Source organism: Caretta caretta, chromosome 15, assembly GCF_965140235.1.
Source record: "Caretta caretta isolate rCarCar2 chromosome 15, rCarCar1.hap1, whole genome shotgun sequence".
Taxonomy (NCBI): Eukaryota; Metazoa; Chordata; order Testudines; family Cheloniidae; genus Caretta; species Caretta caretta.
In genome coordinates this window covers 15,513,100-15,576,313 of record NC_134220.1, presented here as the reverse complement: position 1 = coordinate 15,576,313, position 63,214 = coordinate 15,513,100, and the positions used below count along the sequence as shown (strand labels likewise).

The 63,214-nt window shown below is 43.1% G+C and overlaps 1 protein-coding gene across 3 annotated transcripts; it reads right to left on the bottom strand.

Annotated features, from left to right (window-relative positions):
* Positions 1–2,731: 2,731 nt before the first annotated feature.
* Positions 2,732–30,128, bottom strand: TOP3B (DNA topoisomerase III beta). Of its 3 annotated transcripts, XM_048821593.2 has the most exons (19): positions 30,009–30,128; positions 28,821–28,947; positions 28,479–28,642; positions 27,513–27,644; positions 26,336–26,442; positions 16,600–16,674; positions 15,464–15,660; positions 14,820–14,976; positions 13,552–13,665; positions 12,035–12,125; positions 11,531–11,685; positions 11,161–11,266; positions 10,478–10,624; positions 9,567–9,740; positions 8,548–8,676; positions 7,904–8,053; positions 6,644–6,744; positions 5,845–6,046; positions 2,732–3,254 (listed from the first exon to the last, which is right to left on the bottom strand). In XM_048821593.2, exons 3-19 carry the CDS (start codon positions 28,546–28,548, stop codon positions 2,773–2,775), a joined length of 2,589 nt encoding a protein of 862 aa, XP_048677550.1. In that variant the 5' UTR covers positions 28,549–28,642; positions 28,821–28,947; positions 30,009–30,128; the 3' UTR covers positions 2,732–2,772. The 3 variants fall into 3 exon arrangements, with proteins under 3 accessions (XP_048677550.1, XP_048677551.1, XP_048677552.1); XM_048821594.2 differs by lacking the exon at positions 28,821–28,947 and having other exon boundaries at positions 30,009–30,117; XM_048821595.2 differs by lacking the exons at positions 28,479–28,642; positions 28,821–28,947; positions 30,009–30,128 and adding an exon at positions 26,766–26,948 and having other exon boundaries at positions 27,513–27,649.
* Between the last annotated feature and the right edge of the window lie 33,086 nt (positions 30,129–63,214).

The following is a 63,214-nucleotide window of genomic DNA, read 5'->3' as shown; positions in this document are numbered from 1 at the left end:
CAGCTGAAAACCATAAGTCACATCGTTTTTTTGTTGTCTTACACGTCATACAGGAGCCAAATGATGGCTGGCCACAGCCATTTTTTCCCACCACGCTCTCCTTTTCCAAAATAGACTGAAAACACATTTTAAAAGAAAGGTTTTAAATAATAGACGCAAGTTATCCTCACAAGTTTACCCTAGGAAAGTAATGCAAAGGTAGAAGAGATCAATTTTATAAGCTATAGCTCCTCTGTAACTTGACAGTTCTGACTTTTCACAAGAAGATCCACAAGCATGAGATATACAAAGCTCACCTGAACGTTCGAGCTGCATCTCCAGGGGCCTCACCCATTTGAAAATTCTCTCCCCTTTTTGTGCTTTTTAAAATAAAACCCAGAATGTGCCTTTCATCCAATCGGTTTTAAATACATACTCAAAATTCCCAGTCACCTGCCTGTTCTCGCCATCTCCTTTTCTGTGGGAGACACTTGCCAGCGATGGCTTGACATGCCAAGTCTTCACCACACTCAGACGAGGGACAGCGAAGATACCATGCCACCAGACACTCTGCTTCCTTCCCCAGACCTGAAGAAGAGCTCTGTGTAGTTTGCAAGTTTGTACCTTCCACCAGCAGAAGTTGGTCCAATAAAAAGTATTACTTCACCCACCTTGTCTCTCTCATAGCCTGGGACCAAACATGCCATTTTAGTTATTCTTTGCTGCCCTCTGCTGGGCCACTTCCATCCTGCAGCAATCAGGGACCAACCCCTGCCAATATGCTCAAAGGAAAGAGCATTTGTAAAGACAGGCACTTGGGAGTCTGAACAAACTATGAATATATTTTAAAAGCAAAATTGAATAAAGCCACCCTCAAAATTACAAACGAGAGGCCCACTCCTGTGATGTCAGTTGCAGTGATGGTGCTCTGCTGCTGGAAAGCGCACAGCACCTTGCAAGATCAGGGCCCAAGATGCCCTGCATAGACAGAAGGGGAAAGGTTGTCTATGTGTGGCCAGAAGTTATAATAAAAGCAATTTCAGAAGGGCTCTCAGGCTTTGTTCAAAAGCAAGGAGGAATGGTGGATTGCCAAGAGGATGTGAATTCCACACTTTGGGGGCGATCAAGGCATACATCACCGCGAAGTCACCACCAATTGCCAGGCTAGCACATGGACAGTGGAATCTATTAAAGCGGATTGGCATTTTCATTCTGCCCTATTAGAATGCTGCTCCAGGAGGAAGCTCAGAAGAGCAGAGAGGATTAGACTAGAATAGAGTCTAGTCCCCAATGGATACAAACATAAAAGTTTAATTGTTATGGGGTGAGAAAAAACTGCTGCAAACTGAACTTTAAGACCTGAAAAGAAGCTATCCCATGTTCAGGCTCTAAAGCTCTTATTCCACTAAGATTTAGTGTTTAATAAAAGAAAAAGAACAATTTATGGAAGAGGCAGGTTTTTTTAGACTGTGATGTCATGCCTTAGGCCTTGTACACACTGGCGCTTAACTTCAATATAACTTAAGTCACTCTGGCATGTGAAAAAGCCACCCCCCTGAGCGACGTAAGTTACACCAACCTAAGTGCTGGTGTGGACAATGCTACGCTGGTGGGAGAAGCTCTCCCGCTGACATAGCTACTGCTGCTCGGGGAGGTGGAATAATTATGCTGACGGGAGAGCCCTTATTTGGGGTCAAGGGTTCAGAAAATGCATTATAAAGACCAATAAAAACAGCACGGCTCTCCAGTGCCACTGGCTGCGGCTTGTCATTCTTCTATTGCTAGCGAATCATGCAACAAGCTGCTGTGTGCGTATTTCATGCTGGAATGCAGTTCTCAGTTTTAAAACATACAAGAGCAAATGCCTATTTTGAACTATGGTAAAAACCCAATATATTTATAAACATTTATTCATAGAGATTTATCTGACACCTGTGGCTTCTGCATCTGTGTTCCATATAAAATTTTGATGACACCCTGCTTTTGAACTCAATTAACCATTGTTAAAGCAAGCCTTTGGGGGGTACAGATGGCACAAACCCTATTCATCATCAGCTCAACAGGAAACTAAAATCTAGGAAACGATGATGGCAAATTATGTATGACGAGGGTCAGGTTCTGTACTATGCCTCTCAGAAGGTCAGTGCAGCTCTTAGGGACTGCTCTAATTTACCGTGGCTTTATCTGGCTGCCTATGAGCTGCTCTGCAGTCCAGAATTGCTGGAGCCCAGAATACTCTTACCAGTGATCAGTGCTGCTTTCTTCCTATTGCAGGTCGTGATTTGACAATTTAACAGCCGATCACCATTCCTCATTTATAAAGACCCATCCTTAAAAGACACAAATGATCCTCATTTTCAAAGCCTCATCTTAAGGTTGCAAAAATGGGACAATGATCTTAATCAGCTCTTGTAGCTCTGACAAAAGCTACTAGAGAATGATACAAAGGGAGAGTTTAAGTCTCTTTTTCTGCCACGTACAGGTAGTTCTTATTGGTAAGTTTCCTGTATTTTCCTCCTTCCCCTCCATGCACTGTGCCCAGATAAATGAACTCCAGTTCAAATTTTAAAGGATTCAGAAGCATGTAGTTGGTCAGGACTGGTCACCTAGGGGCATTTTTTAGCATTTGCATTTGTGTGAACAACAACAATTAAGGTTGTACAAAGATCCAAACTGTTTTACTTTTCTAAAAAAGACAAAATGTAAATGATCAGTGATGTTTTTAAAATGCACTGAGAAGAAAACAACAACATTTTATACAAGGTTTAATTTTTAATAGATGTTGTGTGAGCATTATACAAAGTATGCAGCCAGAGCTGCCATTTTGTCCTTGGGTCTCTTTGGGTTGGGTCTCCCTCCAGGTCTTCTGCCCTTTCCTCTTCCTCGACCCTGCCTTTTCCCCTGTCCTCCACGGTGCATAGGGTGCCTCGTGGCTGCGTGCTTAAGCTCCACCAGGTCCTGGAACACAGGGTCACAGAAGACACAGCCTGAATGCTGTGTCTCGTCACCAGGGAGGGGAGACTTAGCTTTATTAAAATCCACATCCACAAGGGCTGCATCACATGACTCGCAGGTCTCTGGCGACACTCGCACCTTGTGGGCATTCTCAAAGAAATGCACGATCACATTGCATTTGTTGCAGGCCATCTTCCACTTGGGACCTGACGTGGGATCTAGCACCAGAACCCCATTCTCGCATTCCACACACTGCCCGATTCCAAGCATGCTAAGCGAGTGCTGGCATGTTGGATGAGTACACTCGTTGCAGCCCATCCCTAGGGAAGAGAGTAAAACCACATCATCAGAAACTTTGTGTTCTATTTTTGCATTTTGCAGGAAATGTGATGTAGGATTTAAACAGAGCTAAATGTACTCTATATACCCTGACAGTCCTACGCACAATACAGTGGGTTAAGAATGGAGTCTCAGGCTTAACTCAGTCTTCTCAGCCCAGAAGTCTAACTGTGGAAACAAGGAGAATTCACTAGTTCTGGAGTAAGACACTCTTCCCCCCGCAGCTTAATAAAAAATAATCACCCAGTGATATAAAATTGGGTCCAAGACTTAAATAGGTAAGACCCCATTCCGATCAACCCATTAATATTCTGATGTTTGCTGTGGAACTACTCCATGGAAGTCAAGAGTGGAGCTTACAGTATCAGTGAATCATAGCTAAGGTGGAGCTGAAGTAGGACATGCAAAGCTCTTGCTCTGCACTGCCGCCGTGATTGCTCTGAAGAGTTCTCAGTGTCAATGTACAATGAAGAGTAATGGAGAAATTTAGAATGAAAATACACTATGTCCCACTGAAAACAGATTTATGATGTCCACTTGTTGTCCCACATGGAGACTGTAAGCGGTTTGGAGCAGGGAACCACCTTTTATTGTGTGTGTGTTGTATTACCGTAGCACAATGGAGCCCTGATCCACAACCGAGGCCTCTAAGTGCTACCTTAATAAGAACAAGAATTGTGATAATAAAAAACTGGCGTTTTAGCTAGAAGTCAGTCTCATCTCGGTACCCAGGCTAAATACACCTCCGACCCCTTCTTGTCTCTCGAGTGCACTCCTCTTTCAGGTATTAGGCTTTGAGCCACCACTTTGCCTGTGTTAAAAAAAATAAATAAATAAAAATCACACGATTCCCGCCCTCTCAGACCTGTCCCTGGGCTGCAGTCTCTTGTGTGCTAACCATGACTACCTCTGCAAGACTGACTCAGATTCAGTACCTGCAGATCCCTTTCCTCCAGGAGCTATAAATAATGGTATCTAGTGACCAGAGGGCCCTCTCAAAGAAAAGCATGGTTTATTTAGAACCAAAGCATTTCAAAGAAAAAGATCTTAAGATGCTGACCAAATCTAAACACGCCTGTCTTTCCCTTAAATTTACCATTCCCTTGAAGCCAGGGAAGGCCCCAGTTGTTTCAAACAATCCTCCAGAACTGTCAGTCTGTGTTCTCCAGGGACAGCTCATTGACAACTCCCTTCCTCTCCAGAGGATCTTTTATCTACAGCCATTTCGTTTCCTTCTTGCCTGCTTTTACAATAGTCTCCTATTAAGCTAGGCCAATACATTCTTATGGGACGGCCCAGTAACCCAATATAACTACACAGTGATTATCTCACTGATCAGATCACACACCGAATTCATAAAATTATTACACAGCAGCTCCACGTAGGCCACAATGAGATCAATGAAACTTAGCCTATTAGTTTGAAAGTTATCCTAATCGGAATGCTCAATAAGATGCATTGCATATATTGAGTGTTATGAAGGATACCCTGCATGTGCAGAGAGGCTGCTTTCTAATTTATTTTGATTTATAAAAGCAGCTGTAGTTGTCCATCCAATTCTCAGAGTACCCACTTTATAAACTGAAAAATAATACATTCCTGCAAATGACAGTAAAGGAGTTTTCATATTAAAAAACATCCCACTCCACATTACGGGTGTTAGAAAAATGCTGTTTTTAATATAACTGGACAAATATGAGACTGCTAAATATGATATTTTTCAAATAAATTATTCATTTTGGGGAACTTTGACAAATATTTTGCCAACGCAGACGAACTTGGTGAAATTTTTCAAAGTAAAATGGTCAAAAATAACTTTTTTTTTTTAACATTAGAGTTGAGCTAATAATGAACAAATTTTAAAAAGCTAGTGAATAAAAAGAATTTTAAAATTAGTTAATCCCCGATTTTCCCTGCCTTTAACTCAGCTTTACCAGCTCTAGCAAGTACCTTCTCTCAGCCTAAAGGAAATTCACAGCAAGTTTCAAGATTAGTTCAGATGTTAAAATCAATCCCTGTAGACAGGGATTTATCAAGGAAATCCTGTTAGATTCTTAAATTCAGGAACAGCTAGAAACGTGACTGAAAAAAAATAGTACCTTCCTACTCAACAGATCTGTTCCTGTTTATCTTTAAGTCATAGCCATTTACCTCACTGATGAACAATTTTGAAGAATTCCTTTTAGCACAGAAGAGCCAATAAAGTTGTGGAAGAACAAACTGGTTTCTACTATTCCTCATTCCTCATTAACTGAACTAAGATCCAACTGCAGAACCTTTGTTAGTGGTGATGAAGGGGCAGAGAGAAAGCCCCAGCTTGTTTTTAGGAACTTGGTTAGAAAAACCACTTTTTCAGTTCTAAACTCTGCATATTTGATATGGAGCCTTTGGGAGGCAACAGTTCTAGACACTTACGATTTGGTTTTGAAGTTATTTAGCTGAACAGAATTTTAACGTTCGTACCACTGACTGGGAATCTACTAAAAATGCCCCACAAAAGACCAAACAAATAATTGATTTTAGAATTGTTACAATGTGGTTGATCATTCCATATCTCAATGGAAGCTCTACCTTTTTTCATGTCCCTGAAGGGTGGATGGTTGTAACAGTATGGACATAGTGGGTAGCTCTTTCCTCTGGATCCGGAAGACCACAGCACCAGCTCAAAGTCATCCAGGGGGCAACGCAGCTCTTTGTAGAGTTTGATGGTGCCATTCTGGGGAAGGCTGTATGTTTCATCACAGTGAGAACAGTGCAGACGGCTTGGCTTGGCCTGGAAATAGAATAAGAATCTCCAAATAAGCTACAAGAAAAGGAGTACTAGTGGCACCTTAGAGACTAACCAATTTATTTGAGCATAAGCTTTGGTGAGCTACAGCTCCGGGGACTGCTACTGGCCTCACACTGTCCACAGGCTGTGCCTTGATCAGAAGGACTTGGGCCCCCGAGAGCGGCACCGGGGAGGGAGTCTTCTGTACGCCACATTTCCCGCACCCCATTAAGTGAGCTGTAGCTCACGAAAGCTCATGCTCAAATAAATTGGTTAGTCTCTAAGGTGCCACAAGTACTCCTTTTCTTTTTGCGAATACAGACGAACACTGCTGCTACTCTGAAACCTGCAAATAAGCTACAGCTCTGATCCACTTTGTAAGGTTCAAAACCTCCAGTAACGCAACTGTTATTGCCACCTGGCCTGCTCCACGGGGAGAACCCCCTTTGGGCCTTTTGAGAAGCTCTATTACGTTTTACAGGGAGGCATCTGAGACAAGATACAGATGAACCCAAATGTATTAAGGCAAAAGATATTTTTAACCATTGATCTTCAGCAAGTAACTTTTGAAGTACAAACACAATCTCTAGGTTACCTTACCTGGATGTACTTCATAAAACGATGGCATTTGCCACAGCGAGAAAGAGGTTTGCCTGTGGCAGCTAATGGTGAAAAAGACACTTCCATCAATTCATCCATACCTGCAGAAAAGAAATTGCATAGGTTTTGGAACCCTACTGCTACCTTTTTCATAGTGAAAGTCACCCATCTCTCTGCACATAAAATCTGAGAAAAAGAGTCTGCTGGGCCAGAAGCAGACAAAATATTTAGTGATAAACATGTTATATCTGTGCACTCTGTTTGCAAAACAAATATATGTACTATAAAAACTTTCTAAAAGAGCTGTAATAAGCATGCATAAGACACAATATATTTCAGCCAGTTTTAGTGTTTTGCTTCTTAATACCTACCACCATGCAACCAGGTTACAGATTTCAAGTGCGACTTTGTGTATGCTGTTGTGATGGGGTGCATTCAGTCTTAGCAGCTCCCAGCTGGGGGCCCCGCTGTCCAACTATACGCCACCCCAAGAAGCAAGTTTGTCTACAGAGGCTTCTCCAAAGAGGCTATTTTGGAAACCACAGAGACCTTGGAGGCTTGAAGGGCTAGTAACAGCCAATCAGGACCCTGCTGGCCCAGATAAAAAGGAGCTTGTCTGACCTTAGCAGTTCAGTTTCTGGCTAGGAATAGGACCAGAGGGGCAAGGCAGGTTACTCCTCTCCAGCCAAATGAATGTAAGGAATAGCCACAGTTTGTTTTCTGGGTGCATTTTGCAAAGCTGGGTTTGCAGGGAGAAAGGGGACTTAGAACCTTAACCCTGAGATAAAAGTGAAGCTAAAGGGCCCAGGAAAGAAGCAGCAAATAACAGAATTGAGAAGTACATGGCTGTTGTTTATAGGGTTCTTGGGTTGGAACCCAGAGCAGTGGGTGGTCCTGGGTTCCCAACCAGCCACAGGTAAAGTGGCATAAATCCCAAGAAACGTCTGGAACTTGTTTGGGAGCCTGAATAAAGGGCTGAATTTAAAGGGCCCAGAGCTGGGGCTGAAGACCTTAGGCAAGGGCAGACAGACTGTTTGTTTATTGGACTCTAATACCCTGGAAGGGGTTCATTTGGACTTGGTGACACTACACCCTGACACTCAGAGGCACTCCAGAATGAGTGCCCTGTTAACAGATGTTCATTCAAGTTCTCTGTGTACCTAGTCCCTTGAAAGGTCTCCTGAAGAATTATGAATTCTCTCAACTCCTTACCAACAATTAGCCAGATTTTGGAGAACTTCAGGTGTGAAGGAGCCTTACCTGCAATAGAATCAACAAAGTAGTGAAACTTCCTTTTGAAGATATCAAGGGTGTGCTCCAGAACCTGCTGATAGTTTGCTTTCCCTTGAGCTATCAAGTTGAGTTGCTTCTCTACTGCACTGCGGATTGTAGGAAGCACCAGCTCGGCATCTAACAAAGTCAGAAAGACAATGGGGAAGCAGCTATTAAACAAGAAAGGAGATTGGCAGACAACAGGGTGGGAGCGGGGGCAGTGAAACTGACCATCCACAAAGAGCTCTCAAATGAGCAAAGAAAGCAAACTGAAAAAAGGACAAATTTTTAGTGATAATGCTAGGGGTTTGCAGTAGCTTTTTAAGGTCTGCTACCTGATTTCTTCTCTATAAATCCTCCTGTCCCTAGAGATGCAGTCACTGTGCTTTTCCCTCTTCCCCAGGGGGGTGAAAAAGAGGCTGTCTCCAGACATCACTGCAGCTCAACATGTGATGGGGAGGGGGGGGGGGACGACAAACTGTGCACAGCCTAAATCCTATACTTCTGCAACAAGAATGAGCTCTACAGTCCGGGGTAGTGAATGATCCTTAAAATCCTGTGGTGTCCAGAGTTGGCCAGGAACATAGTTAAATGAGAAGAAAATGACAGAAAATAAAACAGCAGCAACTGACCTATTTTGTAGTAACCATGAACCAGAACAATGCCAAGGTTTGTAGGTTTTAATCTGCGACCACTCTCCACTGTGACATAGTTCCGCTGGCAGATATTGTTAATGTGAACTGGGATACTTGCATCAGTTCCTGTCACACACAAACACAACATCCTTCTTGAACACAAATTACAACTTTACATGCAATATTCTATTCTCTCTTCCCCTTTCCTGGTTTGTAAGTCAGACACTAACTCTCTCTCATGCCTTAGGCAAAGGCTAACATCCAGTTCTCCCCACTTTTCCACATCATTCTCCATTTCTCAGCTACTTCTTCCCTTTTTGCTTAAAAATTCATATGTTCTTTTCAAATCTACAGGAAAGACTTTTCAGTTACAAGAAATCTGCAACACGTACTTTGTTTTTAACTCTTCTGCTGCTTCCAGGGAGACTGCTATTATGGCAACAGCTCTCTCATTCTATGTTGTCAGCATATATATATATACACACACACACACACACACAATATGAATGAAACTCCACTAGAATAAGGAGGATAACTAGGCCTTTTCAGCAGTGTGCAGTTCACTGTACTTAGGAAACAGTTTAGATAAAAAAATAAATATTATAATGCTGAAATGTACATGCTACATTAAGATACCAGAGCCAACATGTACAAAGCATGCTGTAAAGGCAGGAAGTCAGTCCCTGGATGGAGCGAGCACATACAATCTCTGGTTAATTGAGGAGTAACACTGATGGGGTTATGCAAGGAATATTGTTTGGTGCTCTTTGGACATAAGAGTAGTAGACATGAAATGAGAGGAGGATAGGAGAGAAGGAGGGAGAAATGTGCGGACAAATTCTTGAAGGCCACCTAAAAGATGCCAACGACTTTGATTTGAGAGGAAACATAAGCCATCACTGAACATATTTACAGGAACACTAATAGGCCATTTCTGACAGAGAAACTTCAGAAGAGCAACTCCTTGCCCTCTGGGAGGAGTATTACAACATCATGTAAAGGAGACACGTTCCTACCAATGCCATGTTTCTCCATCAGAGTGATGAGTTCTGCTTCAGTCAGGTAATCAGGAGGATTGGTTTGTTTCTCCAGCAGTTTTACTTCACTGACTGGGAAAACATCTCCCTTCTCACAGTTGGGGAGGCTCTCCTCCAACGGGATGCTTTGCCAGGGCATAATCTCAGTGAACCCTGTAAATAAAAATAAATGGAAACTGAACCGTTCCACAACTTCCTAATTCTTTCTAATTCTAACTGGAGCTGTACTACACAAGTCAAGGCTGAGAAGCTGACTTAATGGCAGTTTGCACTGCCACACAGAAGATCATGGATACCAGACTAAGACGAGGCCAGAAGCATTAAGGAAATAACACAATGAACCTCTAGAAGGAGTTGCTTCCACCACCCAACATCAACCCCTCTGTGCTGATTCTGGAATGCTGTTGGCAGGCCCCAAAAGTTAGCCCTTCTTGGCTAGAAATAGAATGGCATGAGATCAAACTTCAAAGGAGCAAGAAGGGTTTTTTAAAATACCAAGTGTGATTAGGCAAAATTAGCACAAAGCCTTAAATTATTTCCTTTTAGTACCAACAATAAGTTTGCCTTAGCAAATATAAATAAAAGACTGAAGAGCATACAATCTGAAACAGATCAAGTCTCCTCCTGCATGCAGGGGCAGCGCTTTTTAGCATGTTGTGGGCACAACTGGAACAGAAATCCTAAAATGGGTCACACTGGGAAATCCAAGTGTGGGGATGAGAGCAAGAGTTGGTGGTGGTTGTTTTTTTTAATATTGCAAAAAAATGCTTTAAATTCCCCCACTCTCAAAGCCCTTGCTTTTATTTTAATTTCTCTTCAAATTTTTATTTGGGGGTAGAGGGAGAAGAAAGTCATAACTAACCAAACAGTTTTTCCCATGTTTTCCTTACCTGGTGAAATAACCATCTTTCCTACACAGGTAAAATGTTCAGGGCCAATAATAAAAGAAATGGTGGTTTGGAGATATTTGCAATCAGCGCAGACAGTGGCAATGAAATGTCTAGTGATATATTCATACAATCGCCATCCATCACCACCTGAAGACATACAACACCTTGTTACTCACATAAAACCAATTTATGTTGAACTATAGAATACTTGTTTAAAAAAAAGTTTGCTATAAAAACTTTACAGGAAAAACTGGCACTTAAAGTAAAACAAAATCTAAAAGTTCACCTATTTTCTCTTTTAAATCCACTCTGTCGAGCTTTGGTATTACAACGTACATGGATTGCCTACTGATCTTAAAGGTACTGTAATATACAGGCACAAGAATGGTCTTTCATCTTTAGCTCTGAACTTGCTTGCCATTATGAGTTTAAGTCAATTTTCAACATTAATATAATGTATTTTTCTGTAAATTAATCTACTGTTCCTCATACTTCTATTTCAGCTTTTCAGGAGTTCCGGTGCAGTCACTAACTTTACTTTTTTTTTTGTTTATATACCAGAAAAGGGTCAGTGACTCAGTTTTTTCTGAAAATACCAGCTGGGGTTTCCAAACCAGCTCCAAGACCTCAGGTACCCAACCTTCTTGCAAATGGCTGTTTTTTATAGTAAGAGTTGTGTGTACCTAGTTCTGCTTCTGTTGCAGCTCTCATTGGAGTAATTGGAGGATGGTCTCCTGCATCATGGCCTTTCCTTGGACGATTAACACCTTCTGACAGCAATGCCTTTACCTACACAAAATGAAAAGGAGAAAGCAGAAACAAGTTGATAACACATCCAGTCTCTACAGACTAATGTGCTTTTCAGATCAAATCCATAAGATCACAAACCACAGAAAATACAGTTACAAATTTGTATACTGACTACTGAGGTCTACAGACCACTAAGAGATGCTTGTGCTATTTGAGAGCATGGATTTCTTGATACCGTTTTCCCTAGACCACTGGCCAAGAAAGAACTTGTAAAGCATTTCAAATTTTGCTTCATACACTTACTGTTTCTGCCCAGTAAGGGTTATTAGTCTGCTGTCTCAAAGGTTCTTTCAAGTCAAAGTTTTCTGGATAGTGGGTTGTTTCTGTTCGAGGGTAGCTAATATAACCCTGAGTATAAAGTCGTTCTGCTATTTGCATAGTATGTTGTGGACCCATTCCTAGAAGAAAAAAAATAATCAGAGCTATGCAGAAGATTAATCTCTGCCATAGCAAACATTTCCCCATGACAGGTCTTAAATGCACTACTATGATGTGTGTATTTTCTACAAAAGCATTTCATGACCAGAATCTGCTACTTTACCCTACACTTCACTGCTGACAAATTCTCTAAAATTATAACACAATGATCTTATATTACATTGTAGCTAGTAATCACTTGCCTGCATTGCTAACAATGTGTTCTAAATGTGCTTCCTTTATTTCATGAGACAAGTCAGAACCCAACACGTTTTCTCTTGAGAACAGTTTTAAAACTGAAACGTTTATATCTCCACATTATCTACATACCCAAAGCAGCGCTGGCAACTCGTAACATTTCTACTGTGTTCAGCGCCAGTGGTCTCTGCTTTGCTTTCTCCTTCTTACTCACAGATTCTACCTTAAAAAACAGAACAGCATTTCCCCAGTAAGTTCTGATCGTGTTTATTTCATGGTACTAGCATGAGTTTCATAGTTCGTCTAAGAGCACTACACAGGCTTGTAGTATCTATTTTGTTTTATGCTCTGTGTCCCCCAAGTCCCAAAATATTTCTTATTTCAAGGAACTTTGATTGGTGGAAGTTTTAGTAAAGGTTGAAAACCTGGCCCTAAGGTGTCTTTGTGCTAGAGGCCAGTTTAGCCCCAAGGTTAGGGGATGGAGAGAGGTATCTTACTGACATCTTTACTACCCACTCCCTCAGCTGCATGTCACTTCAATCAGCTGATGATTCAGTCCTTAATCCAAGTATAGTATCAGTTCTAACTATAATCCACATTTTTAAAGGCTTCATCTACATTCTTGGAACACCTTGCTGGGTTTAAGCACATAAATCCAAATATATCGTCAAACTAGTACTGTATAGAATGGAATTGGCAGTTAATTGGCTATACAGACCGTACCATACTATGTATGTATGACTTCTGGTTTTAGGTTTTACCAATAAAAACCCACTATACTAAAAAAACAAAAAAAAACCCAACCAAAAACCTCCAGGTATTTTTCCGAAAAATACCAGAAATTATTACTTGTATCTAAGGGCTTGTCTACGCAGTAATGTGAACTACTGGGGTGTGATTTCTTAAATGCATTGATTGGTTTGTGTAGGCTCTGCTGGTGCACATGAAAGGTTCCCGGGTGCTTTAACGTAGTGCCGTTTGAAACGGTACTCTGTTAAAGCATACTAGGAAAGATTTACAAAGAGACTACTCTTTACAGTATATACAAACAGAAAGCCTGGAAAACCCCTATTTTTGGACAACTATGTAAAATTTAAAAATTGCTAAAAACAACCCCCCCAAAACAGAAGCCCTAACCTTACACACGACCAAGCGTTTCACTACAGGAATTTTGTCATATAAGTAATTCAATTCTGATTTATAAAGCAGCTCTTGGGAAATAAATCTATTCAGCAAGGACAAAGCAGTACTTCTCAGGTTTAGTAATACAGACTTCTTCTCTAAGGGAAGCCACCTTCCACCATGAGTGATGCCAACTCCCAAAGTCAACATTATTATTTGTATTATCGAGCGCCTAGGTGTCCCATCCATGGATGAGGACCCCACTGTGCTAGGTGCCATTGGAAAGGGCCTTCCACTAAGAAGACTACATGCCTGTAACATTAAAATGACGTGACCCACAATCATAACTCTTCTACCTTTCATTCTGCATGCACACTAAATGGAGCTAAACCAAGACAAAAACGACATTTTATTGAATACCTTTTCTATTTCAGAATTAAAAGTACTATATAGCTATCTATATATATAAAACTTAGTACTTAAGCCATAGGATATATGGCTTTACTTGTACTTACTACTGTTCTTACCTTTGCTTCTCTTGCCATCTTGGTTATGTTTAGGAACATTTGAGCAATCTCCCGATCGAACACCCTAACTCTATCCCACTCCAAAGTGAGAGAGCTTTCTTTTTCATGGTTCACCTACAGGGAAAAAAAAAAATAAAAATCTAAATGTTTTGTATTTAAGTACAGCTGACACACTCAAGCATTAACAACTTCCAGGCACAGTCTAAAGCCTCCTTTTGCATGGACTTCTGAGAAAAATGTGGATTCTTAGGGCCAGGGTTGTAGATGGCCTAGCTGGAGTTTCAAGGTCTGGTTAATAAGTTTCATCGTTCTTGCAGAGTAGCCAAATAACTGAAATATTGAACAACAGATTTAAAGTTCCTTAGTGATTGTGGGTGTTTTAAATTACATGGGATAGGCAGCAGATAAATCAAAATAGTTTGTTAATATAGATAACTATTCCATTTGTAATTATCTTAGACAGAGATGACTAATACAATTCAGGTTTAAAATCCTGATCATAAAAATAAGTATCAACCTGCACCATCCGGGTAAGGATGCTAATAAACTTAGGCTCTCGGAGAACAGAAATCAACATTTGATGTTGACATTCAGGAGAAGCATATCATGCAGGACTGGAAACAAGGAAACAAGAACTGACACATTAGCTTTCATCATAGCAGTCTATTAGCTTTTTATAATCCTGCTACTACTTTTTAAAGAAGTCAATGTACACACAAACACAACTTTTTGGTTAGTTCTCAGAGCTTCAGCACCAGCAAGGCTAGCGAAACTGGTGTGCGCTACCAAAGTATTCAGAGGACTCACCTGGCAATTAGTATACCATGTGTTACACTTGCTTCAAAGCTCCCAGGCTCAGCACTGTGTGTTTGGCAGGCTAATTAAATCATGTATTGACTACAACTAGAAAACCAGTGCAGGGGCTTACTTACCTGAAGCAACCCATTTTGAGTAATCATTCTGGCTGAATCTAAGTTTAGACTGCTAGGATTCAAGAAGGCTGATAAACTGTGCATATAATCACAGTAAATTAAAGCTGACATCTTTGAATCTGTACCATGAAGAGTGATCACATGCATATAAAATTAATAAAAATCCATCAGTTCTTTACACTGTAAATTATAGGCAATCTGAATTCTAGAGAGCTGTCACAAATATATAAGTTAATACATAGAGACAAAAATAAAAATGAATTTTACTGATAAAATGTGCACTAAATTTCACATATACAAACAAAACAGACAACTATGAATGGCATAAAAAGTTACCTTGGCTTGCAGTACCCAATAAGTTTCAGGTTTGAAAGACTGGATTTTATCATGTCTTTCTACACAGAATCCAAGTGTCGGGGTCTGACATGGCCCAAAGGAGATGAGTGAGCTGTCTAAATTGCCATATTTCCCCTGAAAATATTTAGTCTGAAACCTAAGGAAAAAATGACAAAATTGTTTAAAATTTTTTGCATGTTAATAAATTCTATTCCCTTCAAAGGGTAAATTTTCATAAACTTACATGGATACATATCAATGTAACGACACACAGAGCTTAGAATATTTTTTCAAGAGTGACCAAAATCTTTAATAGTCAATGTAATAAATAAATAAATAAATAAATAAATAATCCTTCCACATAGGATCCTGCTACCTCTTGAAGAGACTGGGAAGGGAGACTGATATAGAAGTCAGGGTATACAACATTTTTAGAGCCTGGTTCAGGAAGACTCCTTAGCTAGAGAACATATATATCAGAACTGCAATGGACAATCAGTGGCTCTCTTTCATAAGAACGGAAAGAACAAATTTCACAAAAAAGTTAAAATTAAAAATAAAATTAGGGTTACGGTTTTAATTAAAAAAAATTATATGTATAAACTAGGTAAACAACGATCAGCACAAGAACAATCCTCTGTTACCTTGTAAATGCGCAGCCAATTCTCAGATCCAGCTCCTGGCGGGCATCCACTGACAAAGCCTCATTTCGATTGGGTTCTCCCAGGGAGTTCATAGCATTGCAGATGTCTGTGTCGGTAATGGAACTGAACTTTGCTCTGTAAACTGTCTTTTCAGTGCCACGAGGTTTATTCATAACAGGAAGAACAGCATCAAGAACCTAATGGAAATAGAAGCATGTGTTAACAATCATAGGAGGCAAGAGTTTTCGTGTCTGTGCATCTCTCTAACAAAGATTACACAGAATAATAGCCAATATCTTACCACTTTCTTCCCACCAATGAGATTTCATGCTTTTCCATTAACACGCTGGCAAGAGCAGTATTGCTCATATATACATTAGAAACACGTTAAGGAATAAGCACATCATAAGCACTTATTTACTAGACACCGGCAGCTAGTGAAAGTGAAGAACTATTTCTAGACAAGTGCAAAAAAGAAGTACCCATGGGATTTTGTTTGGCAGAGTTCACAGTATCACCCTGCAAAAGTTTGCCAGCTTCAATCTGAACCAGCCTTTTAAGGCCTCAAAGACAAGTCAGTCATTATGACAGGGCTAAATAAAGCTGCAGATGAACACAATTTTATTAAATAAAACAGCAAAATCCACTAATGTAGTGTTAATCGCAGCTGCAGGATAGGTACAGAAGTAAGGCTGTACAAAGTGACACATTATATCCTTTTGTGGAAAAATTGTTAATTTTAATTCTATACCTATTGTGTACCAAATCCAACTCTCTTGTGCACTTTAAGGTAGCCTCTACAAGCTAAAATTTCTACCTTCCCAATTAACAGAGCACTGTGGTGGCCAAGTTTTTACAAAGACAATAGAACAACTATTCCAGCTGTGAGATGTAGAAGGACCTTCACCACAGATAAACAAAAGCTACAAGACTGATTTATGGTTTTCAACTAGTGCCCTAGATGTTGAAAATCCATGAGTTATTCACCAAGTTATTCCATGCCTTAAAAATCTACTAGTTTAATTTGTGTAGCCTTTAGTACATATCCACAAACTAGTAAAATGCCTGGTAACACAATGTATAGTAAAACCTACATATGTTATGGTTTTATAATAAAATAGTAATGAAAATCTTACCTCAAAACAGATGTTTTCCCCCTCCTTATCACAATCCAACCATAAAACAATGTAGTCACAGCCTCTTCCTTCCACCTATAAAAGAAATTAAAGCTTTCCAACAATTGAAAAGCAACTTCCTTCTGCTCATAACTCTTTCAATGTGAATATATTTATCTTCTGCACTTGTGAATTCAAATACCAAACTAGAGATGAAACAGGGACTTTATTTGGGGGAAGGGCTGCAATAGAGGGGAAGGAGTATAGCATGGAACTGGGAGCCAAGAAACCTGGGACCATATTCTCCACCTTCCTTCCTTCCTCCCTCCCCTTTTTCAAAAAAATCCACCTGAAAAAATCCAACTTGTTCTGTGAATCAATATAGTTATAATGAACACACACTGGTGTATGATTGTACCGTACCTTTAAACTAGAAAAATCTCAGAGCAAAGAACTACTATTTATTTGGGATCTCTCAATGACTCTACACCTCAACAGCTTCATTGCATCTGGATTCTATTCCTGGATCTGCCACAGATAGCACGGATAACCTTGGGCTAGTCCTTTAACCTTCCTGTTTCCACATCTTTAAAACTGGGATACTACTATCTTATCTCACAAGGAAGTCATAACGCTTAATTCATCATTTGAAAATACACTCAATCCTCAGAAGGATAGAAATGCAAATTGTTATTATAGGATTTCCAAAAAGTATTATTTTGTAAAAGGAACCACCCCCCACACTGCACATTCAGCAATACAGCTACCTTCTGGAGACTGCATCGGTGAGGAGTGATAACTAAAGGACATAACTAGTTTTAATAAACAGCTCACTTTCCAGGGCTTATGTGCGCTACAAGCAAAGTGAATTGTGAAATGAATGAATTGTGTGCTTGTTGTGCCTATTGTAAAAAGTGACACATTAAGGGTCAAATTCCAATGGCAATGGCAAAACTGAATTCAGTGGGGCAAGGATTTAGCACTAACCAAACAGCCACTTAACAATAAAAGAGAAGGCCTGGTGGATTAACAAAGAGCTGCCTCCTGTAGTGAGGAAAACTGAGCCCTGGTCTACACTACGAGTATAAGTTAGATTTAGCAGTGTTAGATAGGTTTAGCCCTGCACACCACACTATGAAGCCATTTTTTCTTTAAGGGCTCTTAAAACCGGTTTCTGTACTCCTCCCCAACGAGTGGATTAGCGCTGAAATCGACCTCACTGGGTTGAATTTGGGGTAGTGTGGACGCAATTCGATGGTATTGGCCTCCAGGAGCTATCCCAGAGTTCTTCATTGTGACCGCTCTGGACAGCACTCTCAACTCAGATGCACTGGCCAGGTAGACAGGAAAAGCCCCACAAACTTTTGAATTTCACTTCCTATTTGGCCAGCATGGTGAGCTGATCAGCACAGGTGACCATGCAGTCCCAGAATCACAAAAGAGCTCCAGCGTGGACCGAATGGGAGGTACTGGATCTGATCGCTGTATGGGGAGATGAATCCATGCTATCAGAACTCCGTTCCAAAAGACAAAATGCCAAAATATTTGAAAAAAAATCTCCAAGGGCATGAAGGACAGAGGCTATAACAGGGATCTGCAGCAGTGCCGCGTGAAACTTAAGGAGCTCAGGCAAGCCTACTAAAGAACCAGGGAGGCAAATGGCTGCCCTAAGTCAGAGCCCCAGACATGTCACTTCTATGATGAGCTGCATGCCATTCTAGGGGGTGCCCCTAGAACTACCCAAGCCCTGTGCGTGGACTCCGTCAATGGACTCTCACGCAACAGGGATGCGGATTTCGGGGAAGAGGAAGAGGAGGAGGTTGAAGAACAGCAAGCAAGTGGAGAAACCGTTTTCCCCAACAGCCAGGAACTGTTTCTCACCCTGGATCTAAGTACCCTCCCAACCCACTGAAGGCGGGCTCCTGGACCTAGAAGGTGGAGAAGGGACCTCTGGTGAGTGTACCTTTGTAAATATAATACACGGTTTAAAAGCAAGCGTGTTTAATGATTAATTTGCCCTGAAGACTTGGGATGCATTCGCGGCCAGTACAGCTACTGGAAAAGTCTGTTAACGTGTGTGGGGATGGAGCGGAAATCCTCCAGAGACATCTCAATGAAACTCTCCTGGATGTACTCCCAAAACCTTTGCAAAAGGTTTCTGGGGAGGGCAGCCTTAATCCATCCTCCATGGTAGGACATTTTACCACGGCAGGCCAGCAGCATGTAGTCTGGAATCATTGCGTAACAAAGCATGGCAATGTATGGTCCCGGTGTTTGCTGGCATTCAAGCAACATCCATTCTTTATCTCTCTGTGTTATGCTCAGGAGAGTGATATCATTCACGGTCACCTGGCTGAAATAGGGGAATTTTATTAAGGGGACCTTCAGAGGTGGCCGTTCCTGCTGGGCTGTTTGCCTGTGGCTGAACAGAAATCATCCCCGTTGCTACCCACGTGGTGGGGGGAGGGGTGAAGCCATCATCCCAGAGAATTGTGTATGTGTGTGTGTGTGTGTGTGTGTGGGTGGGGGGGGTGTTAGTTCGGTTTGTGCTGCACGTTAACCCGAAAAACCGCAGCCCCTCCTTTTTTCAATGGCCAACCCATTTTAAAGGGCCAATCCAATGGGTGCTTGGTATGTGAAATGAGTGTGCTGCTGTTTGAAACCATTCCCACATGTTAGGAAGGTTAAAGAAGCCAAAAGACTGGCTTACTATGTCTGTCTGCAAGCCGAATTCTGTTGCCTGCCGGCCCTGTGTGTGAGACCTCTCACACCAAACCAGCAGGCCCTCGATATAAGAGGCAAAATGCGACCTTGTAAAGAAACCACACGTGCTATGTAATGTTAACAGTTTGGTTCACCATGAAAGAGTCTACCCATTGTTCTCTAAAGTGTCTCTTTTTAAAAGACTAATCTCCCTTTTTCCCCCTCCCACAGCTGCAAATGTTTCAATACTCCCCCTATTGTCTCCGTCCCAGAGGCTATCAAAGATTAAAAGCCGAAAAAAAACGCACTCATGATTAAATGTTCTCTGAGCTCATGCAGGCCTCCCACGCTGGAAGAGCCCAGCACAATGCGTTGAGGGAGACAACATCAGAGTCCAGGAAAGCACAAAATGAACGCAAGGACAAGAGGGACGAGCGAGAGGAGAGGAGGGATGAGTGAGAGAAGGAGGCGGCAGGATGCAATGTTGAGGCTACTGGACGATCAAACTGATATTCTCCGGCATATGGCTGAGGTGCAGGAAAGGCAGCAGGAGCACAGACCGCCGCTGCAGCCCCTGTGTAACCAACCACCCTCCTCCCCAAGTTCCATAGCCTCCTCGCCCAGACGCCCAAGAATGCAGTGCGGGGGCCTCCAGCCACCCAACCACTCCACCCCACAGGACTGCCCAAGCAACAGAAAGCTGACATTCAATAAGTTTTGAAGTGCAGTGTGGCCTTGTCCTTCCGTCCTCCCCCACCCCATCCGGTGCTTCCCTCCTCCCCCACCCCCCCAAGGCTACCTTGGCAGTTATCCTCCCTTTGTTTGACAAATTAATAAAGAATGCATGAATTTGAAACAACGACTTTATTGCCTCTGCAAGCAGTGATCAAATGGGGGGAAGAGGGGGTGCTTAGTTTACAGGAAAGTATCTCACAGATATTGTGGAGCGTGCAGCAAGCAGTAATAACAATGGGAATATTGGTTTCACTGAGGTCTAACCAAGTCAGTAAACTGCGCCAGCACGCGTTTAAACATCCAAATGCACATTCTACCACCATTCTGCACTTGCTCAGCCTATAGTTGAACAGCTCCTGACTACTGTCCAGGGTGCCTGTGTACGGCTTCCTGAGCCATGGCATTAAGGGGTAGGCTTAATACCCAAGGATAACTATAGGCATTTCAACATCCCCAACGGTTATTTTCTGGTCTGGAAAGTAAGTCCCTTGCAGCAGCCATTCCCACAGATCAGAGTTCCAAAGATACAAGCGTCATGTACCTTTCTTGGCCATCCCACGTTGATGTTGGTGTAACGTCCCTTGTGATCCACCAGTGCTTGCAGCACCATTGAAAAGTACCCCTTTCGGTTTATGTACTGGCTGCCTTGGTGGTCCGGTCCCAAGATAGGGATATGCGTTCCGTCTTTCGCCCCACCACAGTTAGGGAATCCCATTGCAGCAAAGCCATCCACTATGACCTGCACATTTCCCAGAGTCACTACCCTTGATAGCAGTAGCTTAGTGATCGCGTTGGTTACTTGCATCACAGCAGCCCCCACAGTAGAGTTGCCCACTCCAAATTGATTCCTGACTGACTGGTAGCTGTCTGGCATTGCAAGCTTCCAGAGGGCTATCGCCACTTGCTTGTGAACTGTGAGGGCTGCTCTCATCTTGGTATTCTTGCGCTTCAGGGCAGGGGAAAGCAAGTCACAAAGTTCCATGAAAGTTCCTTTATGCATACAAAAGTTTCGCAGCCATTGGGAATTGTCCCAGACCTGCAACACTACCTCCCACCACTCTGTGCTTGTTTCCCGGGCCCAGAATCGGCGTTCCACGGCATGAGCCTGCCCCATTGCACCAGGATGGCCAAACTGCCGGGACCTGTACTTTGAGAGGTGTCCATATCCTCATCACTCTCCTCACCATGCTGCAGTCGCCTCCTCGCCTGCTTTTGCGAGTTCTGGTTCTGCATATACTGCATGATAATGTGCGTGGTGTTTAGAGCTGTCACAAGTGCCACGGTGATCTGAGCAGGCTCCACGCTTGCCGTGGTATGGCGTGAGCAGGAGAGCAGAGTGGCAGTGGAAGCGGCAGGTGGATGACGATGCTGACAGCAATATGACGCCCGCACGGAAAAGGGCATGAAACAATTGTCGCCCGTTGCTTTCACGGAGGGAGGGAGGGAAGGGTAGGCTGGCAGCAGACGGTGCTGCTAGCTGGGAGAGCTATCCCTCTGCCAATATTCCAGGCAGGACTGAATCTCCATTAGGTCATTCTCTTCAAGTTTTGTCTGAGTCACTCCCATTTATGTGCAGGCGCCCCCTACAGACCTCACGGAGGTCCGCCAGGAGCACCCACGTCTGCCCAGGCGCCCCGACCAACCTGACCAAGGCCGTCCAGAGCACCCAGGAGACGATGAGGACGGCTACCAGTAGTACTGCACTGTCTGCTGCCACAAAGCAATGAGCTGCTGCTGTGTAGCAATGCAGTCCCATGTCTGCCAGCACCCACGAGACGTACGGCGACGGTGAGCTAGGCAGGCTCCATGCTTGTGGTGGTATGGCATCTGCATGGGTAACCCATGAAAAAAGGCGCGAAACGATTGTCTGCCGTTGCTTTCATGGAGGGAGGGAGGAAATGGGGGCCTGACGATATATACCCAGAACCACCAGCGACAATGTTTTTTGCCCGATCAGGCATTGGGATCTCAACCCAGAATTCCAATGGGCGGCGGAGACTGCGGGAACTGTGGGATAACTACCCACAGTGCAACGCTCCGGAAGTGGACGCTAGCCTCGGTACTGTGGACGTACTCCGCCGACTTAATGATCTTAATGGTTTTAAGTGGGGACACACACAACCGACTGTATAAAATCGTTTTCTAAAAATTCGACTTCTATGAATTCAACCTGATTTTGTAGTGTAGACATACCCTGGCTATGGCTACGCTACAGCTTATGTCAGTATAAGTTATGTTGCTTAAGGGCATGAATAAGCCACCCCCCTTAGCGACCTAAGTTACACCAATCTAAGCACCAGTGTGGACAGTGCTGTCAGTGGCAGAGCTTCTTCTGCCAACAAAGCTACTGCTGCTTGCAGTGGCTGGAATAGTTAAGTCCACTGGAGAGCTTTCTCCCATTGGCTTAGAACAGGGATCTCAAACTCAAATCACCATGCGGACTAGTACATTGGCCCGAGTGCCGCATCACTGACACCTTTTCATACAAAGTTACAAAAGCCCCCTCCTCTGCCTCAGGCCCCGCCCCTACTCCACCCCTTCCATGAGGCCCCGCCTCTGCCCCACCTCTTCCCCGCCCCCATTTCAACCCCTTCCCCAAAGTCCCTGCCCCAACTCTGCCCCTATTCCAACCCCTTCCCCAAATCCCCAGCCCCACCTCTTCTCCACCTCCTCCCTGAGTGCGCCATGTCCCCGCTCCTCCCCCCTGGAAAGTCCTAAGCACCGCCAAACAGCTGTTTGGCGGCGGGAAGCGCTGGGAGGTAGGCGGAGGAGTGGGGACGTGGCGTGCTTGGGCGGGGCGGTGAGGAGCAGAGGGGGAGTCGGTGCCTACGACAGGCCGCAGGAAATAGCTCCGCGTGTTTGAGACCCCTGGCTTAGAGCATCTGCCCTAGCAGCGCTACAGCGATGTATCTGAATCAGCTGTGCTGTTGTAAGCCCTACAGTGTAGCCATAGCCCCAGAGTTGGGAGCACACTCCTCTACCTCTTCCCAGATGGTATTCGAGCACACTGAAAGGCACGACTCCCAAGATATGGGATGTGGCGAAGACGGTGTGACAGTCAGGGTCTAGACACCCCAAGTGGAAGACAGGGAGTCTGAATCTCAAAGAATAAGCAACTGAATCAACTGGTTGTATACAATGTTATTGTGAATAAAAATACGTCAAGTAAGGTCTTTTATGAAAGCTTGTAATGTTCTAGACTTGATGGTCACCACGAGATCTATATATCATTCATAACCATAATCTGTATACATAACTTGTGGAGAAAGTTGTAATTGTAACTACAGTGCACTACAGCACCACCTCCTACCAGTGTGGTGAGGCAATCACACAGGGAGAGAACCTCCCAGGGCAGGCTCCAAGCACCTAGCATTATCCAGCCAGGAAGAGACAACAGTAGACCACTAAAGTTAATGGGAAAACCCTGAAACAACTTCAAACTGAAAAGAAACCCCCAGTCTGAGACACCCCCCCCACATCCCCTGTATAACCATGAATTACCATCGTCTGAGAAAAAGGAAAAAAAGACTACAAAGCATTTGAAGTGAAGGCTATCCAGAAACTGAAGGGAAGCATCTAAGCGAGGTGCTGTCTATGAAGCAATGGATCCCCTCTAGGACAGAGGGCATGCTGGGAAACTGTTTAGAGGAAACAGATAACTTGGATTAGGAAAAGGGAATTTAACCAATACTGTACAGAAGTGTAAAGCCGGAGATTGTTTATTTTCTGTGTAACTTGTATGCATTTGCTTTTCCTTATTATTTCATCTTTGAATCTATGATTTTTCTATTAAATAATTTTTTTGTTTATTTCTACCTCAAGCAGATTGTGTGGAGGATATGTGCCAAAGTGAACTGAGAATTGGGAGCAGGTTTCACACCTTCTGGGTGATAAACCAGCAGGGAAAAGTCCAAGTGTCAGGTAGTGAAGAACTCGAGAAGACATTTGGGGGTACTCAGGATCAGAAGGGATTGTTGAGGTCACCCTGCACAAAGTAATTAGGCTGTGGGAAGCCAGGGTGGGATTATGCTTGTAGGCTGACTACTGGTGTCAGAGTGCTGAACCATAACAGCATAGCATTAAGACATCCAAATTTAAAATGCAGGGGGTGAAAGAGACCATTATTGGTCTGGGTGATCTCCCAAGTGTTACAGATGGCTACAATTCAAGTAGTAACATATTTCAGACTTTGAGAAACCACCTGCTTTTCTGGGGACAGAGTTGGAGAACATGTTACAGTGTTGTAAAGGACATGGTACCCTTCTAAAATCCAAAAGGAGAAGGAAATGGTTGGGGGTAGACAGATTCAGTTCCCACTATTAAAATGAAGCATTGTAGAACCTCACTAGTTCACACTAATGGCCAGGAGACAAAGATATGGAATTTTGTTAATTAACTGGCAGCGAACAGCAGAAAAACAAGGGTAATGCATCACAAAATGCTGTTTTAATTTTTTATTCTTCGCATTAGTAAATCTTCTGTAGAAGATTTGGAAAAAAAAATAGCTCTCTGCTATTAAATCTTTGCTGACATGGAGGACAAACTGTGACTTTAGCAATAACTCTAGGGTGTAAGGATTAGCACGTTTCTATTTCAATCGGTTTAATAAATAAGGGGAGAAAACAAAAATATTAAAGAAAAAAGAGCACCCTGAGTCAAAACATTTACAGTTCAAGCCTCAACCCCCCGAACTTTAAGATAATTAGCGGTGGGAAAAACATCTTTCATTGCCAAAGGATGAAAACGATGCAAATGGCCCTCTAGAAATGAGGATGAGGAGGAACATGAAAGATGGGACTGGTAGTCTCTGGAATAAAAGTGTATGGGAATTAGCAGCAGTGGCCTTGGATTCATAGATTACAGGGCAAGAAGGGACCACTGCGGCCATCTAGTCCAGAGGTTTTCAAACTTTTTTTCTAGCTGAAGAGAATTGTTGATACCTAAGACCCAATGGAGTTGGGGCAGGTGGTTGGGGTGCAGGAGTGGGTCAGGGCTCTGGGCTGTGAGGTTTGGGGTGCAGGAGGGCGTTCTGGGTTTGGGGGGCTCAGGGGTGGGGCAGGAGTGTGGGATTGGGGTGCTGGCTTACCTTGGGCGGCTCCTGATCAGCAGCGCAGCAGGAGTGCTAAGGCAGGCTTCCTGACTGTCCTGGCACTGCGGACCTCGCTACGCAGGTCTGGTTCCTAGGCAGAGGTGCACAAGCGGCTCAGCACAGCTCTCGCCCCCAGACACTGCCCCCGCAGCTCCCGGCTAATGGGAGTGCGGAGCCAGTGCTCGGGGCAGGGGCAGCGCACAGAGCCCTGTGGCTCCACTGCCTAGGAGCCAGACCTGTTGCTGGCTGCTTCTGGGGCACAGTGCAGTGTCAGAACAGGTAGGGACTAGCCTGCCTTAGCCGGGCAGCATCACCGACAGGACTTTTAATGGCCTGGTCGGCAGTGCTGACCAGAGCCGCCATAACATTCTGTGACCCATTACTGGGTCGCGATCTGCAGTTTGAAAACCACTGATCTAGTCTGACCTCCTGTATAACACAGGCCATAAAACTTCCCAAAACTATTTCTTACAGTATATATCTTTTATAAAAACTTCCAATCTTGATTTAAAAATTGTCACAATGGAGAATCCATCATGAACTTTGGTAAACTGTTCCTATGACCAATTACCCTCACTGTTAAAAAATGTACACCTTATTTCCAGTCTGAATTTATCTAGGTTCAACTTCCAGACAATGGATCATGTTATACCTTTATCTGCTAGACTGAAGAGCCCATTGTTAAATATTTGTTCCCAATATAGGTACTTATAGACTGTAATCAAGTCACCCCTTAACTTTCTCATTGATAAGCTAAATAGATTGAGCTCCCTGAATCTAGCACTACAAGACACGTTTTCTAATCCCTTAATCAGGCTTGTGGCTCTCCTCTGAACCCTCTCCCATTTAGCAACATCCTTCTTTAACTGTGGACACCACAACTGGATACAGTATTCCAGCAGCAATTGCACTAGGGCTAAATAAAGAAGCAAGATAACAAGGGAATCTCAAGCAGGAGTAGAGAGGTTATGTACGCAAGGATTGCATTTGCCCTTGAGGCCACAGCATTACATGGGAGCTCATGTCGAGCTGATTATGCACGGCGATCCCCAAATCTTTTTCAGATTCACTGTTTCCCAGGATAGACTCCTCACATCGTGGATGTAAGGCCTATGTTCTTTGTTCCTAGATGCATACATTTAGTCATGCTTGTAGTCAGAGAGAACACTAACCATTTAATTCCACCCCCCACAAAAAAACCAACTTTAAAATACATCTCATAAAGAGTACCTGTAAAAATTTCACCATAGTCAATTTGGGGTTAGCTTCTTTCTTTTCTGTAGGGGCTTTGCTAAAAAGTTCTGCTGGATCCACTTTGTCCCAATTGTTATATTTTCCTGAAATGGGAAAGAGTAGTATCGGGCGTTCAAAATACCTTAAATGAAACACTTATTGTACAAACACATGGCTTCAAAGTGTATCATAGCATGCTGTCTTCAGAAATGGCATTCTTTAGGGAAGTTCAGTCCTTCATACTCCTCCACCAGGTACCATAATGACCTCCAACTTTGATTTATATTAAGATCAGTAATATTTTAAAAGGGACATCAACTAATAACACATTTCTAAGGGAAATTTGTTTTGTAACACATTGCTATAACTGAAAGATTAGAGGGAGGAGAAAAAAGGCTATTTTTCTCTATTTCCGCAATTTACTCACTTTGAGCATTTAACAGTCCTTTATGCATAGACAATTTCATTGTTTCTCCTATATAGTCAGTTGGGTCCCATTAGCTTGTTTCATCTTCCATATCTCATAGTCATTGTTGATTGTAATTTCTAGCACTAACATGGTGCTGTACATCTTCAAAGCACTGTGCAAACTATTTAATCCTCATAACACCTGTGAGGTAGTTAAGTATTATCTTCATTTTACAGATGAAAAAACAGTTGTCAAATGACAATCCCAATGTCACAGAGTGAGTCAGTGATAGAGAGAACATTAGAAACCAAGGAGTTCCTAGTTTCCAGTCATGTACTTAAGCCACTACACAATGCCTTGAATATTCCATAACACATTAGACAGTGCCCTTTTAATAATATTTTACGTTTATAAAGTACCTTCCATTCAAGAATCTCAGTGTGTTTTACAAACTTGAGCAAATTTAGCCTCTCATCTCCCCATTTACAGATTAAAATAATGGAGGCACAGAGAAGGTAAGCGACTTGCCCTAGATCACACACAGTCTGTTGCAGTGTCAGGCATGAAACCTAGAGCTTCCGACTCTAGTCCCATGTCTTAACCCGAAGGCTATCCTTCCTTTCACCCTCCTTTCTCTTATCCAATTTTCACTGCAGCACTTACTCGGATTTTACTGTCAGAGTTAACTGTGCAGCTATTTAAAAAACAACAACAACACTGGTGCAAAAACTGCTCAAATTCAAACAGACGACAGACAGACACTACCTATGAAATCCAGAGTCATCACATGACCACACACAGATGTCATTTTGAAGTGGACACTCTGCCCTATGAATGATCCAGTGTACTCATGTACAGAGCATGCTCCATTCAGCCCTTTATGGGAGGACATGTTTCCTGTTACAATAAAAATAATAATTATTAACAAGCACTAAAATACTGAAAGTAATCTTGTTTCTTGCATCATGAAATTCACTCTTCCCTCTGTATCTCAATTCAGATTTCCCTGAAACCCTTTTCCACTCTCTAAACAAGTTTCTCTCCTGCCAACTCCCACCCTTTGGGCCTTTATTAACACCCTTCTGTTTAACATACCCCAAACTTCCTTCCTCTCCTCTTTCAAAAATTCCTTCTGATAGCTCAACTTGTCCTGGGGATCAAGATAAGTATAATGAACACACTCTTCTCTATATATGATCTGTACTGTACCAGCTCATACCTTTAAGGCAGAAAAGCCTCAGAGCAAAGGATCTGCTATTTATTTGGCATCTCTCAACAACAGTACATCTCTATGTACAGTAAAAATACTACATTAAATAACAAAAGCAGACTCCTGTAACAGAGGCTGCTACTTTATTTTTCAATTTTATGGTTGTCTGAGGTTACGAGAAAATGGAATGATATAGAAGAGCTCTATAACAACCTTTTAAATTCTGAGTGCCATGCTGCTTCCTCATGATCAGCTGTCTGCAGCTGGCAGCCAAGATTAACATTGGGAGGTGACAGCTGCCCAACAGCATCCAAGTTAGCTGTCCAGGGTTTTTTTTAGCTCCCAACTTCCCTGAAGTCTAGTAGTCTTTGTAACGTGCAGCGATTAGTAAACTGCTTCACTTCGAAGCAAAGCCATACGCTTATATGTTCTAATGGATTTAGTCCCTACAATACAAATATACTGTTTGTCAGAAAGACAAACAAAAAAGGCTGAAGAGATTAGCACATTTTCCATCTTACCTCTTGAGAGGATCTTGGCTATAGACTGAGCCAGAGAAGGCTTCTCTGCAACCATAAACACGGTCTTCATTTTCAGTTGAGGAATTCAAAGGGCTTCAGGCCTTAATCATGGGATTTTAGCCTAGCATAAACGATAGTTTGTTCTCACTGTGTTATCCTTCAATCTAAAAACAAACAAACAAACAAACTAAAACACAACAGTTCTAAATTAAATGAAAGCATTTGTGGAAAAAATGCTATACAAAAATGTGCCAACAATACACATTTTTCTGTTCCTAATTATTTTCAAATAGCTATTCCTTTACTCTAGGATTGTCTTTAGGTACTCCTCTGGTTACTTACCAGTGGTATCAGCATTTCTATTAACATGCAGAGGTTTATAGCTTGACTAAGAATTCACTCCAGGATGAAAGCTGCCATAGTTTTCCAACCAGGAACTCCTCTGGGGGCTACAGACACTTTTAAATGACTGGAGAAAATAGAAATTTCCATTTTCAGAAGCCTACTTTAAAATTCTGTGATTTTTTTTTCACCCATCAAATACAGCTCTCCAGCATGGATGTCCATAATGGGAACTAGCTTTCTTAAACACTGTTTTTTCAAGTCCAAAACAAACTAAGTAGTTCTCTCATTCCCCATCCTCCTCTCCCATGTTATCTAAACCAGTGGGTCTCAACCAGGGGTCCAGGGCCCCTTCAGGAAGCCTCAAACAGGTTTCAGGGGGTCCACCAAGCAGGGCCAGTGTTAGATTCACTGGGACCTGGTGCAAAAAGCTGAAGCCCCGCTACCTGGGGCTGAAGCCCAGGGTCCTGACCCCTGCCACCCAGGACAGAAGCCAAGGCCTGAACAACTTAGCTTAGTGCAGGCCCCAGGCGGCATCGGGCCCCAGGCAATTGCACGACTTGTTCCTCCCAAATGCAGGCCCTGATTTTTCTATGCAGAAAGCCAGTAGCACAGGTGGGTTGTGGAGTTTGTACAGCATGTTGGGGGGGGGGGGGGAGGGGCTCAGAAAGAAAAAAGGTTGAGAACCCCTGATCTAAGCCACAATCCGCCCCCCCCGGCTCTGGGTTCCTCTCGTCCGAACCTCCTGAGCCACGCCGGGATTTTCACGACGCTGATTCCACAGGAAACCGATTTCACTTAATCGTAAAGCGACTGGGAGGCTCGCAGTCCCCGGAGGGCAGCGGAGGCGGCTATCGCACCGCCGTGGTGACACCAGCGCTCACGGCCGCGGTCACCTGGGCCCCGGGGTCGCCACGGGCCCGATCCCGCCGCCGAGATGCCGCACAGGGAGCGCCGGGCCCGGCCCGATCTCACCGCAGGAGCGGGGCCCCCCGCCCGGGCTACGCTCCCAACCTGCTCGGCCCAGCAGCGCCCGGCCGCTCCCGCGGAGACACCCTGACAAGGCGAAGGGTCCCTGTGCCCCGGTCCCGGCTGCGGCGCTCGACGGGCCGAGTCCCGCCGGGGCGGTACCGGGGTCGCCCCGCCAGCCCCTGACCCAGAAGGCGCCCCCCGTAGCGGCGCGCTCACCGGCCCCACAGCCGCCGTACGCCGCCATGGACACCGCATCCACCGCCGGGTCACACGGCGCCGGAAGCCGCGGGGCGCTGGCACTGACACCTCCCCCTCCGAGACGGAGAGAGAGAGAGAGAGAGAGAGCGCGCGCCGCCCCGCCTTCACGGAGATGCTCTCCGCCCATTGGCTCCGCCGCCTGCCCTCAGGGAGAAGCTCTCCCCCCATTGGTCCCGCCCCCTGGCCTCAGCGGGAGGCTCTCCGCCCATTGGCTCCGCCGCCTGCCCTCAGGGAGATGCTCGCCCCCCATTGGCCCCTCCGCTTGCCCTCAGGGAGATGCTCGCCCCCCATTGGCCCCGCCCCCTGGGCTCAGCCGGGGGGCTCTCCGCCCATTGGCTCCGCCGCCTACCTTCAGGGAGATGCTCGCCCCCCATTGGCCCCTCCCCCAGGGACAGCCTCTCCTGCCCCTCTCCTGGAGAGGCACCTCCCCCCCTCCACTGAGCGCAACCCCCTCCCCCTGTGCCCCCTTTGCTCTGCTCCTGGGGCCCCGCCCATGCTCACAGGCCCTCTCCCCCTGGCCTTGTCAGGGCTGCAGCAGGGCTTGAACCAGCCGCTCCCTCGGGCCCTCATTGGCTGGGAGCCACCCCTGCCCTGCCTCTCCCCCCAGGCCCCACTCCTGCCCTGCGCCCCCCCAGTCGCTGCTTTTTCCCGCCCCCTCCATTGCTCACGGCTTTCCCCCCGTCCCACCCTCCCTGAGGGACTCTGCCGCCGAGCCGGGGCTGGGAGGTGCAGCCGCCTGACGCAGGAAGGAGGTGGCCTTGGCTGAGTCGGGGCTGGCATGGGTGAGGACTCGGCACCTCCCCTGCCCACAGTAACCGCACTTCGGGTGTCTGGTCAAAAACTGGCCACCCTACGTTCAAAGCACCAAAGGTCCGAAGGTCCGAGTCGCACTGGCAGTGCGCAGTATTGCCACTCTAAGCACTGAAAAATTACAAGATTTTAGACACCCAGACTAATACATTTGGGTTCTTTTTATTCTGGTTTTCGAGCCTTTAAGATTCATGTTTTCCAGCTTTTGTTCATAACCATGAAGGCTAAAAACCTCCTTTAAAAAAAAAAAAAGTTGAAAGTCTCAGTAGATCACCTGACTCTGGGAGCTGGGGCTTTAAGAGTAACACCAAATATTGTGAGAGTCACAATAAAATCATGAGCATTGTCAAAACTGCCTGCACCTTTATGCAGTCATTTGCAACAGTGCATGTGGGTAAATAACACAACTATTCTGAGGTGGTAGTGTTTTGCACGCACTGCACAGGAATAAATGACTACAGAAGGGTAATGGAGCATCAGGACCCATGTCATCTAACATTGATCAAAGCAGATCTTTTGGACACAGTGCTTATGACATGGGCAGCCATGGAAGCCCTCTCTACACCAGGGGTCTGATTCTTCATTGTCATGCACCTTGCACAGTTTACACCACCACAAGTGGCAAAGCAGGTGTGTGTTGCACCCCCAATAACTACACAAGGTTCAAGGCAACAGAATCAGGCACTAGGGCTCCCAGTGTTGCTGACACTAGTGGAGCTGAACTGAGAGCAATGTTGGGACATTTCTGAAAATTGTCCAGGCTGAGCTTAAGTTGGGAAAAGGTTGAAAGGGGATGAACAATAGCTGCCCCCTGCCCTCCTCGTGCCTCTGTTATTGGACACGGTGAAAGAGAATTTCATTCTTAACTCCCTTGCTGGTAATTTTCTCCATACTAAGGCAATAAAAGCAGCCCACTGAGTCTCTTCCACAGGGCAGTTCCTGCCACTACCTTTTTTTAGGCACCTCTATGTGGCGTGGACAGTGCAGACTTTGTAAAGCAGAAGTTACTGTTGCTTCTCAAAACATTAACCTCTGCTACAATAAAAGGAATGAAAATACCGTACATTAGTCCTTATGATATGCAGTTGAATAGTTGTGTTTAAATCCAATGGAGGGCTGTTGTAGACATGTACAAGCCAGTTCATTACTTGAATCATGTAGTGTCCTATTTTACAGTAAACTAGGTGACCTCTCTCACTGCTCTGACTTCTGGAATGTAAAAGAACAAAGATGGAGTGTTAAGAATTACAGCACTTTATTTCCTCCCACATAATGAATTAGATAGAAATGGCTTTTATCTCGGAAGGTCAAGCTATTGGCAAGATCACTAAGGTTTGAATAAATATTAAAATATGAATCAGATTTTGATTGTTCACTTGCAACTTATTTACAAATGAGGCCTGACTTAGAAATGTGCCTTTCCAACTGCAGTACTCTCTGCAGGGAGAAGACAACAAATTCTGGGCCAGATCCTGGAACTGGTTAGGTTAGATTTCTTCTGGGTTGGAGGTAAGAATGGAATACTTTCCCCACCACAGAGGGGCAGCAGAGCCATTCCATCTCTGCTGTTGAGTTTGAAGGATGCTGTGCTCTGACAGGGGGTTGGGTGTGTTGGTTAATGGATCAGTTTATTTGCATATCAACTTCTAAACTCTGATGTGCCCATGTGTGCTGGAGTGGAGGAAACTCCTGAAAAATATAGACCTCAAATATGCAAGTTTTGCAAACCCTTTGTGCAGGAGCCCAGTAGGCCCCTACCTCAAACCCTGCACAGTGGAACCACATAATTTCCACTGCTTATTGGGCCTTCTGTGCGAGGAGGCACTCAGATACTGCAGTGATGACTGGAGCATACAAACCTAAACAGAATAGAGTGGGAAGCAGTTGGGACAGAATTTACCTCTCCATGCACATTCTCTGTGTAGAAATAGAGTAAATAGGAACAAATCACTTTATCTGACTGATTGGAAGTAAGTTTTGTTGACTGGTGATTGAAATTACCTGTACAAGAAAAATCAAAATGAACAAAAAGTTCTTAGTTCTTTGGCTGCTCTGAAGTTGGGACTTGTTAAAGCCAATGCATTCTGCTGTTTCAAACTGTCTATCCCTCAGACATCTGGAGAACATCTGGAATAATCAGGATGCAAGTTACAACGGTCTTCAGATATGTCAAATACATATTTTCAATTTCCTGTGGTAAAAAACAACATTTTAAATGACCAATTTAACATAAAAATTGACACTTTCTTAACTATGGAAGTACTGTTGTGTCTCTCTAATTTGCGGCTGAAAAACCCTGGGCCTGATCCTTGGCCCTGCTCTGGTCCCTTTGTGTGTGCAACTCTGATGGTGCAAGGGATTGTACAGATGGCTTATCTGGCCGCATGAGCCCTGGAGGAATTCCAACTTAGCACAAAGCTGACATAGCCACCTCTATGCCAACCCTTTCCATCCCAGCGTGTGTGGTGTGTCAGAGATTCTCGGCAATCCCCGTTTGGATTGTTTGCAGCTGAGTGCAAATTAGACCAGCTTTGAGTTTGCTCTAATTTGCAGAGGGGGACAAAATACCAGGTTCAAGGAGCCACAAAAATGGCATACAGCTGCCTTTCCCCCTTTCCTCAGGTACTACACTAAACTATGCTCAGCTAGACCTGAGAATTGGGCCCTTGCACTAAAGAACACTTACTAATGCTCTAAACACATATTCTATATACTCAAGAACAGCATCTCTTTGTCTGCCTGCTCAAAGATCTGCTAAAACTGCCTTACACAGTGTACAGAGGATTTTCCCTAGCAAAGGGGGATACTTGGCAAATGTCACTAGGCTATAGAGGTGCAGGGGCGTAAGCCAGGGCATCCCTACTTCCTTATCTTAGCTACTGGAATGCCCTGTAGGAGTCTTAGGCAGCCCTGGGGCTGCTCTAAGTTGCACTTGCACTAGAGGAATCCATATGCACCCACACCCCCTGAAATGTGCTAAGTGCTCCTCATCTGCAGCTTAGGATCTGGGGAACAGTGTTCAAAGTTTTAAATAAATAGCATTGACAGGTCAATTAAAGGTTTGACCTTTAAGGAGTAGTACTAGCTTAGTTAGTTTGTCATGATCCAAGCACAATTCTGTCTTATTTCAAGCACACAGACAAGATACACACATTGACTCTGCATCTAAGTCATATATGTGCAGGAGGTCAGAATACATGATCATGATGGTGCCTTCTGATCTTAAAGTCTATGAGTGCAAGGCAAATGGTGGTAAAAAGTACTAACATTAACTGTACTAACATAGCAAATTGTCAGACCCAAGATTAGAATAAAGGTCTTTTGATTCTACAGCCAATGCCTAATGCACTAGGCAACTGTGCCCAGGCAAGTCACTGAACTCCTCTATCTATCTAGGTATTACCTGGCTTCCGTCATATAAGGGCCTCAGTTCCTTACTCACCCTGTCACAACCCTCCTGTGACAACACTGAGCAGACCCAGATGACAAGTTAAACAACCCCCCCATCCTTTTTAGTTTCTTGTATTCATAGTAGTTGCTTTTGTGTCAATAGGAAATGCTGTCTTGAACCAGTAATTTGAGCTGACAAGCATTCCTCGATCCCTGTCCTCAGCTTCCAGCTGAACTGGTTACAGCAGCTTCTCAGTTCAGGGCCCTTATCTAAGACCTCCCCTGAGGATATTTTCTGGAGTCCATCAGTGGCTACCTTCAAAGTCCACCTTTGATCATCTTGGCCTCGAAATTTTCACTTGATCTTCCTTTCTTGAAGGATGTTTAATTTTTAAGCCCTGTTTATTTGCATGCAGATCCCTCTGGATTTGGGCCCAGTTTGACTTACCTTTCCTAGTTTGCACGCATTATCTCAAACACCGTTACAGGAGGGACAATTTTGAAATCAATCAATGAATAAGTAAGATGTGAAGCCTGACTTTGCTACCGTGCATCATGGGTAGCAATGGGAGAGATGGCAGCAACTTGAACGATGGTAGTCGATCACCGACTGCGTCTGGTGAGCCGCCACTAAGGTTCCCTTTCTAGGAAAGCGGGCGACACTTTGTACTTGGGGGAGGAGAGCGGACGATTAATATTTTTTAGTTTGCATTCCAGTAGCACTTAGAGCTAACGGCATCATTGCACCAGTGCTGTAGAAACACAGGCAGCACACAACTCGCACAAAAGCTTTTGCACAGGTTGGGGCAAATCGCCTTGCTGTGCTCCAGAGAGCACACAGCAAGCTGGACTGGCCCCAGATCTATGCCAGTGGTTCTCAACCAGCGGAATGTGTACCCCTGGGGGTACATGGAGGTCTTCCAGGGGGTATATCCCCTGATCTAGATTTTGCCTAATTTTACAATAGGCTACATAAAAAGCACTAGCAAAGTCAGCACAAACTAAAACTGCATACAGACAATGACTTGTTTGTACTGCTCTAAATACTATATACAGAAATGTAAGTACAATACTTATATTCCAATTGATTTATTTTATAATTATATGGTAAAAATGAGAAAGTAAGCATTTTTTCAGTAATGGCATGCTGCAACACTCTTGTATTTTTATGTCTGATTTTGTAAGCAAGTAGTTTTTAAGTGAGGTGTAACTTGGGGGTACACAAGACAAATTGGATTCCTGAAATGGGTACAGTAATCTGGAAAGGTTGAGAGCCACTGATCTATGTGATACATTAAACCAGGGGGTTTCAAACTTCATCCATTTGTAGACCCCTAAAAATTTTTGAATGGAGGCATGACCCCCTTTGGAAATCTTAGACATAGTCTGCGGACCCGCAGGGGGCGGCGGACCACAGGTTGAAAACCAATGCACTACACACAGAGCTCCCGCTATTTAGCTGTACTGGAGTAGGTCTAGCATATTCATCCACTAGAGGGCAGTGACACTGCAACATATTTGTTGGCCAGGTTCTGGGTTCTGGCTGGTAGCAGGAGACAGGCAGGCAGCTGGTTACAACGTGGAATGGGGATCTTGGAAACTCCTCTTAGATCAACGGCAGGAGTGAGCAAACTGGGATTAACACTTCACAGAGACACACATTTTACAGCATTGTTCTTACTTTCTTCAGTGCGACACTCGGTAACAGTGGGCCTGGCTCCAGGACATTATAAATTCACATTGTGCCCTTCCCAGTTGTATCATCTCTCACATGGAAAGCTGAACTGCGGCCCATGCGCTCTCCATGACAGGCAGAACTCTCTTTTGCCAAATGTGTGACAAACAGTCAGACTCAGCAGTGGGAAAAGGGCTGGAGATCCAGAACCCTTGCCCTTTCACAAGGGCTACTTCATGCTGCATCACAGAATTATTACCACGTCGGACGAACTAGACCGTTCATCTGTTGAATGAGTTTGGTACGGGAGGAAAGGTATCTGTCTATCTCTGTTCTGATACTGATGCCCATCACCATTCCGGGGGAGTGTTCAGGCCATTAGGGAAGGGGGTTCATTCCTCATCACAAGAGTTAAAAGCCAGACAGCAGATGAATTCTTGAAAAGTGGAGCAGAATGTTAGATTGGGACGACAGCCCTCATCTCAGTTACCCAGCCCCCAATAGTAATCTTTGTACTAGGTGCAATTTTTAGACCACACTAACTTGACCCCCACCCCAATCCTTTCAACTGGTCCTTGTCTCTTCAGTCTCTCTCTGTCTGGGGCAGCTGAAAGCCATAAAAATGCCACTCTATAGCTGTCTGATTGGAGTGCTATAAAAAAGGAAGCAGCCCCTTCCCATCCTTCTTGTCCGAGGAAGACGTTTCATTCCTAGTTTAAATATTTAGCTTATTTTTCCTACACTGAATTGCATCAGACACTCACCTGCCTTACTCCTAATTATTTAATCTATGATGCTAGACCTTTTGATAACTGCTTAAACTGAACTAAATAATCTCAAAAAGAAAAGGAGGACTTGTGGCACCTTAGAGACTAACAAATTTATTTGAGCATAAGCTTTCGTGAGCTACAGGTCAGTTCCTAGCTACACCAAACTTCCTATTCTTGATTTTTTCAAAGACTAAAGTCCTCCTGCTAGGTGAAATGTCTGTCTCATCTCTCTGACGTTACTAAGAGGCAGATTTATCTAGTGGTTAAAGAACGGGACCTGCAGTCTGGACTCCAGTGTTCTAGTCCCTCTGGTACCACTAAGTCACTGTGTAACTTTGGTCACTCAACCTCTTTGTGCATCCAGTGCTCTCATCTGTAACATGGGGCTTATTGCTCCTCTACCTCACAGGACTGTTTTGAGGATTAATGTTTGTAAAGCACATTGATTTTGTCAGCTGGAAGAAGATATAGAAGGATCATGATGTTGGTGATGATGATTAATAACGTTCCCTTTCTCAGAAGCACTGGGCTCATTCTTGACTTCAAATTTACTTTTCCTTGTTTGTTTCCAAACACACACACACAAAATGGCCATGAAATTAACAGATATTGACAGCAGGGTCAGGCAGGCAGAAACACATCTGGAAGGAAGCCTCAGAAATTTAAAAGGAGGAAAATGCAGGTCAAATTGTTAACATAAAACTTTATAAAACTATGTAAGAACTGTGCAGCCACAAAAAGGTGCTTGGAACTCAGAGTACGAAATCTATGTACATGGTATTTGTGCCTTCAGAGTGAGCGGACAGAATTCCACTGTATAGATACAAACAATATCCACTGAAATGGATCTTGCTGGAGAGCCATAGGTATGATAAAGATGATAGTCAGCTTCCATTCTACGAAACAAAAAAAACCTTTGAATAGCAATTATACTCAGACAAGGACAGGGATACTATATTATTAGCTGCTCTTGGAAAAAACCAAACCAAACAGAATAATCAACTTGATTGATCTTGCTTGTACTTTTCTCTCAGATTTTTAGTCCTTTATCCAGGGGAAGAGAAAAAAGTTAACAGGTAAACAAGCTTCTATGCCAGAAGACATCCAGGCTACAAATCGTATATACATCCAGTCTTGTATACATGTGTGGTAGCCTGCAATACTATTTGAGGACAAAAAAGTGCTAGAATAAAGTTAATGGGAAAGAATATGAGGAAGGCAAGAACTTGGTGACATAAGGGCCTGATTCTCATTATATTAATTACATTTACACACTGCCAGAGAGATGTAAAAGGGCTATAGTGTAAAGGAGAAACAGGCCCACAAGTATGGAAGAAAAACTGAATAAGTATGTTGTCTCCATTTTGTTTGATGTTTGGACATTCATAGGACAATATACAGTGCAACTTAATTTTGTTTAGCATCTTCCATACAATCTATTTCCAAAGGAGTTACAGTAAATAATACAATTACAGAGTAAACAACAGCAGCTGGAGAGAGAAATCAAGAAGCATAAGGAATGGTGATCTTATAGTAAGTAGCATCAAATGCAAGTCCACATACAGTTTCACCATAAATCAGTGTTATACATTTCATAGTAAATTCCATCTACTGTACATAGTCAATATAAATACGTCACAAATATTTCCACTGTTAATTGCTATATATATTAACTGATATTTCCAATTTTACAGTATTCATGAAAAGAAAAAATTTAGATACTGAATTCACGACAAAAACAGTACATTAAAAGTATCCATTGGTCAAAGTTAAGATTGTAGTGTGATGAAATACATACTTCTTTATACTTAAGAAAATATGTTTGTTTCTTATGTGGCTTGCAGAAGTTTTATTATGACCCTAATGATTCATTTCCTTGCTTTTAAAGGCTTGGATTCTGTAAATTATGGGTAAGATAACTTTGGGCTGTCACTTAGCAATCTTAGCTGGTTTGGGAAACAATTTTTTGTTCATTTGATTGTTTTGGAACAAACCTTGTATGTAAAATTTCTGCATTGAATTAATAGGCTAGATCTTCAGCTGGTGTCAACTGGCGACTTCAGTGGAGCTATACCAATATACACCAGTTGAGGATTTGGTCCAGTGTTTCTTCTAACAAATAAAAAAAACCAGCATACAATGTTAGCCTCCCATTCCTCCCTTGGCTTTAAGCTTGCCTCTCACTCCAGGACATGGCCAGATGTCATCTTTAAAGAAACCCTGCTTCTGCCATACTCCTTAGCTATGCTTTTATTAGCTCTTCCCTTGATTATTGCAAATCCCTTCCTCTATGGTCTTCCTATAGCCAACTCTAAGTTTCAGGTGTCCAACGTACTGCAGCTAAACTACTCCCCCTGCTCCCCCGCAGCTTCAGTTTAGCTGCAGTACGTTGGACTGTAACACCTGAAACATCTGCTGGGATCCCATCTGGGTGGAAGAGGTGGCTTAGTGGCCAAAGCATCAGACTTGAAATTGTTAGATCGCTTATAACCACATTATCAAATTCCAGCAGGATCTTCTCATCCTTTCCTCTTTCTTAGGAAGGAACAGTGAGATCTATATAGCTTACGCTGAATGGCTGTTTTGAATGATACCTTAAAAACTGAGGTCCCCTTGGCTCTGCACAGACATTATATATTCCATGGTACTTTTCATAAGAGTAAGGTGTTCCGTTGCCTCTTTGGTCAAAATCCACCACCAGCCCACGTGCGTGCACACATGCACTGTTGTGCCATGGCACTCCACCAGAGAGCTGGCTATATTTCAGTGGTGCTGTCTATAGCTTATCAAGGGCTCAGAAATCATTAGGAAAGGACGCTGCATTGCTATCTAGCAAAGTATTACTCTCTCAGAATTCATTTCACTATTAACCTCCTGGTTTTCCAAACTCTCCCTGGATCAAAGGCACCCTTCTTTTATACCCCTACTTCCTCTGCTCCTCAGGCCTTACCCTATAACTCAACGTGGTCAGGGAGTTGCTGTTTCACTTAGGTGGTCTCTCCTTTTGAGCCACTTGTTTCAAATATTATGAAACTTCTTTGCTGTAATTCACAATAGACATTCATCTCCACCCACTCCTCTCCCCACCTTTAGAGCATCCTTCTATTCCCAGCATAACTAGTATACAACAGTTTACTTCTTTACTGCTTTGACCGTGTAGCTTTCTTATCCAGCTCCAATGGTTCTCAAACCGCTCAAGTCTGTGCAGCTGCTTCTGTCACAACAGGGAAACACCCATCATGTTGCGAGCAGTGATCTTCTTGCTAATAGTAGCCCAATCCATTTCTACCATTGCCAGATACTTTTTTGACCCCATGAACTAAGAAACAAGCCTCTCTCTTTTGCCTGTGCATATGCTTTAAATGTTACTTCTTTGCCCGGTGCTTTTTTAGGTGTAAACTGAATTGTGGTTCCATTTGTGGACCTCACCAAAAACGGTGTTAGAGGTTGGACTGTAAGTGCCAAGTGGCAATGGTGTCAAATCACAGAAAGGTCACTTTCTTCCAACACTGAAGAAAAAACTTTTGTAGAATAAGGAAAAACAAAAATTATCCTCAAAGTTACTGGCCCCAGTGTGGATGTATAGCCATTGACACCCGTGCAAAGTGGGTGTGAAATCCTACCAGATAAGAGTTTCGGTATTTTCCATCCTCCTTGCACAGGTATAAATGACTACCCAGGGTGCCAGGATCAGACCCACCATCTTACTCTCTCTTTTATTGAAAAGCTTGTGTTAAAACCTTCACCAGCCCCCCCTTGTACCTGGTTTCTCAGTAGAGTTTTAAAGAAACAGTACATATTGTCATAGTAACCAGCCAACTGTGACTAGAACACTGGAACAAATTAATTTTACTCGTTGCCTGTTTCCTGCTCTTTTAATATTACATTTGCATGACAAATATTTCTTTCACTTTCTCAGAAAATGAACTCAGTCTCCGAGGTAGCTCCGCAAAGTACCTGGCCACATGGATATTTCCGGCATAAACAATCATTGGCCTGTTTTTAAGAGGTGCTGAGCACCTGCACCTCAGCTTGACTTCACTGGAAGTTGTAGTCATTCAGCACCTCTGAAAATCAGGCCCGGTTATAACTATTTCATTAGAAGAATAATGGAAATCTTCATTTGGTCTTATTTCAAGGCAAGGCAGTAATTACTGAACTTCATCTGGTTAGCATGGGCACTACAACCTACATAGATATTATCTTCAATGAATTTGTTAGCACAGCAATAACATCAATCAGCGACTATTTTGAGGTAGGGAAGCAGCTTGACAGATTCTTTCAAAGGAGAATTAGGTTCCTAATTATCTGCGACCCTGTGTTTTTCAAAATCATTATAGCCATTACAGTACATTGCTTGTCTCCGAGATGGCTTTTCCCTGCTCCATTTGTGTTTTCCCACATTCTCTGACATGGTTTCTGACAGAAACTTCTTGGTAAGCCAAGCTGTGGTCCTAAACTGAGCAAGAGATGACCTTTTTTTACCCTCCAGACGGCTAAAAACACAATGTAGTTTGAAGCGTTGTGTGTTCTGAGACTGAAAATTGTTGTGAAAAACCGTAAATTATGGGACAGACCAGAGGGACCCGTAGGATTTTTTAAAAAATGGCATGAAAGATAAGATTAGGGGTTGGAACAGAGGGAATTGTGGGAGCTTCACCTCACACTCCCATAATCCCCTGGGAGGAGCACTGGGATTCCACAATGCACTGCAAAAAGTCCCACAGGCAGTTCACTGAATGGTGGCACGGGGAGCACTGTGATGCCTACCTACAGTGCAATGTGTCTTTTGCCAGTACAACAACTCACTGTGAGCACATGCTGCACCAGGAAAGGCAGCCACGCGTGCATGAGTGCGAGTGAAACTGCAATGTCAGCAGCTGTATGTTGGCACGAATACTACCTGTAAAACTTCCTAATATAGATATGGCCTGAGAATAGTTAAAATCTAACACTTGCACTAAGAAAGCCATGGTATCTGCTAGCCTTTGATAAGTGTGTCTATGGTATAGGAGCAAATATCACTTACATGCAACTGTGATTCTCTGTTCTTACCAATCATTTTTAGCTCATTTGTGGGTTGTTGTTTATTACAGTCACGTAGCACGAGTAGCTACTACAGTGAAACTGTTAACAAAGCAGGGAGCTTTGTTTGTTGGCAGAGCTGTGTGACTGCTCCCAGTCAGGTATTTTGAAATTCCATTTCAGTTTGCAATTTGATAGGTTAAGGTATTTAAATGGATGGGCTGCTGCCATAATTTTATCATCTGAGGTATGTGATGGGGTATGTGGGGGAGGGACATAGAGAGGGTGATCAGGAGGTTGGATGAGCTGGGAGGGTAAATGCAGTATTTAACACGTTTATTAGTTCTTCACACTGTTGCATTAGCATGTGTCTGAAATGAAAAAACAATTAGCAACCCAAGTCAATTTCAAGATGATGATCTTAGGTCATTTTTTGCATAGCTTTCAAAAGAGCCCTCCATACTTATACAGAATGCTGTTGAAACTATTATTTGAAAGATGGTTTCTTTCTCTCTTTTTTGCATTTCCAGCAGCAGTTTGTAAAGTGAAGGAAGGGTTAACTGAACAAGAGAAGTACGAATGCTGAAGACACTTTCAGATACCTGGGGTACCTTCGACTTCACAATGTTGACCTCTGACTCTTGAAGTTTATCAGCACGTTCACTAATCAGGGGTGTTTAATGGAACAGCCACATGGATTCTTGGAATTCTTGAAACGTTATGACCCTGTCAGTTGTATGAAGACTAAAAGTTTTTTGCTTTTGAACTCACTATAGTTTGCACTGCCTTTAGAGGCCTTTGATAAATACTTGCTGATTTCTTACCTAGCTGCTCTAATCTGCCCCCGATCATCATCCCAGAAAAAGGGCTTTATTTGTGGGCATTCATCACCTAACAAGGATCAAATCAATATTTTCTCAACTACAGAAAGGGAAACATTGTGTGCCACATTTATGAAATCTAGCAGATTCCAGATTTATTGTCCTGTTACATGTGGCCCCTTTGTGCTCACCTTCAATCTCTAAAGATCAGTAAATCACAAACACCAAATACATTTTCCACAAAAATCAACCTTGCTTAAGAACTTTTAATGCAAATATGCACTGGATATATACTACACTGACTGTGCCCAGAGAGTGCTCTTTCCGGCTGGCTCATGCTGAAGGGTTTCCAACAAAAAATTCAGGGTACAGTTACAGTTAGGGACCCACAAACTAGATCGGATGAAACAAGTGACCTGAACTTTCCTCAGGACTCAAATGGCTTCTCAGCTAAACTTGCTGAAGTTTGAAGAAGTGACGCTAACTTGGTTTTAAATGTATTAAATAAATAAATAGGTAAATAAATCCCCAAATCACAGAAGTTAGAGATGGAAGACCACCTCATCTTGTCCATCACTACTAAGAACAGTGCTGAACTTTAGGTACATTCTTAAGCCCCGTTGCAGTCAATGGGAGTTAAGCATGTGCTTGCATGCTTTGCTGAATAGGGATGGACTGCTGATTTGGGGCCTCAATCAGTGCATTGTTACTCCTGATACTTAGAAATGGATAAAAACTGAAGAAAAAAATTTGAATTCTGAATATTAACCTGTGTTCATTCTCCTTGTGTTTGCCTTTGGCAAAAATCCAAACAAATGAATTCACTGGCAAGAGTGTTCATGGCAAAAACCAGTTTAGTTATTATTTGTTATTCACTAAGTGGTGACAGTGTGCTAAAATATTTTATGGGGATATTGTAGAATATTCAAGGAATGAAAATTGCAAATTAAGTCATGAGTCTTTGCACCAGTACCTTGATTCTAAGAGTTACACTCGCCCTAGGTAAGTGTTTTAAAAGTGCTCAAGGAGACTCAAAAAGCAACTTCAGCACTTAGGGGTAAAATGGGACAGAGGCTCCTCAGTCACTTAGGCACTGTTGAAAAATTTGCTCCCAGATCAGCCCAGTAACATGTGACTGAATTGTTTAATTCAAACAGCTTGAATTTTGCGTACCAAATATTTGTAATAAATTGTGACCGACCTACAGCCCAAGCCATAGGTGCTGGAACTAGGGGTGCTAGAATTGCAAGAAAAAGAGGCCAAATAAAGAGCCTAATAAATTGCATGTTATGAATGACTCGTCCAGCTCCACCTGCTGAATTTTCATGAATGTTGTGACTGATTAAGTTTTAAATTACATAGTGGGATTCCACTTTATCCCTTGTGAGTCTATTCCTCAGTGTAATAGTCCTCACTATCAGAAGAATGTGCCTGATATCCAGCCTAATTTTCTTTTAGCAAATTTCATTTCATTCCTCAGAGTTTTAATTCCTTGGGCCACGTTACAGAACTGCTCTTTCTCCTTGAAGTTGATATTCTTCAGATACCTGGAGATAGTTATTAGATTCCACGGCTTAGCCACGCTCTAAGAGATTTAGTTCAAGATGGATGACAGAAAGGACCTGAGCCTGTGTCAGAGTCTTTGCATGCTCTCAGACAGGCAGCCTCTCTCTTTCCTCCTTCAATAAATTTCCCTCCCCCTCACACTAACAACAAACAGAAAAATCCTAAAAATAAAGTGACATGAAATCCATGCTGGTGCGTAACATGCCTCCTTTTTTGAGAAGAAGAAAAAAAATACAGAAAAGTAACAGGACTTTTTTAAATGAACCATTCCTGAGCAGGTGACAGCAGCTCTGCCCCACAGAGCCCGGAACCCCACTCAATCCAAGATGCAGGCAAGCCAAACCACAGGTATCCTACCCACAGCCCAGAACAACACTGTCAGGCATTTTGGAAGTCTCCATGTCTTTCACTCCTATCCAGTCCTTATTTTCAGGCATGTTGGTACCTAATCCCATGTCCTGCCCTGAGGATGCACTTTACCCTGTATTTCACTACTACAAATAAAACAGTTTAATGGTCCCATACAAATAAGCTTTGTCTTGAATTTATTGTACCATTGTCTTTTATTTCCTTGAAACATAGGTCAATTTAAGACTGAAAGGAAGCTGAAGTGACTATGTGGCAAGTGAAAGAAATTCTTCAAGATAAACCCCTCCTCCCCCGCAAAAAAACCCCCACATACCATCTAGGACAAAACCCTGAGAGAATAGACAGCCTTGCAGTGAACCCTGAAGGTCCACAAGCTTGACTAATGCGGGAAGAGAATTCCAGAGAGGAAGGCCACCTGTGGAGAAGGCCACCCTCCTGCAGCCCAACAGCCTTTCACGTCTCAAGAACTGTGCGCAAGTGCATCTCAGGTAATCTCCCCTCTTAAGGTGGTGACCTCCCATCTTCTGGTTTTACACTAATGCAACTCTATTGACTTCAGTGGAGTAACTGCTTGTAACAGATTCTAGGCCCTTGCACGGAAATGTAGGGTTCTTCCACTCTGTCAGGGGCTTGATCACAGGATAGACATCCCAAGTCACTCTGAGCTTAGCTCAGGGGTTTTCAGTTAGCTACCGTCTTGGCAGATAAGGCTTTGTCTGCTCCAGCATCGATCTTAAATTAGCTAATATAGTCAGGGCATAGACGGATGCTGGTGTTTTAACTGCTGTGTAGTCTGTGAAGCAGTCGTCGCTGGCGTCACCTAAGGCTGAGGTTTGTGTTTTGTGGTTGTCATATGAGCTAACCTTAAAGGCAAGCCCACTGTCAAGTTTGGACCATATCCCGTGTGTGCAGAGCCGGGTGAGAACTCCTCCTGCTTAGAGTCCTGCTTGTCAGCTGTGTGAGTGACAGCAGAATCGGGACCGTGGTTGCTAATAAAGTCAGGGCCCAAACTACACAGGGCTTTGTAGAGCGAAATACGATCACTGATATAACAAGTATCAAAGTACAACAGGAAGAAACCGCCACGCCACAGGAAACACACAGAAATGGCAACCACAAACTGCAGGTGAGAAAGCACCACTGAAAACTTTAAAGATTGGCTCATGTCTCACACAGCAGTGAGTCAACACAATGCCCTGCTATTCCAACCCCTCCCTCTGCCCGTTAACCAAACCGCCCAAGCCAGCGTAGTCCTGCCCACCAGCCAATCAGCTCAGCCTGACAACAATGGATATGTTTATGTAATCAGCTGGTTAAAAATAAAACTTTACAAATGAAATACCATGTAAATCACATAAGCCGTATAGCTGGGAGCGGGCAGCGTTATGTGAAACATTAGAACAGGCTAATAATGACCTAACAAGCCACACTTGAGAATTTTTAAAGGTAATGGCCAACTTGTGAAATTATTGCTCCTATTATTGCTCCTATCTTTCAGCTAGTACGTGCGGGCTGCTCTTAGGAGCATGATGGGGCTAGTCTTGTGACCCTAAGTACATTTTCTTCCTTTGAGTATTTTAGGTTTACCTGGCCCCCATGACTGTAGTATCTGAGCCCCTCATAATTGTTAATGTGTTTACCTTCACAACACCCAGGTGGTGAGGAAGGGAAGTCCCTTTATTTCCATTTTACAGAGAAGGAACTGAGCCACTGGAGAGACTAAGGCCCAAATGCTCAAGGCTATTTGGGTATTGAAATCAATGGAAGTTAGGCATCTAAACACTTTCAAGGATCTGGGCCACAGAAACTAAGTGGCTTGCTTGGGGTCACACACAGGAAGTCCACTGCAGTGCAGGGAACTGACCCTGGGTTTCTTGACACACACACCCCGGCCGGCCCCGTAACCCCTGGACCATCCTTCCTCTCAATCTTTCATCTCATTAAAAGTGAACTCTAGTCACAAAATCTGAGCCATACCTTGAAAGTTCAGTCATGTTAGGAAAATCGGAGGGGTTTTATTTTCCCCCTCCCTTTTTTTTTTTTTATTTTTTGTCATGGAAGGGCAATGGGGGGGGGGGGGGCTCTTTAAGACTGGAAAACATTTGAAATCTGCCAGCCACTCTGAGACTGGAACCCTTTGCAGTTCCCAAGAATGTTAATGGTTTAAGACTATAGGGCAAATTGCTCATTAAAGGTGAAGCCAGTGAAATGTTAATGTGTTCCTATCCCTGTTAAGGCTGCAGTATACTTCAGCTGCTGGTGAAAGTTTAATCATCCGAGCTTAAGTGAACAGTTTAGCTAAAGTGAACAGTTGGTTTCATGCTTCACTTACTGAAACATTCTGAGCAGCAAGACACCCATTTGGCTTTGTGTGTTGGAAACAGCTAATTCTTTATGCATTTGTATCTGCTGGCTGGATTATTATGTGCACTGTCGAATGTAAGACGTTCTTGTAAGAGCCTTACATTGGATTGGATCAGTGAACATCAGCCACGGCATGAGGTGACTCAATAAACCGCAGACGCTTATTGGTAGGGCAAAGTTCTCTGGGAATGCCCAAGGTGGAGTGGAGTCCAGATACTTCCCAAAGACTACTTGCTAGGAGATTCAATGCATAATCTGCTTGCCACAGACCTCTTTGGTGTGGTACATCACAGTAGTCTCTCTAGCTGTACTCCTTGGCCAAGAACTTACTTTTCACAGTGTTGTGGTATATTTAATATTAGCTTCATGCTTTCCTTTTTGTATATATGAAGTGCTTTTTCTGCGTGGGTTTTATATGGTGTTCTTTTGACGTTATTCCCATTGTGTAAAAATATATTGAGCTTTTGATGTATGATACTCTAATGGGCCAATACATATTGCTAGAGGGTGTAAAGCAGGGGATTAAATGAGCCTAAGTTGTTCTGCCCTTGTATCATATTACATTTCAACAGATGCCTAAGAGGGATCAAGGAGTTCTGTTGGCTCTGGATAGTTACAATCATAACAGAATAGTAGTGTCATTAGAATTATAACTAAAGCCCTCTTAAGAGCCCCTTGATGTAGACAGATTTTGCATCTGTGGGAAAAATGTAATGAGAGCAGAGATGTAGTGTACGATATCATGAGATATTAGTGAGATATCATTTTAGGATCCCTGGTATTGAGCTGAATGAAGTAATGGCAAAGCTGGGAGTTGATGATTTGAGGCAGAAAGTGGGGGGGGGGGAACAAAGCAGGGAAGCTTATGTAAACGTGGACTTCATAGATTGCTAATGAATATGGGACGCAGAAAGGTGGTGGCACAAAAGAGGGAGGTGAAGGACTGACTCTGAGTGATAGCATCGACAGTGGGGTGAAGGAGTAGTGTGTTATGGTAGAAGAGTTCAGTCAACATAACTAAAGAGTAGTTGGCCAGAAAGGAGCAAAGTCACAACAGTAAGATACAGCCTGTGTTGGACAACTGGAGACATAGATCATGGCTGTTCGTTACCAAATGCAGCACTGAGCTTAAGAAAGGTGAGGAGACAGAAGGTACCAGTGTCAGATGAGAGATCCCTAAACTGACAGCTTCACTAAAATGAAAGGGTTATAAAAGATCCTGGAAGGTTTTTTTGGAGAGGGGGTTTGATATGAAAAAAATTGACTTTCCCCTATTCCATGTTAGTCCTAAGAAATGGAGCACTGGCTGGACTGGCAGCAGGAGTGCCTGAAGGACTAGGTTGGGTATTGCACGCCACAGCAGATTTGCCTTTTGCCTCATAGACTTACCACTGTCTTTACTAACGTCATTCTGACCTTGTTGCAGTCTGAGGCCCTGAAACCCCATTCAAACAGCAATACGGTGAATTAGTTCCACTTTAGCAGAATGAAACATTTCTGGACCTCACATCCACCCAACTTCTGCAGCAGGTCTAGGCAACCATAGTGAGCATGGTCGGTACTGAGCTACCAAAGAAAGAGATTTGCATAGGAGCATCCACGGCTCCCATTGAAGCGGGTAGGAGTTCATCACCTCTGAAAACCAGGCCATTTTTATTTAGGTGCCTAATTAGAGATTTAGGTCCATAACTTAAAGCTCATAATTTTGAACTTTTTGACCAATTAATATAATAATTGCTAGTTTATTTCCTGCTCAGATAGGCAGTAAATCAGTGTAGTTTTAGAGAGCAGTCAGAATAGATTGGAAGGATTGTGGTACCCATATGACAATGGGATGCCAAATAGAGTTACAATACCATTCAAGGCTTTCCGATGAAGTGAGCTGTAGCTCACGAAATCTTATTCTCAAATAAATTTGTTAGTCTCTGAGTTGCCACAAGTATTCCTTTTCTTTTTGCAAATATGGCTGTGTTATTAATGATTTATTAATTATTATTATTATTTGTGTTGGGTAGCATCCCAGATGTGCCGGGCACTTTTCAAACATAGAAAGAGGTAGGTCCCTTGCCCTGAGAATTTGACAGTGTGCAATAGAAAACTGTGGTCTTGACTGGCTTTTTGTGTTGTGGTTAAATACTTGCCACCACACACAGGAAAAGAACTATGTGCTTGAGTCTCAAATGGTGACTTTTGGGTTATGATTCCTGCTTGAGGCCCTGTCAAATGTATCTTAATTTGTTAACAGTTTTGCTCCATTAGGCTGACTCCGCTAAAAGGCTATAAAAAGTAATAGTCCATTTGTGAGTTGACTGCTATTAGCTACAAGTGTTAATTCATGCGCAAAAACTATAGGGCTATATACATTCAGCTAGTAATGAAGTGGAGGAGATTACATAGCTGGTAAGGAAATTATTCCCATTGTAGATTTGGTGGGTATTCGTCTGTAAGCAGTTGTCCTCCTGCTTTAAGAAAAAAAAAGTGATAGCTTCTTGTTTTTAATCACACTCTTGTCAGTTCTTCTAATTGCTTCACAAACAACATCACAGGAGTGGTTAATTGGGCCCTTCAGCTTTTCAGTCATAACAGTGTTTCTGCTCTGCAGAAGAAAAAACAAATTCCAATCCATGGCAGAGGCTTAAATTAAAAAAAAAAAAAATCCTGTGTGTGTGTGTGTGTTTGTTTTACAGAAAAAAGAGGGATCAAAAAAAGGTTTCTGAAATGCGTTCACGGAAAGGTTGCATTCCTTTTTATAATGTGAATCTGTGTCTATGTGGGGAAGGCATCCTTTAAAAAGACAACACTTACGTTTTACCACAATTTAATAATTAAGGGAAGGCACTGCACGAACATTCCACTTGATGGAAGTTGTACAGGAGAAACAGTTGCACGTGTAAAACTTCAAACTAGCATGTGCAGAATGCTGCCACCTACCTTTTTACACATATAAAACGGGTGGAGTCCATCATGCACCCTTCCTCTATCTACTCCACTGGCTGGTCAGCATTTCTTATAGCCAAAAATATTGTCAAGAATACGGAGTCCTTCTAGAGGGGATCCCATAGGGGTTTGTTTTAATGGGGTTTTGTTTTTCAGTGGCTGTACTGCTGTGTTTATGTGAGAGAAGGTAAGGTCAAAGAAGAGTGCCTTGCAGGTGAAGCGTCCCAAAACAGTACCCTGCACACACAACTATCCCCCTGGAGGAGGAGAGAGAACAAACCCCCGATGTTAGCCACTTTGCTTAACGTACAACTAGGAGGTGCTCAGATGCCATGGTGATGAGGATTGTGTAGGAGCCTACTTACAATAGAATAGACTACAGTAGAACCTAGGAATTATGCACAGCTGGGGAATGGAGGTTGTTCGTAACTCTGAAATGTTCGTAATGCTGAGCAAAATGTTCTGGTTGTTCTTTCAGAAGTTTACAGCTAAACATTGACTTAATACAGCTTTGAAACTTTACTATACAGAAGAAAAATGCTGCTTTCCCTTTCTGTTTTTCGTAGTTTACGTTAAACACAATAATGTACTGTATTTGCTTTTTTTTTTTTTTGATCTCTGCTGCTGCCTGATTGTGCATTGTCGGTTCCAGATGAGATGTGTGGTTGACTAGTCAGTTTGTAACTCTGGTGTCCATAACTCTGAGGTTCTACTGTAATGCATATGATCATGAATAAACAGAATGTAGTTTAGTGGTGATAAGATTCGTGAAGGTCCTTAGTTCCGGTGGGGGTTTGTTTCACAGGCTTCAGACGAGCCCCGGAGAAAACTTTTGTCTTTTACCCAGAGGAGCTTTATCCTTACAGTAGAACAAACCCACGTGCCGGAAGTGTGCTGACTTTATTATGGATAAACAACAAGGAAATCAACCAGGCAGAATCACGTTGGTTTATGCTCCAGAAGAAAATGAGAAGAAAATCAGTATCTGCCAGTGAGAAAGGGATAAAACCAGTGGGAAAAGAAATATTATTTTCATCCCTTCTGCGTATCGTAAGCACTGGAAAGTAAAAACTAAACAACAAGAAATTGCAGTGTATTTTAAAAAGGAACTTGATTTTTGTAAAAAAGATAATAGAATTACAAGAGATGGCCATTATTGTTATTAATTATTTGTATTGTGGTAGCACCTAGGAGCCCCAATCATGGACAGAGCCCCAATCATGGACCAGTCCCCCATGGAGCTAGGTGCTGAACAAACACAGAAGAAAAAAATTTGTCCTTGCCCCAAATTTGCCTTCTAGCATTCTACTTCACTACATTCAATCATAACAGTTCTCTTATGTAGCAGGAACTCCTGGGGAAAGCAGCTAGATTTACTCTTTCTCCCTCTTTTTCCCAGTTATTTTGATAGGTTTCCAGGAAGAGCCTGGGCACTTGCAGAAGCAGCTAGCAGCAAAGAAAACCTGCAGCACCGCATGACAGGTCAGCCTTCTGTGGGCCAGTGGTCTTAGTGCAAGAACTACTACAGTAAACTATTCCCCTGCACTATCTCCAAGATACGCCAGAGTGATTTTCACTAGCCCCATGAGTCGCATGATTTCTTAACGTCTTTGTTTAAATATCTACCTTCTCCTTTCTGTCCTCTGCCTTTGTCCGGCCTTTACATTCTTTTTTCACTTCTGCAGCCTTTCCAGCTCTCAGACATGCCTCTTCCTTGGACCCAGCACCTTTTTGCACATCTTGTTCATCCACATTAGTCTTTATTCCTATCAGGACCTTTTATTTGTTTGTGGTTCCATGGCCCACACATCCCTTGGGAAAACATTTAATTTTTTTTCCAAACAGTTCCCCTTATCAGCATTTTCCCAGTGCCTTTTGCTATTTGGTTTCACCCAACGTGACCTGCAGTCTTGTAATATTTTCCCTGCTCACACTCACCATGGTTTACTCCATCTGCTCTCACTTCAGTCCTGTTTTCACTAACTCATTTGTGGTCTCTCTTGCTTTCCCATTGTTCACCTCTAACTCTCCAGCCTCGTCTGTTCTGTGACTTAAACACAAGTAAAAATTGCTCTCAGTGCTGCAACTCTACAGCCGTATTTCCCATTAAAGCTGAAAATGTTTCTCAAGAGTCTTGGGGAATGAAGTCAATGGGGTTACTTTGTGTGTTTAAAGTTATGCACATGGCTAAGTACTTGGCTGGATGGGGGCCTTAATCTTTTTGCAGTTATTCAGTATATTTAAGAAACAGTTTCAAGCGGTTTATGTTGGAGCAGTGAAGAGACACTGAGGTATAACTGCTCATATTTTGTGGGCTCCTGCGAAGTCAAATGTGTTTAAAAAATGAGGAGACATTTCTTCTCCAACAAGAAGAGGAGGTACTAAGATCAGTTGTTGTATCTGCCTGGCATTCATTCACACAGGTATTACAGTCTCATCAGTTTCTCCAATAATAAATATCCATAACATCAAGGACTAAGTTATGAGTCAGAATTGGCCAGGGTAGAGGGAAGAAATACACAGGGAAGAAAATGAGCCTGGAGGTAATACTGAAAGTCATAATGTCTTTGTAAACCCAGTGAAAATATGGGGAAAGGCATCTTTTGTTTCACATGTACAAAACTCTCCTCAGTGTAACCATCCGGGTGAATGGGTGGGGTGAGGCCATGCCAACATGCTGATAGTGCTGGAAAACCACACTTGCCACTCCCCAGTGCAGAAAGGCAGATTATACCTGTGCCTGGGGAGATGCATTGTAGAGACAGAGCTCTCTGTGCCCTCTCCCCAGTTCCAGAGAATCCTAATTTAGTGCCGTGTATTTCCTAGAAAAAACCTAGTGCAAAATGTGGTGGCTTTTTTGGGTTGCCATTTGTCAGGATGTTTCCAAAATGTAATATTTTTAAATTGTTCTCTTTCCATAAGAGCATAAGAACATAAGAATGGCCCTACTGGGTCAGACCAAAGGTCCATCTAGCCCAGTATCCTGTCTTCCCACAGTGGCTAGTGCCAGGTGCCTCAGAGGGAATGAACGGAACAGGTAATCATCAAGTGATCATTCCCCTGTCACTCATTCCCAGATTCTGGCAAACAGAGGTTAGGGACACCATTCGTGCCCATCCTGGCTAATAGCCATTGATGGAGCTATCCTTCATGAATTTATCTAGTTCTTTCTTTAACCCTGTTATGGTCTTGGCCTTCACAACATCCTCTGGCAAGGAGTTCCACAGGTTGACTGTGCGTTGTGTGAAGAAATACTTCCTTTTATTTGTTTTAAACCTGCTGCCTATTAATTTCATTTCGTGACCCTTACTTCTTGTGTTATGAGAAGTAGTAAACAATGTTTCCTTAACTACGTTCGCTACACCAGTCATGATTTTATAGACCTTAATCATATCTCCCCTTAACCGTCTCTTTTCCAAGCTGAAAAGTCCCAGTCTTATTAATCTCTCCTCATACTAGGGTGACCAGATGTCCCGATTTTTTAGGGACAGTCCTGATTTTTGGGTCTTTTTCCTATATTGGCTTCTATTACCCCTCTCCCCACCTCCTGTCCCGATTTTTCACACTTGTTGTCTGGTGACCCTACCGGATACGGAAGCCGTTCCATACCCCTAATAATTTTTGTTGCCTTTTCCAATTCCAATATATCTTTTTTGATATGGGGCGACCACATCTGCACACAGTATTCAGGATGTGGGCGTACCATGGATTTATCTAGAGGCAACATGATATTTGCTGTCCTATTATCTATCCCTTTCTTAATAATTCCCAGCATTCGGTTCGCTTTTTTGAGTGGATGTTTTCAGAGAACTATCCACAATGACTCCAAGATCTCTTTCTTGAGTGGTAACAGCTAATTTAGACCCCATCATTTTATATGTATAGTTGGATTAGGCTTTCAAATGTGCATTACTTTGCATTTTTCAACATTAAATTTCATCTGCCATTTTGTTGCCCAGTCACCCAGTTTTGAGAGATTGTTTTATAGCTCTTCGCAGTCTGCCTGGGTCTTAACTATCTTTAGTAATTTTGTATCATCTGCAAATTTTGCCACCTCGCTGTCCTTATGTTTCATACTAGCTATCTGGTCACCCTATATTGGTAAGTGATGAAGCCCCTTAGTACAGTAGATGCAGGTTAGAATGGAATGAGATTGCTGCAAGAGAGTTATGGGACTTGTCCCTAATGGGACAAGTTTGATTTACTCTGTATATTAGTGACCTAAGAGGAAGAAGAAACATGCAGCCAGGTGACAAAATCTGCTGAGGATAAAAGTTTTGGGTGCAGGGAAAAGGGAATCAGTCAATGCAGATTCATCTTTGGAGATGCACAATCGAGGTCCAACTCACTTGTGGCCATTAGAGAGTCCCTGACATTTTTCCTTAGGAGTAGGGGCATTAAACCCACTGTCTCAGCCCCATTCCAATCCACATTGGGAGCTCATTCTGCTTACTTAATGAAATCCACACTGCAGTGTCAGTTGAATATGGTATTCTTCACTTCCTGGCCTAATTGTTGAGTAGTGCAGCTGTGCACAGTTAGGTAGCTTCTGCATTCTGCCCCAGAGGTGGCTGCATTTCCATGACGGGAGAAACAATGCTTATAAGAGTCTGAGATGTTTGTGAAGCGTGTTGGGTTCCTCCGGTGAAAGGCACAAGGAGGACAATAACACTTCAGAATTACTCGCAGGCAGCAACTTGTGCAGTAGAATGTAGAGAAAGCAAAACTAGGTAATGGCCTTAGGGATTAAAAATAGGTAAATAAGAGAAGGGATCATACCCTCAAGAATCAGAAGCTACATTACCTGGAACAGGACAAAGATCTAACGGGAGCTTAAAGCTTCAAAACCTGCCCAATGCTTAGAAGCAGAAGATAGCACATAGCATTTTAGAATGTATGAGGAGAAATGTTTATAAACCCAACAGAAGTTATTCTGACACCACGTAGGGGATTATTGAAACCATCTTGCGAATATCATGTGCAGTTCTTCTTGGTCTCCCAACAAGGACACCTGGCTGGTCAACTCCCTGGTTTGTTGTCATTTTCCTGAATTTTAAGAGGGTATTATCTTATTTTAATGTGTATCCACTACGTTATACAAATTGCCTCTTCAGGAAGGTGCTTCATAATCCAATTATGTTATTAGTAGCAGTGGAAGAAATTTCAGTATTAGAGTATCGACAGAAATGGCTATGCTGTTTTAGAAAAGAGGTGGGAAACGGAAGAAAGGAGGGGGCTGTCAGCTGATGTGTCAAACATACATATACAAATAATGAACTAAAGAGGCGTTGCAAGGGTACCAACGTCAATGAGACACTACAGATAAAAGTAGCAGAGACAAAATCAAGCTCATTTTAGTCTGAGTGTGTTACAGAGCTAATCAAGAGGTTGAGAAGGACAAATCATTGCTTGGAGAAGTGGAACACACAGTAAAAAATCCCAAATGCGTCAGTGCTCCTGGTTTCAGCAATCCATGGATTGGATGGGAGAAGTTTGCAGGGCAGCATCAAGTCTTCAGAAATGTCTTCAAAACGTGTGGCATGCCATTGATGGACTCAAAAGGTAAAAATATAGCAAGCAGAGGGGATGCAGTCCTCGATCTGATATTCACAGATACGGAGGGAATAAACCTAATGGGAAAAGGAGGCTCAATAATAGAAGATTAGGGAAACAACCCAGGAGGCACATGTGGTCATTGTTTCAGCAATCTAATATCGTTCTGTTGGCTAACCCTTTGTTTTACTGTTCCATGCGAGTGTGCGCATACATCTTTTAATAGCTCATGGCTTGTCATTTGGCAGTTTTAGATCTACAACTCTTTCATGACCCTGCTCTCAATGTACCATGAGATCCACTTGGTGTGTTACAGATGACATTCCAGGCGCTCTCAAATTCAAACAGCCAACCATGCCAATGAAAAAGGCAGACATCCAAGAGCAAGTAGGTTGAAAGGATTTAGATCTGAATAGTTGAAATAAAAGTGCATCAGACTCACTATGCCACTTAGGGCCAGGCTTTCAAAAGAGCTCAGCTCCCATTCAGGCACAAAAATAAGTAGCCAGATTTCCAAAATCTTTCAGTGTGCCGGTGTCCATTGGCTGCTGAGAGCTGATGAAAGTCTGGCCAAAAATGTCACAATGGGAATTGTTGGGGGCAGAGTACTTTTGACAACCTGCCCCTTATTTAGGTGCCTAAATGGGAACTGAGCTCTTTTGAAAATCGGGACCAAATTGCAAGTGCTGAGCACTTGGAAATCTGGCATTTAGGTACTTTACTTTGTAAGGTCAAAGAAGCTCATGGAGTATTTTACATGTTACGTAGTAAACTATCAGAAAGTGCTTGCTATCTAGACACAGAGAAGAATATCAAAGTACTGAAGAGCACAGTAACCAGTGGGGGATCCTGGACATATTTCCATAATACATGTAGCCCCTTTGTAGGAAATCATATGAATGCCCATGTAACTGATTAATCCTCCGGCACATTTAGGAGAAATGCATTGAATAATATATACCCATTACTAGCCTTTGTAGACAACTCTTTCTATTAGCCTGAATGGCTTGTCATAATATATTCAAAGTGATACATGATGATGGTGAAATCTGTTATCCATTAAAAAGGTGCTGAACACCAGCTTGTCAGAAGACATTTTTTTTTCCCTTCAGTTTTGCTCCTCATTAGTTTTTGAAGCCTGGAAGTTATAGAACAAAGTTCATGTTAAAGGCTACCACCAATATTATCATGCTGCTTTAACGCTGAAGCAATCAACTATGGGAAAACCTATATTCCCTGATCCATTGCACCGCATTTTTACTCGAACCATTGGGAGAGCACACACATCATGGAGAGAAAAATGGTTGCAGGTGACCAATATTTATCTGAAAAGTGTGATTTCCTCAAAAGCAGCTTGATGTGGCTTCCAGTCTTGAGGTTCCCTAATGCCGCGGTGTCTGATTCTGAACTCATTTACTCTGTAAATTAACACTTTATACCAGGAAAAAAGAAAAGGAGTACTTGTGGCACCTTAGAGACGAAAGTTTATTTGAGCCTGGGTCTCATCTCTATTGTTTATTTAATGGAAGGAATTCAAGGCTGCATTCTGATTACCGGGATATAGTACATGGAAATGAGCATGTCCTCCTCAGTACCACAAGGTCAGAGACATTTAACCATATGGGTCTGATTCTGCCATATATGCTCATTAAGATTAATTTTTGAGTCGGTTACTACACGGTGTAAGGGTAGCAGAATAGGACCAAGGTGTTTGGCTTGATTGGTTTTTATTTTTCTCTTGCTGGTCACTGAAGGTGGGCTTTTCAAAGTAACCTAGGAGATTTGTATACCCATTTGTACATCCATTGACCATTAACTTTCATATAAGATGCATCCGATGAAGTGAGCTGTAGCTCACGAAAGCTTATGCTCAAATAAATTTGTTAGTCTCTAAGGTGCCACAAGTCCTCCTTTTCTTTTTGCTGATACAGACTAACATGGCTGCTACTCTGAAACTTTATACCAGAGTAATTTCATTAGCTTTAACTGAGTTACTCCAGATTTGCATTAGTGTGAATGAGATCAGAATAAAGCTCTCCACTTCTGATTCTGCAATTTAATTCTCGTTTCATGGGAATGGGAGCTTTTTGTAATAAAGACACAGGCAGGTAGAATTACTTTGATTCTCTAAGCAAATTCAAGACGGTGTGTTTTTGTAGACAAGGGTCTGGTTTGCATTCAGTCCTCAGGCATTGTCCTCTTGTTGAAATAAACCTGGTGCTTTCTAATACTACCTTTGCATGCAAAATGCAAATGCTAAGGGAGGTCAGCTGCTGCAACCTTCCTCTTTCCATCACCTAGAGAGATTCCTAAAAAGGCTCAATTTAATTCTTCTGTGAAAAGTTCAAGCTGCAGTGCAAAAAATTCGGTGCTCCCATCTTCTGGATACTAACTTTTTCAAAGAAAACATTCCCCATCTTCATGGCACATTTCCCCTATGCACTGAGACTTTGAAGAATATGATTAAAAGCCAATGATAAATTTTGCACAAGCTGGTGTGGAAAATAAATGGTTCTCAGTACTGTTCATCAGATTCTGGGATTGTTGAATCAGATTATTAGATTGATGAAGAAAGGAGTGTAGACAGAGTATGATCCTGTTGCCATTGAAACCAGTGGGGAAAAAACTCACACTGGACCTTAATGGTACAGAATTAAACTCTCACAGAAGTGAAATAACTGATTGCTAAGGCGTTGGAGAGAAACGGTACTGAACCAAACCTCTAGACGTCCTTGAACTTTGAGGTGTTCCTGGATCCAGATCTGTATTTTGTGCCTGGGTCTCATCTCTATTGTTTATTTAATGGAAGGAATTCAAAGCTGCATTCTGATTACCAGGATATAGTACATGGAAATGGGCATGTCCTCCTCAGTTCCACAAGGTCAGAGACATGTAACCATATGGGTCAGATTTTGCCATACATGCTCATTAAGATTAATTTTTGAGTCAGTTACTACACGGTGTAAGGGTAGCAGAATAGGACCAAGGTGTTTGGCTTGATTGGTTTTTATTTTTCTCTTGCTGATCACGGAAGGTGGGCTTTTCAAAGTAACCTAGGAGATTTGTACACCCATTTGTACATCCATTGACCATTAACTTTCATATTTTCAAATCAAGCATTTTAATATTTTGGAAATATTAATTGTTTATGTTGGAATTGAACAGCCCAGTCCCTTAGGCAGCTTTGACAATTTCTTTCCTTTTCCTTTAGTCCTCTTCTCTGGATGACATCTCCCTTCACAGACACAAGCCTTATTGATTTTCAGCCAGGTAAGTTTAAAAATAGAAGTGCAATGCAAAACACTGGATTCAGTGCTTGCTTTTTCTTTCACAGAATTCAGCATGGCAATGCAGCCGTTCTGAGGTGTGTCTGAGGTAGTAGAGAAAGGGATTGGTGAATATTTTTGAGTGAATGCAATAAGGTTGATCTGCTTTTACCGGTGGAATCACATTCTTAGTCATTTGTGAATATTTAAACAACCACTGGGTTAGTCCCGAAAACATTCATGAGTCCTACCATATGAATTTTGGCACCAATGATGATTTATCTGGAATTTGTTCTGGAAAGTGTGTTCTTCGATAGTCATCATTCATCGTGCTCCTGTTTAAAAATTTTCAGTCATCCAATCAGGGATCAGAAACACTACCATGTGACATCAACAGGGTTCTGTATGGATCTGACTGTGTGATCACGTGGATAATTGTGACAAGGAAGCCAACTCTACTGATCCTATAAACTGTTTGAAAAGCTAAACCTTTCAACACCCAAAAACTCTCCTTGGTAAAAACAAGACAGTCATCAAGGGACAGTTCTAATAAGGAACCCTTTTTCTGAAGCTGTAAGTGTGTAGCATCTTCAGAATTTCCAGCATAAATTTTGTTTAGCCTTTAGTTAGAGATCCACCTTTTCCAGGAAGTTGATTCTTGTTGGTCCCTTGGCTTCCCTGCATTTTCACTGCATTTTTTAAAAGACTTTAAAGGCAATTTACTGTAAAGAGAAAAGGAAAATTCAATGACAGAAGTCACCCTGTGTGGGCAGAGAGCAAGGCTTAGGGTGAAGATTTTAAACCTCCATGCCCTCAACCCGTCTCTCTCTCTCTCTCTCTCTCTCTCATAAAGTGACTGGAACCTTAGTTTATGTCTCCATTAGTGCACAAAAGTTCCAGCCCCATTCCATAGTGTGGAACCGGAGGGACAACCTAAAGATATTGTTGTTTATAATGAAGCAGGATAAATGACTGCAGTTCTCCATTAATTTTAATTGCTGCAGCAAACCTGGGAGTGCTTTCTTGTGTGAACCAGCCAAAGAGCTCAATGGAAGCCTCTTTGAAGGCTCACTTGGCTCCCTGCTCAGTGACATTTCTGCTCTTAATGGTATTGCTATTATACCAGACAGCACATTAAAAAGGCAGCAGCTCACAGAAAGGCTCAGGCTAGAGTACACTGAATTAGTACTCCTGGAATTACAGTGCAGGGTGAGCTCCACAGGATGTTCCCATCTCCATCAGACTACGTTAACCAGTCATTGTGCTCCAGCATGATTAATTGCATGACAGCAGCAGCTAGAGGCCTCAACCACGCCTGGGGCCCATTGTGCCAGGTGCTGTACGAACACACAGTAAGAGACGGTTCATGCTCCCAAAGAGTTTACAATCTAAAGAGAAAAGAAACATGGACAGAGAGAGGGAAGTGAATTGCCTCAGGTCACACAGCAGGTCAGTGATAGATCCTTGGTCTCCTAAATTCAAGCCAAGTGCGCTAACCACTGGACTAAGCTGCTTCTAAATCCAAAGAGAAGGTGGGCTCTGAGTAACAGAGTGGCCCCTTTTTAAAAGTTTCACAGGGAAAAGCACTGACTGGTTTTTAATCCTTTAGATGCCCCAGGATGTATAATATACTATGGTGTATTGAAAACTGTATAAACATTGTAAGCTATCACTTTAAATTGTCAATGAGTTTCCTGCTCCTGCTTGCAGGCTAGGGGGCCTTGTAGAGAAGCATGCGACCTGGATCTAGCAGCAAAGAGCTGCTTAATCTGCAGAGAGCCAGTTTAGAGTGAGGTGGGGCAAGTTGGGCCTCTGCTTTGGAGAGCAGCCTGCTTTCTTGCTCTCTGTTTTTGGCTCTTGTGTATTAATGTTCTGGACTTAAAGAAATAAATCTGTGTTACCTACACTTCCAAAAGAGTATTTTAGTTTTTTATCCAATTTCTCTGTTTGTATGCTGTGAATGTAACATATACCAAAGTGGTTCTCTTATTGATTGGCCATATGAATGCCTAGCTGCAGGTAGATTTTATGCTCATTCCAGAGCCAGCATCAGGCTTTTCAAACATCAGATTCCACATGGAAAACACAAGTCAGAATGGTTCAGCCCTGAAGTCACATATATCTGGAGCTCTTGTTCCCCTTAAAGTGGGAGGAGTTGCACCTTTATGGAACATCCCCCCCAAACCACACAGAGCCCCAGAATCACCAAGGAGCCAGAATGCAAATGTCAAGGCTTCTGTATGAAGGGCCTGCCTCTTTGTATTGTCTTTCGGGACCTCCTCCCACTCTGGAGCCAGTCAATGCCACCCCCAATGGCTGCACCATAGACACTGTGGAGGAGTCTCTGGGGGAGCAAATGATGCGGTTGTTTGTTTAATTGCTTTTTGCCACTTATAAAATAGGCCTTTTGATGCAATGACACTAAACAATGAAATCTAACAAACATCATTCCGCAGCTAGACCATTATTAACTGGTGCCGACAAAACAAGTCCCCCACCATACGAACAAAAACCTCAGAATTCCTGCCCACAAAAACAACACAGCCCCTCCCCCCCACCCTCCCAACGCACACCCTGAAAGACATTGGATAAATATGTTAGCCTTGCAATGTTCCCTGAAGGTCACCAAGCCCAGGCTCTGTCACACCAAAGAAGGAAGCGAATTCCAGAGTCAAGGACCCTTTACCAAGAATGCTCTGCTCCCAGCCTTCACATGCTCAAATGGAGGGACCCTCAGATTGAGCATTCCATATAATCTCTGCTTCTGCGGTAAAACACAAAGAGTGAGGAAATGAGCAGAAACCAACCAAACAGGGCTTTATACATCAAAAACACCACTTGCCTTGCACCTCCCAGAAATGAAATGACAACCAGTGCAGTCTACGGAGCACAGATGTAACATGTTCTGTTCATTAGCCACTGCTGTGTAGACCAGCCACTGTAGCTTTGCTAGCTCTGATTCAGGAAAGCACTTTTAAGCATGTATTTAAGTCCATCCCTCTTCAGGACAGCCCTTGAGCACATGCCGAACTTTAAGCATGTGCCCAAGTGCTCTCCTGAATAAAGAGACTTTCCTGAATCAGGGCCTGGCTGAAGTTTGGTCTTCCAGGCTAGCCCCAAGTGGAGCATATTACACTGATCCTATCTGGAGGTGACAAAGCCCTGAATGACTATGCTGAGGTCCCCACATCCACAAGGGAAGGTTCAAACAAATGTAGGAAAAAAGCATCCTTGGCCACAGCTGCTGTGTGAACATGCAGAGGCAGCCGGGGATTCAATAAATCCCTTAGGTTGCAAACTTGAGGAACAGGAAGGGGGCACTGTCCCTGAGCCAGTAGCATCTCCACTATTTCTTCTGGTTACTTCTTCCTCACCAACCAGAATCACCTCTGTCTTTTCTGGGTTGAGTTTCAGCTGCATAGCTGTCATCCAAGCCCCAAGCCCCTGCACCGTCTGGGTATAATGACACAGACAAAGTTGAGTGTCATCAGCATTCTGCAGGCACTGCAGATCCTGGCCATCACAATCTCTCTCTCATCAGCCCCACGTATGAACTGAACAGGAGAGGTGATAATATAACTCCATGTTATCCCCTGTGAATGAGTCCTAGGGACAGAGGAGCAATCACCCAAAGCCCCCTGGTTCCTCTCAAAGAAAAAAGAATAAAGCCGCTAAAGCACAATTCTCGCTGTCCCAGACAGGGTCCACAGCTGTGTCAACACCTTGTGGTCAATAGTATCAAAGGCAACTCATTTTTTCTAACAAACTCAGCATGGCTACTTGATCTTCATCCATCTCCAAAAGGAGATCAGCAACCGGTGAAACCAGTGCGGTCCCCTGGGACCTAAAACCAAACTAAAACAGGTCAAGGAAATCTGAGATGCGAGGTATCACCAGTTGCCTCCACATATTTGTAACCTTCCTCCACAGTAGGGGGCAGCACCTTTGCAAGGATTGTCCCTCAGAAGTCCTCAGGGTGCTGAAACTAGCATGTCATCCAGGTGGCATGCTCCTGATTCCCAGATCCAGGCCCTCCCCCATAATTTGCCTGTCACACCCCAGGCCCAGGCCCAAGAAGCTCATGGAAAAGGGATTCATCATTCTGTGCGGGCAGGGGGAATCATCATGCAGAGAAACAGTTCTCTTCTCTACATGTTTGTGGCCTTTTCTGACCCATTTTCCTCTTTCCTGCAAGGTCTGTAGCTCATGGTCTCTGGGATGGAAAATGCCGCACTGCCTCAGTTGTTTGGAGACTTCTAGTTTATTACCCAGCATAGAGATGCTAAAATATTGCACAGCCTGGGCCTCAGAGCCTCTGAAATGCTGAATGTCAAGGGGAAGGAAGACACAAAGAGCTCCAAGACCCCCCAATCTGGCTTTCTCTAGATCTCAACATAGCAAATTGACATGGGCCTCTTTTTGCCCCTGGCTCTTCCTATAATTTAAATGCTTTAACCTTAAAAGGCAGCATTCAGGAGTCATGGTACTCAAGTGTTAAAGCTAATTCAGGGGGTGTTTTTGCAAAGGGGCAGGAGGCCTAAGGGACTCTCACCTTTGGGACCTGATGTTTTCTTTCAGCACAGGTCAAGCACGGTGCTAGGGCCTACAGCAGAACCCT

What these genes read in the sequence shown, in the direction of transcription:
- TOP3B (XM_048821593.2), bottom strand. Translation starts at nt 28,548, where the DNA reads ATGAAGACCGTGTTTATGGTTGCAGAGAAGCCTTCTCTGGCTCAGTCT. An exon ending in ATTGGCTGCGCATTTACAAG is followed by an intron (nt 14,977 to 15,463) that starts GTAACAGAGGAT and finishes TTTTTTCCTTAG; the next exon opens with GTTTCAGACTAAATATTTTC. An exon ending in CTTTGTTGATTCTATTGCAG is followed by an intron (nt 6,745 to 7,903) that starts GTAAGGCTCCTT and finishes TCTTTTCTGCAG; the next exon opens with GTATGGATGAATTGATGGAA.